Source organism: Mauremys mutica, unplaced genomic scaffold, assembly GCF_020497125.1.
Source record: "Mauremys mutica isolate MM-2020 ecotype Southern unplaced genomic scaffold, ASM2049712v1 Super-Scaffold_100340, whole genome shotgun sequence".
Lineage (NCBI taxonomy): Eukaryota > Metazoa > Chordata > Testudines > Geoemydidae > Mauremys > Mauremys mutica.
The window spans coordinates 176,506-247,277 of record NW_025423318.1 but is presented as its reverse complement, the minus strand read 5'-3'; the positions used below and the strand labels follow the sequence as shown (position 1 = coordinate 247,277).

Below are 70,772 nucleotides of genomic sequence, written 5' to 3'. Positions count from 1 at the left end.
TTATTCGGGGGTCGGACTAGCTGAGCTAATGGCCCCTTCTGCCCTTAAACGCCATGAAAACATTTCCCTGGTTTCTCCTTGCGCCTGACAGACACCACGGTGAGAGGCCCAATAGACCATCCTGCACACAGCGCTCTGGCTCTTACTTTACTTGGGGACGTCAGCGCTTTCCTAGCTCCTGGACGGGGGATGGGGGGCACCGAAACATCCGGGATCTTACCTGAGAGGACAGAGGAGCCTGCAGCTCGACATGAGACTGTCCCCGTCTGGCCAAGGCACAGAGCTCACAAGCAGAGTTTAAAGCTCGAGCTGCCAGGCCACAAAACAAGCTGGGCCCTGTGGCTGGTACCTGTGATCCCAGCGCCTGGGGAGACTGAGGCCGGTGGATCGCTTGAGCTCAGGAGCTCTGGACTTCAGGGGGCTGTGCCGATCGGGTGTCCGCACTAAGTGTGGCATCAATATGGTGATCCCGGGGAAGCTTGGGGTCCCCAGGTTGCCTCAGGAGGGGTGAACCGGCCCAGGTCGGAAACGGAGCAGGTCAAAACTCCCGTGCGGATCAGTAGTGGGGTCACGCCTGTGAATAGCCCCTGCAGCGTAGCCTGGGCAAGACAGTGAGACCCGGTCTCTTTTTATACACCCCCTCCCCCACAGAGCCTGGCTGGGGGGATGGGAGCTCCCATTGTGGGGATCCTGAACTGGTGGGAGGGAGGCACCATGTACCAGGGATCCCGAAACGCAGAACAGGGACACCCACACACCAGGTGTCTTGATTTACAAACTGCAAGTGATGGGGAATTTACCACCTCCCTTGCGGAGCTTGTGCCACTAGATAATTAGCCTCACGGCTAAAACATGGTCATTTCCAGTTGGGATTTTCTGACATCGACTGCGAGCCAAGGGGGTCTTGTTCAGTCTTTGTCTGGTGAATTAAAGAACCCTTTAAATCACATATTCCCCCCTCTGGGAATTTGTAAAACGTATTTAAACCAGTGATTAAATCGTCTCTTAACCTCCAGTCAATGAAATCAATTGAGCTTCTTCAGTCTCTCGCTGTAGACATTTTCCTTGTTTTTAAAGGCAAAAATTCTGATCTTTCCAATGGGAGCTGCTGCTTCAATGTTCAGTTTGGGGAGGGATTTGGCTGCACTCAGAGATCTGCCCAAGGGTTACAATCTGCGATCCGAAGGGCCGAACGCAAACAGCGTTTAGATGGGACCGTTAGTGCCGCCCCCGTGTGGCCAAAGATCAGAACTGACCAGCAGAGTTTACAGCTGGAGCCTGGGACGCTCCTGAACAAACTGGTCATGAAGCCTCTCGCGTGGGATCCTCCCTGTGCAGCAGGAGGCGGAGGGAAGCTGATTGTCAGGGCTCAGGGCAGCTCCCTGCCAGGCTGAGCCGGTGTCTGTGCTAAGCTCGGCATCAATCAGGTGATTCTGGGCAGTTCGGGGTCCCCGGGCTCCCAAAGGGGTGTGTGAAGTAGGTCACCCCTGGAGCAGGTTAAAGCTGCAGGTTGACAGTGGGGTTGCTGCCCCTGTGAACAGCGGCTGTAGCACCGCCTGGGCAGGACAGGGAGATCCAGTTATACCCCCCCCCAGCCTGTATCGGGGGATGGGAGCACTCACACCCTGGGGACCCCCCACCAGAGATCTACTGGGGGGAGAGTGGCACCCACACACCCAGGATCTTGTAGGGGGGGACAAGCACATCCACATCCGGGATCCTCTGCAGAGGGACGGACACCCACACATCCAGGATTCTGTATGGGGGGCAGAGGTACCCGGACACCTGGGCGGGGAAAGGGGCACCGAAACAGCCGGGATCTTACATGAGAGGACAGCGGCACCTGCAGCTCGACATGAGACGGGGGCGGGGGGAGCAGGAGCATTTCCCAGTTCCAGGCTGTCCCTGTCTGGCCAAGCCACAGAGCTCACAAGCAGAGTTTAAAGCTCGAGCTACCAAGCCACAAAACAAGCCGGGCTCCATGGCTGGTGCCTGTGATCCCAGCTCCTGGGGAGGCTGAGGCTGGCAGATCACTTGAGCTCAGGAGTTCTGGGCTGCAGGGGGCTGTGACGATCAGGTGTCCACACTAAGTTCAGCATCAATATGGTGATCCCGGGGAAGCTTGGGGTCTCCAGGTTGCCTAAGGAGGGGTGAACCGGCCCAGGTCAGAAACGGAGCAGGTCTAAACTCCTGTGCCGATCAGTAGTGGGGTCGCACCTGTGAATAGTCCCTGCAGTGTAGCCTGGGCAAGACAGTGAGACACAATCTCTTTTTATACAGACACCCCCCGCAGAGCCTGGAGGGGGGGATGGGAGCACCCACACGCTGGGGATTCTGACTTGGGGGGAGGGATGCACCCAAGCAACACGGATCTTGAAAAGGGGAACAGAGACACCCACAGATCCCGGATGGGGGCAGGCAGGGAAACCACACACGGGAGCTAGTTCATGGGGTGAGGGACAGAGACACCCACCAGAGATCCTGGATGGGAGCACCCACATGGTGGGGATCTTGAACTGGGAGGAGGGAAGCACCATGTACCAGAGGTTCTGAAGGGGGAACAGGGACACCCACACACCAGGTGTCTTGCAGCAAGAGCTGCGGTCTTCATAAATTTACACAGGGCAGTGATGGGGCATTAACCATGTCCCTTGCGGAGCGTGTTCCACTAGATGATTAGTCTCATTGTCAGGGCGGCTTTAGGAAGTGCGGGGCCCAATTCGAACATTTCCGATGGGGCCCCGGCAGGGACGACTAAAACAAAAAAACACTCCTTTCATTTCTTCCATGTATTATTTACTTTCCATGACTATATAAATAATAACAAAATTATCTATTATATACATTGCATCATATATTAATTAGCTGATTTGCACTTTCATGTTAGGAAAATAATTTGTTTTGATAGTTCTCCAACTGATTTTCTTCACTAATGTTTATTTTATTAAAATTTATAAAATATTTCCTTATTAATATAAAATTGCCCCCATCCTTCCCCCCCCCCCAGTGCCGCCCGGCCCCGTGGAAACAAACCCTCCTTCCCCAGCTCCGCCCCGTCGAAACAAGGTTTGGGGGTGGGGGGGCAGGAAGAAATGGCACATGGGGTGACCAGATCACAGCAGTAAAATAGGACCTGCCCCCTCCCTGCTGGGCCCCACCATCACACCCCTCTTCACCCCCTAGCCCCCCGCTGGCTTGCTGCGTCCCTCCTAGTCAGTCCCCACCCACCACTCGCCTCCTTTCACCTTCTCCCTCCCCTGCCAGAAACCCCCATGCCCGCCCCTAGAACCCCTGCTCGCCTCTGTGCCCACCCGCCCCCTCCCCCCCAAGTATAAAGCCTCATTCAAAGCCCCAGGGGTCACTATATTACTGCACACCGCAGTCAATCAATGCAGTTGTAGATAAATCTCTGCATTGTGCATTTTTGTATAACTTGTATATGACTTTGTATTAAACCTTGGTAATATGTTATAGCAGGCCCTAAAGGTAGTGTAATTAAGGTAAAAGAAAAATGTCTTTTTGCTTGGAATAGAATAAGATCTTCCCCCCACTTTGTAATCAGTTGCCCTGTTGAATGGATGAGGTGTGACTGAGGAAGGTGTGGAAGGCAGCACCTCCAGACAGCTGCAACCCTTGGAGAGGGGCTGGGAGCCAGACGGAGGAGAGCTTTGCCCAGGCTGTGTGGGACGGAGTTTGGGTGCTGGGTGCAGGCTCTGGGCTGGGGCACGGGGTGGGGTGCAGGAAGGGTGGAGGGGTGCAGGCTCTGGGAGGGAGTGCGGAGGGCCGGGTGCAGGCTCTGGGACAGAGTTTGGGGGCCGGAGATGGGGTGGTGGGTGCTTGGAGGGGGAGGGGAGGGGACTGCTATCACATGTGGCTTCCTTTCTCCTCTGCTGCCCCTCACCATCGCCTCGGTGGGGAATGGGGCTGCCCCTTGCCCAGTGTTTGCAGGAGTGGTGGCTGGGGGAAAACCCAGTCAAACTCTGGTTTTACTCTTTCGTTGATGGGTCACTTTAACCCATTACACACCCTTTCCCGCCTCTCTCACTCCCCTTTTCTACTGGGCTTGTTTGCTCTTTTCGGTGGAGCCAGATGAAAACCACAAACCCCAGCGAGAGCAACAGGCTGGAAGACTAGACTGAACCCACCACCCAGCCTAGTCCATCCCAGAGCCCAGGACTGAGGGCAAATGTCCCCCCACCCCCAGGCCACCTGCTTCCACTCCTGGCCTCTCCCAGCGCTGCCAGCGATTCTGTATGGCTGCATCAGGCGGGATTTCAACCGGACCCCCCCCTGCTAAATTCACCCCTGTTTTGCAACCACTCTGCACCAATAGCACCTCCCTTCCCTGCCCTAGAGCTGCTGGATGGCTAGAAAGCTGAGCTGGGCATTTGATTGATCTGGAATATTATCATGTCCCCCCCTCAAAAAACCCTTAATATCCACACAGCTTTGAGGGGGGAATAGCCCCTCCACCAAGCCGGTCTAATTTATTGTTGTAGGGCAAATAAAGGAGCCATAGTTTAATGGAAATATTCAGCCCCTACAGGGATCTTGCAGCAGGGAAAGCAGAGTTGCTGGGAAGGGAACTGGTCTGGATAGGAGCCCCAGTCCCCTTCCTTTGCAAAATAATTTGGAGAGGGGAATCAGATCACTCCGTGCCTCAGTTTCCCCTCTTGCCGGGGGGGGGGGGGCGGGGGAGAGAAGTCTCAGCCTGCCATGTTGCAGACCTTTCGCATTCTCCCCTCTTGATGTATTTGGTTTCCTCCTCCAAACCTCCCTCTCTCTCTCACCTGGAGTTCACAGCACTAAGTACCGGCTCGGGGCTTTTTTCCTGGGTTACATGATCCCGACTTTAGTTTTGAACCAGACACAGGCAGGCACCAACTCACCCTCAAACAGCAACACCATGAAAACCACAAAACCAGCCCAATGTTACAAACCTGTAGGGAATCACAGGGTCAAACACTCACGGCTGGAAGCCCCAGCAGCTGCTCAGGTGAGTGAGGTGCACGGCAGAGATTCCTGCCTCCCACCGGGCCAGAAGCTCCCTCGGCGTCTCCTCCAGGTGAGTGCTGGGGGTGGGGGAGGGGAAGGAGGGCTGCAAAGCACATGTGCCTCCTCCCCCCTCCCCCCTCCTGACCTGCAACACCCACGGGGCTGCCTCTGCCTCAGCCGGCCAGGGTCTCTCATTGCCTAGCAACAACAGCTGCTGCTTCCGGGAGACGCTGCCGGCGCGGGGCCCAATTCGGGGGAATCGGGCAAATTGGCCTAAAGCCGGCCCTGCTTGCAGCCCTCCTCTTCCGCCCTGACTGATAGGGGGGAGTATTGAGCCTCCCTCCCTTAGGCCCTTCAGCATCCCTGGGGAACACCAACGCCATCCAACTGACTTTGGGCCAGTAGGTCAACCAATAGGGCTGCCTCCTAGGCCAGGCTGCAGCCCAGCTTCAGGACTGAGAGGAAATGGAGCTCGTATCCCTCCCTACAGGACTCCAGGCACGGCCAGGCTTCTGGATCAAACGTCCCCTCTTGTTCTCAAGTCACAACAGCTAGCGGGTGAAAGACAGGCTTTCATGGCCTTTGAGAAAGCAAGATCGAGCCTTGGAAGACCCAGCAGGGTTTGTGGCACAGGAATTGCCCTCAGTTCCCATCGAGACTTTAGCTCAGATTGCAGGATTCAAAGTCCCGAGTGCTGGCCTTACACCATGGGACCAATAGGGAACACCCAGACCTCTGCTGAGCTCTGGTGTGGATGACCCTGTGGGGGCAGCCCTGCATTTGCTCACCAAGTTGTCATGCAGCAGTTTGCTGCAGCTCCCAGAGGCCTTTCTTAATCCAGACTGAGAGGCCAGTGGGCATGTGAGGAAGTTGCCCCTTCAGTCCCAGGCAGTACATGGCCCTTCCTAGTGAAAAGCCAAGTCCTGGGGGAAGAAAGGTCAAATAACACCCTAGAGAGATGCCTTCTTCCATTTTGAGAGGAAAGGTTCCTGCTTCATCTGACCAGGGACTTGAACCCTGGACCCTCAGATTAAAAGTCTGATGCTCTATTAACTGAGCTAGCCAGGCTCACATATAAAAAAAAGCAAATTTCATGCAGATGAGAAACTCGTCATGAAAATGAGGGCGGGAAACAATACAGAAAACCTGCTACTCGTGCTCTCTTAGCAGTCCTAGCCCCAGCCTGCTCCTCCATCCGGCGCCCTGAGGCCTTATTCTTTTTTTAGTTAAATATCAAATCCAGGAGAAAACACAGTTATACAAAGCAAAACGAAATCACAAACAGAAATGTCATTGGAAATACAGAAATAAAAAAGGAAAATGCAATTCCCATCACTTTATCATGTCTGGGCCATTCCTGTATCGAGAGCACCCGCGAAGGTCCCTGTCTGCTTATGAGAAACCTGGAGGAACTCATACCACAGCCTGAACATGAAACTCAACTGCTCCCAGGTGCCGCAGTAAAACCCTTTTCCTGCTGTGACGTTGCACTCCATAGGATTTTATGAAAATATGCTAATAAGTGTGAATATAAAGTGACTGGACTATGCTTCATGCAAAAGGTCTCTTGTAAGGTATCATTACACAGCTTATAATCTACTGTGTGTGTTCATCCTATTTGTATGAACCGATCATTCCTGTATCTGAAACTAGAAATATGAACTATAACTCTGAGGTCCTGTTGTAATGATGCAAAGTGTGGGCCATTAATAGTGGTTTGGACTCTTGATGGCTCCCATTAACCAGGACAATTGACTGGAGATGGCTCTGTCCTGCACCATCTGTGAGTCAGGCCAGGAAGAATGAAAGCTTGGGGGTCTCACGGGACATGTGACCATGTCACCTGGTACAGGAATCCATCTTAAACCTGGGGCTTTTCCCCAGGAGAGAGACAAAAGATTCCTGCCTTGTACCAAAGCTATATAAGGGGGTGGAACAGAAGAAAGGTGGCTGCAGACATGAGAAATCCGCTAGCTACCACCTGCGCTGGAACAAGGACTGTACCAGGCAAAAAGATTGGGTCCAGGCAAGAAATAAGTCTAGTCTGCGAAAGAAGCTTATTGGAAGATCTCTGAGGGTGAGATTTGATCTGTATTGAGTTTCATAATGTATTAGGCTTGGACTTGCATGTTTTTGTTTTATTTTTCTCTATGAAGAATACAAGCTCCACAGAGAAGGAAAAGTTAATGCCATAGAGAAGTCTTTCTGTGTGTGTTAGATGGGTGGGAGGGTGTCTAGAAAAACCACTCTCCTCTAGTTTCTTTTCTCTGATTTCCTGTAGAAAATCTGAAGCAGGAAGCAGAAGCCATTGCCTTCTCTGGCGCTTGAATTTAGGACCTTCAGATTATGAGACTGACACGCTGCCAACTGTGCTAAGAAGGTTTGGAAAAGCTTTAGGCTCAGTGAATCTAGGACCCTTCTACAGCAGTGACTGGGGCAGGGAAGGAGCCAGGGGTTTGCTGGAAGAAGCAGGGAGCTCTGGTGAGCAGAGACTTTTCCTGGCAGCTTTCACAGCAGCAAAGAAATCAATTCATGCTGCCAGTGAACAATCTACTGGAACTAATGGCAGCACAGGGGGGATGTTTCCAAGCTGTGCACCTACCTCTTCATGTTAGAACTTACTCTCCTTTTCCTAGTAGGGCATTTTCCATGCAAATTAAGTTGGGGAAACTACACAGGGAATAGAAACCAGTGCTCTAGATAAGGGTTGAACTCATAACTCCAGCAGTAGCCCCCTCTGCGCTAACTAGTTGCACCAGTGCAAGTGCTTCTTAGACAAAGCTGGGAAGCAGGCAGTTATCAGTCTCTGTTATTCACACTTTTGCCTGGTAATTGAAAGGCTGATGCATCAAACCTAACTCAAGATGCGGCTTTTCAGCCATGAGACTTCTGGACATTTTAACAGGAAGAAAATCTCCTCTATTCTGGTTTAGCCCCATTTGACTCCTTCTGCCCATCTTCTCCGCCCCCGCCCCCCTCCCCCTCACCAGTGTCTTTCCTTCCCCACTGGGGCCGTGCAGAAAGGAGCCCCAGTCAGTCTCTGTCAGAGTCTGTATCCCATAAAGGGAGAGAGGGGTGGCTCCAAAACACTGATAATGGGGCGGAGAGTGGTGTGTGTGGTTAGGGGGAGAAAGGAGGGAGAACTAACAGTGGGTCCCAGAGAGATTCCCCCAGATTGGGGAGATCCCCTGCTGCCCCCCATCAGCCCTCTGTGGGAAGAACAACTTGGGATTGCTTGGGGAAGCCACCTTTAAAAACACAAGTGTAACATGCTAGTTACATTTTAATAAGACCAAAGCCTCCTCAATCCCAGGGTCACAATCACTGGAATGATTTTGCCTTGATATTTTACCGGCCGCAGACACAAAGTGAGTCAAATTACAGTTTCCGTTTGGAGTCAGTGCTCACACAAGAATCCGGAGGCTTTTAATTCCTTAGGTTCTGCCGCCATTTCATTTCTGTCCTGTTCCAAGATTTATCATTGTGCAAAGCAACGTTACACCCTTGGGAGTGTCCCCCCCCCCCGCGGTCCTGCCCGCCGCCCCTGGGCAATTTAAAAGGGTCCGGGGACCTGCGCCACCACCACCAGCAGCACAACAGGGCTAAGGCAGTTTCCTGCCCGCCCTCACTCCATGTGGCACACCACTCCTGGAAGCGGCTGGCATGTCCCTGGTGTGGGGGAGGTCTCCATGCACTGCCCCCGCCCTGAGTGCCAACTCTGCCAACTGTAGCAAAAGGAGCTGCGGGGGGAGTCTGCGGGCAGCGGTGCACAGAGACACCTCTGGCCCTCCCGCTTAGGGGCTGCTGCCAGAGGGGGGTGCAGGTTGCTTTCGGGAGATGCCTGAGGTAAATGCTGAACCCCTCACCCTCTCCTACACCCCCAACCCGGACCCCACACCTGCACCCAAACTCCCTCCAAGAGGTTGCCCCCTGCACACCCTCCTGCAGCACAACCCCCTGACTGAGCCCAGACCCTGCACCCAAACTCTCCCAGAGCCCAGCCCCTCTCCCTCCTGCACCCAAACTCCCTCCCAGAGCCTTAGGCAGGTGTGTGTGGAGGGGTGGGGCAGGACTTGGTCCCATTCTGAGCACCACCAACCATTATACAAACCTGCCTCCTGTGTCCAGCCCAACCTTCTGCTGATGCACCTCAGCCCACACCCGTGCAGGGTTTGAAGCTTCCATTGCTTAAATTCCAGGACACTGGGGGATTTCAGCTCCCCTTTGCCCACAGGGAGCTTTCACCCCACTCCCAACCAGGTTCTTGTCCATGGGATCACTGTAGGGGGGCTGGGTCCCGCTGGGTCTTTTCTCTCTCTGTGACAGGCCAGGGTGCAATAACTGGGGCATCTGAGCACCCAGGACCTTCTGTGGGGCTGCCATTCCCCTCCCCTTCTGTGGTCTCGTCTGTCATTGACTCCAGCCTTTTTTCTATTCATCGTCAGCACCATCCCAAGCTGCACTCGCCTCAAAAAGACAAAGAGTCCTGTGGCACCTTACAGAGTAACAGACATATTGCTCCTGTACGTCTGTTAGTCTATGAGGTGTGAACACCAAGGGATGAGAACCTGCTTTTGTAGTTGTAGCCAGTCACAGAATTCCCACTCCATTTATCCGACGAAGTGGGGATTCACCCACGAAAGCTTATGCTCTTGTACGTCTGTTAGTCTATAAGGTGCCACAGGACTCTGTCTCTTTTTACAGATCCTGACTAACACAGCTACCCCTGTGATACTCAAAAAGACAGTGTCCCCTGTTGAATGTAAATCACTGACCTCTCTCCTCTCTGAGCACTGACTGCCCCTCTGTTTCCTTGCCTCTCAGTCTGTGCAGATGGGACCTTTCCCTCCAGTGCTGGAGGATTCGCCCTTCTCATCTACCCTTGTCCCAAGCAGCACAGCGGGTGGGAATCTTACATGTACTGAGGTGACTTAGGAGCAGAAACCCCCCACAAGGACCTTCCATGCAATTGGCACTTGCCCCTCACTGAGCAGGATTGAAACTCCTGCAGGGAGACTGCTGGGCCACTTCCCCTCAAGGCATGAGCAAAGAGCAGGGTGAAAAAAAAAACCGGGAGATGCTGGGGATTGAACCCAGGGCCTCATACATGCAAAGCATGTGCTCTACCACTGAGCTACATCCCCAGATGTGCTATAGCTTACACTCAGAGCTGTCCTGTTTCCAGCACATCCAGTGACCTATAAGCTTCACAAGAAGCCCATTCCCCTCTCTGAGGGCCAATCCTGCTCTCCTGGAGGTTACTTGTTCATAGGGGTCACTTTGCAGCAGGGCCAGATTCGATGTGTGAGGAAGAGAGAGTTTGTGCCCTGGACTCAGGGTGCAGAGATACACTCAGCCCTCTCCCCTGCATTGGGTGGGGGGTGCTGCCACCTTCTGCTGGAAAGTCATGATGGTGGTGGGGCTCTGTGAACAGCTCAACCCCTGACCCTGGTGGCAGAAATGATGAGATGGAGGCTCCAGCTGTTTCTAGGATTTACTATTTCCACCTGCCTGTGAAGTCCAGCTTTCCCCAGCACATTCACTGCGGTGCAATTGGGTCACTGTTTCCATGGCTGAACAGCAAAGAATCACTCTCAGTTTCCCTTCTATCTGCAGCAGGGTTAGCCTGTGTTGGTGATTAATGAGGTGGATCTAGTTGTAAATTGTTATTCATTCCCCACGTTGACAATTCACACAGTCCCTTTCCCATGCAGATTCCCAGCACCTCAGTGATCCTGGTAGCAGGGGTTGGGGCCTGAGATTTTCAGGGTTCTTTCCCCTTCCACCTGGAGTGAACTCAATTTTTTCTCCATCCCAGAAATTCCATGAAACAACAACAGGGGCATAAAGAAAGAGGGGAGAGAACATTGATCCAGACTCTGGGGGTTCAGGCTGATTTAATTCTTGGTAAAAACATGAACTTGATTCCAAGAAGGGAGAGAGGAGAAGCCTGAAGCTGACTTTAGTCCCAGGCTGGGGTCTCCTGAATGATGGGAAACATCCTTGGCTGCTACCCAGGGACAGCAGCTACTGGCGACATACCAGGGATGGGATGAGAGGGGAATGTTACATGGACTTTATCATACAGGGCCCATCCTGCTTCTCAGAGCCCACAGGCAAGAATCTAGAGAAGGGTGAGTCATTTCTCAGCGGCATTCTCAGGAGAAGCCAGAAGCTGTCCTTGACCAGAGACCCAGGAGAGCAACCACGGCAGTTCTGCAGAGAGCTCTGGCTGCCAGGGGATCCAGCTAGGAGAGGGAGTGCTGGGGGATCTGCAGTTTTTGCAGTGGGGCTGTCTCAGGAGTCACAGGTGGCGTTGTTGGTGGGATGGAGAAGTAGGGACTACAGGATGTGAGGCTGGCTGAAATGAACCTGCACAAAAAACCCTCCCCCTTTGTTCCAGCTACAAGCCCTACTTTGGCCTCTCCCGCTTTCATAAATATCTCCATATCTGCCCCGGCTCTCAGAAACCCCCTCTCTCCCATGGGTATTTTCACAGTTTCTTCCTTTTTTTCCATGGAGAGAGAGAGAGAAAAAACAAACCTATTAACTTGAGCTACCGACACAGTTCACAGCATGAAATACACAATTTTGTGTTCAATGAGTTGTGTTCGTTTACATAACATGACAAATATGTTTTGGGCAATGCATGAAAACCTCACTGCATTGAACAACCCACTTGATATAGTTATGTACTACAGAATATTTAAAGACGTTAAGAAAGATGTGCTTATAAATTAACATGGTGTGCCATTTACACACGCAAAAGACACAAAAGAAACTGAATTATTTGAGCTACTAAAATTTCCACTTTCTCACAGTATTTTAGTTCTCAAGGTTGTTTTAATTTGCTTATTTTTTTTTGGAACTAGAAATGGGGAAAGAGCACATTGAAGTCAGTGGAATTACCGCAGTGAGGGATTAGTCTCATTATTTATCACTAACAACAGCCTTTATTAACACAGAGTTAACTTTGACTGTGAATCTCTCTTACCTTCCAGAACATTGAGTTCAGTAAAACTCAAACTCTGGAAAAACAGGGAATACAGAGTGAGGGTACAGGCCCAGATAACCTTAACTCTGCCCTCTAGAAGAGAATCCCTGATAGCATATGAGAACAAGGAAAGGTTTGGGGACAAATTACAGCTACTTCCCAAGAGTTTGTTTCTCCTTTAATTAATTGATCCTGGCCTGGTGTCTGGCTGTGGAATTTACTATTTACTATCTTTGTCCCAGTATATTTAAAGGCAAAACTGCTTTACAAAAGCTCCTTTATTCTAGGTTATACAAACAGATCACTTCCCCAGCTATTTCAAGGAGATGGAATTTTCCTGACCCGCAGGGAACTTAAACTAACATGCTCAAGATCACACATTCCTTAGGAGAAAACGAAGGGAGAAAAAACAAACAAAACCCACCAAACCGTTGCTGTTTCTACCCAAATGATCAATGAGACCAGAAAGTGAGACTGTGCAATTAACTGTCTGGTACTACACTGACTCTGCAGTTACTTGGATGCAGACACACCCAGCTCTACCGTTGGTAAATGTACAGAGACTCTGCTGCTGCTCATGAACTAGCAGCACATGACCTCTAAACAGCTGCCATTTGAATGTATCTGAAAGTCACAAGGAACAACGATCTGTGTTAAAGGAAGGCTGCCATTTATTAGAGCCCCAGTTGATGCCGTGTGCACAAACAGAGGATTGAATGTGTAACAGGGAGTTTGGTAAATCTTGGTTATTTTAGTTTTGTAACAGGCTCCTGTCCACCTCCAGTAAAGTTTTCAGTCCCAATGGCAACTTACTTACCAAATGTAATACAGACTAGTCCATTCCTCCCAAGTGGACGTGGTTCTTGTTCTTCTGCACATTGTAGCCCATGGAGGCCAAGGACCTGCAAATGTGGATTACAATAAATCCCTAGCCAGTGGAGCTCCTGAACATAATGGAAATAGATATGCAATTATTTTTGTGAAAGGCCAGGCATTTAAGGGGGTATTTAGATTTGAACTAAGGAGCATTTGAGCTGCAGTCAAACACTCTACCACTGAGCTATGTCCCCTGACAATTATATTGGCAAGTCAGTGCTCTTAAGGATCTTGAAACCTGAGAGTGGCGTTCGTTTCTTCCACACCAGTGTTGCTGTTTGTGCATTCCGGAGCTATGGGGTGAGCGGGGAAGGCCCACAACTAGCTTGTCAGTATCAGCAAAGGAGCAGCCGACATCAGGACCAACGAGACGTGTTGGTGGCCCATCAGGAAGAACCCACTCTCCCAGAGACTTCTCGGCGAGGGCACGGTACACAATGGGGGCTACCTACCCGCCACGTCCCAGCAAGGGTCTTTCTAGTCCCACTTTAGTGTTACCAAATTTCTAATCAGTCTTTGGCCCAGATTCCCTCCCTGAGCAGCACCAGCACATACCTGGGCCCCCTGCCAGTGTTAAATCTGCCTTGAGCTGGGACCCAGCTTGGCAAAGAGCCTGCAGCCCCCTCTGTGTTGGAGGAGTGAGAGCAGCCCTGGCACTGGGCAGGGCAGCCCTGAGGGAATGAACCCAATGTGCCCGTGAGGCCCTGATCCAGAACCTCTGCCAGGCAGCTCGTGCTGCTCGGGCGTCTCTAGTCTCCAGGGAGGATTCAAAGCTTCTCTGCTCCAGGGGAACCCCTGGGGGAGGGAGGCAGGGCTCCTGCAGGATAAATCTTCCTGCCGGCAGAGCTCCGGTCCCCTCCTCATGGGCACAGGGCGTTGCACACGGCACCCACCACATGCACCCACCCCTTTGTGAGGAGAATCAGCTCTGGGATATTGGGGTCAAACCCTTCCCACCTCCTCCCTGCAAACCTTCTCCTGGCTTCAGTGAGGGAATGGGGGCATGAGGGGCTAGTGCGGTAACAGCAGCAGCGCGGCCGTGGGGCTCGGCCGGTGGCTGGGGCCAGTCGCCTGAGCATGAACCCAGCCGACCCCAGGAGATGGACCCGGGTCACCAGCCCAACCCACCACGCGGCTGCTGCCACTGCCCCATTAGTGCGCGAGCTCCCACAGACCACGCTGGGGAGAGCCCCCAGCTGCAGGGGAGACGCCCCTGAGTGCCTGGCAGGGCCCAGCTCCTGGCTGACCTGCTCTGCTAGGGGTCAGGGGGCTGGGTGACAGGGGGGGCGTTGGCTCTGGGGTGGGACTGTCACTTCCCCCCCTGCCAAGCCAACAGGATCACAGCAAACGAAACCAGCTCGGCCGGAAGGGGAAGAGTTCAGTCCAGGGCCTGGTGCATTCTGGGAGCAGGGGCGGTGCAGAGAAAGGGCAGATACGGGGCAGCTCTGAACACTCCGCACAGATCTGCCTGTCCTGTCCTGCAGCCCCTGTTACAGGGGGCTTTTAGCCATAGTTTTAATCAGGCCAATAAATTGAAACAAACCCCTTTTAAATCATTGCTCAGACCGAGTCCTTCACCCACATTCCTTAGGGCATTGGGTGTTTCATTTCCTGCCTCAATTTCACACAGAGACACAATTTCCTTTGCACATATCCGTGAACAGCAAAACCTCCCTGTGTCTCTGGTCTGAGCCAGGGCGTTCGATTCCAGTGACCCCTTCTCTCCTGCAATGGCGATGGTCAGACAGAGGGGACGTGGCACCTGCATCCCTGCCAGGGAGATATTGGCTCGGCTCTTTCTTTCTGCTGCTGTTGTTAGTCCATGAAACATCAAGGGTGGAATGCAAGGCTGAGTTCATGCACCAGCCCCCTGCAAAAATTTCAGTGCCCCAGAGAAATCCAGCCACCTGCTATTGGAACGATGTGCTGGAGAGTTGAATAGGAAAGGGACTGTCTGAATTGTCAGAGTGGGGAATGAACAACAATCTACAGCAATGCCATTCACACAAACACACTCTCATCCTGCTCCAGCTGGAAGGGAAATGGGCAGGAATTGTCGCTGTTCAGCCAAGGACACACTTACACTAATGCAGCCATGAGTGTGCTGGGGAAGCTGGTCTGGGCAATTTGAAGTGACAATTCAGTGAGAACAGAATCATTGTGTAGTGCAGCAGCTCTATACCAAGTAGTTGTGACTGAGTGGTTAAGGCAATGGATTAGACATCTGTTGGGGGTCTCCCTGTACAGGTTCAAATCCTGCCAACTATGCCTGCACTGTAGTTATTATTACTGTAGTCTTAGTGCCTGAGCATCCAGAATGCAAACTGGAGCCAGATCTACTTGCACTCTGTTGACACTTAAAATGCTGCTGTGGCACTGCTATAGCACTTTGGAGTAGACAGTGACTGGAGAGGTTTTCCCATCCATCTAATAGCTACATGGACAGAACAATTCTTCCTTTTCTTTAGCACTATCTAACCCGGGCTTAGGTCACCTTAACTCTATGGGTTGGGGGGTGACATCGCTCTGCCAATGAAGTGCCCAGCTTACACCAGCCCTTAGATCCCTCTTGGTATTTCAATGCAGGCACTGAACTGTGAGAGGAAAACATCAGCTCACAAACACAGAGATTGAATTCCTCACATTTAATCTCGCTGCACTTTCCAGAAAGTCACAAAATTCAATTAATTCTTGCTAGGACAGAGAAAAAAGAAGTGACACTAAGTTTTTGGCTTGGGTAAATAAAATTAAGTGTTTAATCAATATAGTAAAAATCTGTCCTGATTCCTCTAACTAACACCACAACGTGAAATAGGAACAGAGACAAATCTTGTCAGTGACAACTAATTTCGCAAATGATCTTCCCATTATTAATTTCCATGCTGCCCCCATTGGAGGTCTGGGCATCTCCAGTGTCACTGCTCTGCATTCACCTTCCCCTTAGAATTGTTCTCGGACATTTGCCTTCCTCTGCAGCATGGGGCTCGAGTCACTTGCTGGAGGATTCCCTGCACCTTGAGGTCTTTAAGCCATGATTTGAGGACTTCAGTAACTCAGACATAGGTTAGAGGTTTGTTACAGGAGTGGGTGGGTGAGATTCTGTGGCCTGCATTGTGCAGGAGGTCAGACTAGATGATCATAATGGTCCCTTCTGACCTTAAGTCTATGAATCTATGAATCTAGTCCCAAATTTGGAAAATTGTGCAGTTCAGAATGAGAATAGTGACCCCGTCTCCTTCCTGCACCTGCTCTACATTGCTCCACAGCAGCTTCTCCACCTGCAGAGTCACCCCAGCACGGCAGTGCAGCCGCCCAGGGTTCAGCAGAGGCCCCTGGCAAGTACAGTGGGTGCAGCCAACAGCCTGGTGTGCCTGGCCGTGAGGCAGCTGTAAAAAAGCAAACCCCCCCCCAGAAGTATAGAGACTGAATTCCCCAACTTTAACATCATGACCCCTTGTAGAAAGCCACACGTGTCAGTTGTATTGTCACAGGGAGATGCAAGTGACACCAATTTTTAAGTTGAGGAGATAGTTATTAACCTCACAAAAATATACTAAAGATCCCTCAACATAACACCTGAAAGTGAAATATGAACAGAGACAAACCTTGTCAGCAAAGGCTCATTTTCCAAACAATCCTCAAAATGTTACTAATTCCCACCCCTCCTCCACAGGAGCTCTGTGCAGTGTAACTGTTCTGCAGGCAGCTTCCCATTAAATGCTGTTGTGGGACATTCCCAGACCTGGAAATGTACCAAGGACAGAATTTGAAGAGCAAACCTGGCTCCCCGCACCAGGCGGGATTTGAGTGTTTTGTCCCTGTCACTGAGTCTTTGTCAATAGTACAGACGCCATGGGCAGGACTCCAGGCTTTGCTTGAGGGATCCTGGCACAGGGGCTGGGGGGGAGAAAGGATTGTAGATTCTCACCTGCGCTCTGGAGAGGAGGTAATAATTGAAGGGGACATTTTTGACTCCTCCCCTCCTCAGTGTCCCAGAGATGGAATTCTACATTCCACAGGGCCAAATGATGGGGTCATGCCACTTGGTTAATCATCATCAAGGGTCTACAACCTATCCTGAAGGACGATCCCTCACTCTCACAGATCTTGGGAGACAGGCCTGTCCTTGCTTACAGACAGCCCCACAACCTGAAGCAAATACTTATCAGCGACCGCACAACAAAAACACTAACCCAGGAACCTATCCATGTAACAAAGCCCGTTGCCAACTCTGTCCACATATCTATTCAGGGGACACCATCATAGGACCTAATCACATCAGCCACACTATCAGAGGCTCATTCACCTGCACATCTACCAATGTGATATATGTGATTACCAGCAATGTCCCTCTGCCATGTACATTGGCCAAACCAGAGAGTCTCTACGTAAAATAATAAACGGACACAAATCACATGTCAAGAATTATAACAGTAAAAAACCAGTTGGAGAACACATCAATCTCCCTGGTCACTCAATGATAGACCTAAAAGTCGCAATATTACAACAAATAACCTTCAAAACCAGACTCCAATGAGAGACTACTGAATTGGAATTAATTTGCAAACTGGAGACCATTAAATTAGGCTTGAATAAAGACTGGGAGTGGATGGGTCATTACACAAAGTCAAACTATTTCCCCAATTTGTCCCCCTACTGTTACTGACACCTTCTTGTCAACTGTTGGAAATGGGCCATCCTGATTATCACTACAAAAGGTTTTTCCTCCTGCTGATAATAGCTCACCTTAACTGCTCACTCTTGTTATAGTGTGTATGGCAACACCCATTTTTTCATGTACTCTGTGTATATCTATATCTTCCTGCTGTATTTTCCACTGCATGCATCTGATGAAGTGGGTTTTAGCCCACGAAAGCTTATGCTCAAATAAATTTGTTAGTCTCTAAGGTGCCACAAGAACTCGTCTTTCTTTTTGCAGATAAATTAATGGAGGTTAAGTCCATGAATGGCTATTAGCCAGGATGGGTAAGGAATGGTGTCCCTAGCCTCTGATTGTCAGAGGGTGGAGATGGATGGCAGGAGAGAGATGACTTGATCATTACCTGATAGGTTCAGTCCCTCTGGGGCACCTGGCATTGGCCACTGTTGGCAGACAGGATGCAGGGTTGGATGGACCTTTGGTCTGACCCAGTATGGCCATTCTTATGTTCTTATGAAGGGAGGGGCAAAGGCTTGTGACACAGTTGCTGTAGTGTAGTGGTTATCACGTTTGCCTAACATGCAAAAGGTCCCTGGTTCAAAAACAGGCAGAAACATGAGGGCTTAATTTTCCCAGCTCCTCCTGGCCTGTCCCTGCTGTCAGGGCCAGCTTTAGCAAGTGCAGGGCCCAATTCGAACTGTTTCAATGGGGCCCTGGCAGGGATGACTATATATATAAAAAAAAATGTAAAAAACACATGGGGCTTGTACTCACCAGTCAGTGCTCTGAGTCTTCACTCGCTCCAGGTCTTCGGTGGCACTGAAGGACCGGCTGCCAAAGTGCAGCTGAAGACCCAGAGCAAGCGAAGGACCCACTGCAGAAGTGTCGCCAAAGACCCGGAGCGCTGCCAGGTGAGTAAAAATTTAAAAGGTGCCTCTAGCCAAGGAAGAGATTCTCACTGGGTGCGGGGCCCTCTTAGGCGCAGGGCCCGATTTGGGGGAATTGGTGGAATTCGCCTAAAGCCAGCCCTGCCTGCTGTTGTAGGAGCTGCAGTGATTTCAACGCTCAAAAGGTCTGTTATACTTCCCCTGCTCCCACTTTTGTCTCCTGTCCCTGTCTGAATGCCTGTGAAGTGGCTTTCCCCCTCCTGCTCCCTCCTGGAATGCTGGTGGGATGAATGTTCTGGTTGAAGAGCAGAAGAGCTCCCAGGTAGACAAGGTGTCTGGGACGCTAATTAGGCAGCACTCACACACCCAGAGCATGGACACTGCCCAAGGTGGAGTGTGACCAACCAGATGCAGCCAAGTCATCTCTAGTCACAGGCCATGAGGTGCAGGCCCTTAAAAGGGGAAGGGGCCCTGTGCTCAGGAGAGCACTCACAAGCTTGTACCTCCAGTGAATGCCCTTTGCCTGGACCACCTGGCCAGTGGTTCTCTGCGTTGTATTTCATTGTGCCTCAGGGAGACTTACCTTCATCGCACCGTCCATAGCTGCCCTGTGGGACACTTACCTTGCAGAATCCTGACATCTCCAGTGCCGTGCCTGTCCTGGGAGCATGAGTATGCGAGTGTGAGTGTGACACCGCCCCCCCCCCCGCCCCGCCGCTTATTTTGAGCTTAGCTATCAGTATAACAAACGTGCTGCTTTTTGCCAAACTCTGGTGGGTCATTAGTGCTTCCTACGCTGACTAGCTGGACCAATTTTGGGTAACACCTGCGATAACCGCAACCCCTGCAGGGCAGAGGGTGGTGAAATGAGCTGAGGAAAAAGCCTTGGCATCAGCAGGGGAAAGCTAGAGGATCTTGGCCAGTCACCTTTTGAAGCCTTGTGGCTTGGTCTCCTCTGCCCTTGGAGGTTGGCCTATGGCGGCCGGCTCTTCCTGCTGCCTCCTCTGTGTGACTTGCCAATGGAGGGAGTGAGGCGGGAATGGGGAAAAAGAGGAAAGTCGAGCTGAGAAAGGCAGGGCAGAAGCTAAGCGCCTCAGTGCAGCTAAGTGGGGTTAGTAGAGTGTCACCAGTCGTTCTGCAAAGCCTGGGGAGGTGCAGTTGGCTGCTGGGAGGTAGAATCCTGTGCCTGCCTCTTGGCTTCCCAGGGATGGCTACTTGCAGCCCAGGAGAAGAAGGATGGTTCTGGGTGAAAAAATTTGGGTGCGGGGTGCGGGCTCTGTGCTGGGGGAGGGGGTTGGGCTGCAGGAGGGGTGGCGCTTACCCTGGGCACTGCAGCTCCCAAAGTGACCGGTACACACAACCCTCTAGCAGCAGCTCCTAGGTGGGCCGTGCCAGGGGGTCTCCGTGCGCCGCTGACTGCAGGCGCCGCCCCCAGAGCTCCCATTGGCTGCAGTTCCTGGCCAATGGGCACTGCGGAGTTGGTACTTGGGGCACGGGCAATGATTGGAGACACTCCCCCCGCCCCAGGGGATGCTGGGACATGCCGGCCACTTCTGGGAGTGGCACGGAGGGATGGAGGCAGAGTGGGCAGGGAGCCACCTTAGTGCTGCTGGCACATCTCTGCACACCCATGGGAGGAGGGGAGCAGAGGGCCTCCATGTGCTGCCTGGGGTAGGGGCAGTGCACAGAGCTGCCTCCCCTCCCGGGTCTATTACAGGAGTGGGTGGGTGGGGTCTTTTGGCCTGCAAGGTGCAGCAGGTCAGACTAGATGATCACACTGGTCCCTTCTGACCTTAAAAGCTCTGAGTCTAAAAGGGAGAGGGAAGTAAACGAAGTTTTTTAAAAAAATAACCAAACATTGTAATACCAGGATAACTCCACCAGCTCATTGTATAGTCCCACCCCATTCTTCCTCTATTGTGTGTTGAATGAGCTGCAGGACATTGATTCTCTCATTTCATTGCTAAACTGATACAATGTGACTGAAATAAAAGCATTTCCCAGCAGAGAAAACATAAAAACCTTGCATTGGCTGGGAATTGAACCCAGGTCAACTGCTTGGAAGGCAGCTATGCGCACCACTATACCACCAATGCAGCTGACAAAAGTGCTATTTATGCTTGCCCAATGAGGCTAGAGCAGCATTGAGGAGATTTTCTGCCTGTTAAAATGTACTGGATTCTTATCACTAAAAAAAACCACCTCCATCTTCACTTGGGTTTGAACCATCAGCCTTTCAATTAGCCACCAAAGTTGTTAACCACAGGGTATGTCTACACTACGGGGTTATTCCAATTTTACAGAAACCGGTTTTTGGAAACAGATTGTATAAAGTCGAGTGCATGCGGCCCCACTAAGCACATTAATTCGGCGGTGTGCGTCCATGTACCGAGGCTAGCGTCGATTTCTGGAGCGTTGCACTGTGGGTAGCTATCTCATAAATATCCCATAGTTCCCGCAGTCTCTCCCGCCCATTGGAATTCTGGGTTGAGATCCCAATGCATGATGGGGCAAAAACAGTGTCGTGGGTGATACTGGGTAAATGTCGTCAGTCAATCCTCCCTCCGTGAAAGCAATGGCAGACAATCGTTTCGCACCCTTTTCCCTGGATTGCTCGGGCAGACGCCATAGCACGGCAACCATGGAGCCCGTTCAACCTTTTTTCGCTGTCACTGTATCTCTACTGGATGGTGCTGACAGATGCGGTACTGCAGCGCTACACAGCAGCATCCCCTTGCCTTTTGCAAGTTAGTAGAGATGGTTACCAGCCATACTGTACCGTCTGCTGCTTTGCAAGTTGACAATGACAGTTGCCAGTTATACTGTACCATCTGCTGCTGTCATGGGTGCTCCTGGCCGGCCTCGGTGAGGTCAGTCGGGTGCGCATGGACAAAAATGGGAATGCCTCCCCACGTCATTCCCTTCCTTAAGTTTTGTCTAAAGGGAGAGTCAGTCCTGTCTGGATTATCAGGCAAGCCTACTAAAGAACCAGAGAGGCAAACGGCCGCTCCGGGTCAGAGCCCCAGACATCCCGCAGAAATGATGGGCTGTATGCCATTCTAGGGGGTGCCTCTGCAACAACCCCACCCATTGCTTCCCTCCTCCCCCACCCCTCCTGCGCTACTGTGGCACTTATCCCCACATTTGTGTGATGAAGTAATAAAGAATGCATGAATTTGAAACAACACTGACTTTATTGCCTCTGCAAGTAGAGCTCAAAGGCGGGAGGGGAGGGCAGCCTCCAGCTGCTATGATATTGCAGGCAGGACTGAATCTCCATTAGACAAAGCTTAAAGAAGAGAATGACCTGGGAGTCATTCCCATTTTTGCCCAGGCACCCCTGGGCGACCTCACCGAGGTCAGCCAGGAGCACTCACGGGACGACGATGACAGATACCAGTCCTACTGTACCATCTGCTGTCGGGAAGGGAAGGGAAGGGGATGCTGCTGTGTAGCGCTGCAGCACAACATGTGCCAGCAGCATCCAGTAGACATACGGTGACATTGAAAAAAGGTGAAAATGATTTTTTCCCTTTGCTTTCACGGAAGGGGGAAGGGGGGAACGACATATACCCTGAACCACCCACAACAATGTTTTTGACCCTTCAGGCTTTGGGAACTCAGCCAAGAATTCAAATGGTTTTCGGAGAGTGCGGGAACTGTGGGATAGCTACAGTCGTCAGTCGCCCCTCCCTCTGTGAGCGTCCATTTCATTCTTTGGCTTTCTGGTACGCTTGTCTCAGCTCCTTAAGTTTCAGCGCTGTATTGAGTCCCTGCTGTGGCCTCTGTCCATCATAGCCTTGGAGATTTTTTCAAGTGTTTTGGCATTTTGTCTTTTAGAACGGAGTTCTGATAGAACAGAGTCATCTTCCCATACAGAGATCAGCTTCAGTATCTCCCCTACGGTCCATGCTGGAGCTCTTTTTGGATTCTGGGACTGCATGGTCACCTGTGCTGATCAGAGCTCCACGCTGGGCAAACAGGAAATTAAATTCAAAAGTTCATGGGGCTTTTCCTGTCAACCTGGCCAGTGCATCCGAGTTCAGATTGCTGTCCAGAGCGGTCACAATGGTGCACTGTGGGATAGCGCCCGGAGGCCAATACCGTCGAATTGCGGCCACACTAACCCTAATCCGGCATGGCAATACCGATTTCAGCGCTACTCCCCTCATCGGGGAGGAGTACAGATACCGGTATTAAGAGCCCTTTATATGGATATAAAGGGCTTCGTTGTGTGGACGGGTGCAGGGTTAATGCGATTTAACGCTGCTCAATTCGATGTAAACTCGTAGTGTTGAGCACAGGGCCGGCTTTAGGCCGATTTGCACGATTCCCCCGAATTGGGCCCCACGCCTGAGAGGGCCCCGCGCCGGCAGCGTCTCTCCCGGAAGCAGCAGCTGTTGTTGCTAGGCAACGAGAGACCCTGGCCGGCTGAGGCAGAGGCAGCCGCGGGTGGGTGTTGCAGGTCAGGAGGGGGAAGGGGGAGGGGGAAGGCACATGTGCTTTGCAGTCTTCCTTCCCCTCCCCCACCCCGAGCGCTCACCTGGAGGAGACGCCGAGGGAGCTTCCGGTCCGGTGGGAGACAGGAATCTCTGCAGTGCACCTCACTCACCTGAGCAGCTGCTGGGGCTTCCAGCGGTGAGTGTTTGACCCTGTGATTCCCCGGAGGGTTGTAATATTGGGCTGGTGTGGTGGTTTTCGTGGTGTTGCTGTTTGAGGGTGAGTTTGTGGCTGCCTGTGTCTGGTTCAAAACTAAAGTCGGGATCATGTAACACAGGAAAAAAGCCCCGAGCCGGTACTTAGTGCTGTGAACTCCAGGTGAGAGAGAGAGGGAGGTTTGAGGAGGAAACCAAATGCATCAAGAGGGGAGAATGCAAAAGGTCTGCAACACGGCAGGCTGAGACTTACCCCCCCCCTTCCTGGCAAGAGGGGAAACTGAGGCACGGGGTGATCTGATTCCCCTCTCCAAATTATTTTGCAAAGGAAGGGGACTGGGGCTCCTATCCAGACCAGTTCCCTTCCCATCAACTTTGCTTTCCCTGCTGCAAGATCACTGTAGGGGCTGAATATTTCCATTAAACTATGGCGCCTTCATTTGCCCTACAACAATAAATTAGACCGGCTTGGTGGAGGGGCTATTCCCCCCTCAAAGCTGTGTGGATATTAAGGGTTTTTTGAGCGGGGGCATGATAATATTCCAGATCAATCAAATGCCCAGCTCAGCTTTAGCAGCTCTAGGGCAGGGAAGGGAGGTGCTATTAGTGCAGAGTGGTTGCAAAACAGGGGTGAATTTAGCGGGGGGGGGGCGGTCCGGTTGAAATCCCGCCTCATGCAGCCATACAGAATCGCTGGCAGTGCTGGGAGAGGCCAGGAGTGGAAGCAGGTGGCCTGGGGGTGGGGGGACATTTGCCCTCAGTCCTGGGCTCTGGGATGGACTAGGCTGGGTGGTGGGTTCAGTCTAGTCTTCCAGCCTGTTGCTCTCGCTGGGGTTTGTGGTTTTCATCTGGCTCCACCGAAAAGAGCAAACAAGCCCAGTAGAAAAGCGGGGTGAGAGAGGCGGGAAAGGGTGTGTAATGGGTTAAAGTGACCCATCACTAAAGAGTAAAACCAGAGTTTGACTGGGTTTTCCCCCAGCCATCACTCCTGCAAACATGGGCAAGGGGCAGCCCCATTCCCCACCGAGGCTATGGTGAAGGGCAGCAGAGGAGGAAGGAAGCCACATGTGATGGCAGTCCCCTCCCCTCTCCCCCCCCAAGCACCCAGCACCCCATCTCCGGCCCCCAAACTCTGTCCCAGAGCCTGCACCCAGCCCTCCGCACTCCCTCCCAGAGCCTGCACCCCTCCACCCTTCCTGCACCCCACCTGTGCCCCAGCCCAGAGCCTGCACCCAGCACCCAAACTCCATCCCACTCAGCCTGGGCAAAGCTCTCCTCCATCTGGCTCCCAGCCCCTCTCCAAGGGTTGCAGGTGTCTGGAGGTGCTGCCTTCCACACCTTCCTCGGTCCCACCTCATCCATTCAACAGGGCAACTGATTACAACGTGGGGGGAAGATCTTATTCTACTTCTAGCAAAAAGACATTTTTCTTTTACCTTAATTACACTACCTTAGGGGCCCGCTATAACATATTACCAAGGTTCACTACAAAGTCATATAAAAGTTACACAAAAATGCATAATGCAGAGATTTATCTATAACTGCATTGATTGACTGCAGTGTGCAGTAATATAGTGACCTCTGGGGCTTTGAATGAGGCATTATACTTGGGGGGAGGGTGAGGGGGTAAGTGGCGGGTGGGCACAGAGGCGAGCAGTGAGCCAGCAGGGGCTCTAGGGGCGGGCATGGGGGTTTCTGGCAGGGGAGGGAGAAGGTGAAAGGAGGCGAGTGGTGGGTGGGGGACTGACTAGGAGGGATGCAGCAAGCCAGCGGGGGGCTAGGGGGTGAAGAGGGGTGTGATGGTGGGGCTGAGCAGGGAGGGGGCAGGTCCTATTTTACTGCTGTGATCTGGTCACCCCATGTGTGCCGTTTCTTCCTCCCCCCACCCCGAACCTTGTTTTGATGGGGCAGAGCTGAGGAAGGAGGCTTTTTTTCCACGGGGCCGGGCAGCGCTGGGGGGGGGCAGGAGGGGGCAATTTTATATTAATAAAGAAATATTTTATAAATTTTAATAAAATAAACATTAGTGAAGTAAATCAGTTGTACAACTATCAAAACAAATTATTTTCCTCATATGAAAGTGCAAATCAGCTAATTAATATATGATGCAATGTATGTAATAGATAATTTTGTTATTTATATAGTCATGGAAAGTAAATAATACATGGAAGAAATGAAAGGTTTTTATTAAGGGTTTTTTTGTTTTAGTCATCCCTGCCCCGGCCCCATCGAAACTGTTTGATTTGGGCCCCGCACTTCCTGAAGCCGGGCCTGGCAATGAGGCTAATCATCTAGTGGAACAAGCTCTGCAAGGGACGTGGTTAATTCCCCATCACTGCCCTGTGTAAATGAAGACCGCAGCTCTTGCTGCAAGACACCTGGTGTGTGGGTGTCCCTGTTCCCCCTTCAGAACCTTTGCTACATGGTGCTTCCCTCCTCCCAGTTCAAGATCCCCATCATGTGGGTGCTCCCATCCAGGATCTCTGGGGGGTGTCTCTGTCCCCCACCCCATGAACTAGCTCCAGTGTGTGGTTTCCCCCGCCTGCCCCTATCCGGGATCTGTGGGTGTCTCTGTTCCCGTTTTCAAGATCCGTGTTGCAGGGGGGCGTCCCTCCCCCCAAGTCAGACTCCCCATCGTGTGGGTGCTCCCATCCCCCCCTGCAGGCTCTGCGGGGGGTGTCTGTATAAAAAGAGACCATGTCTCACTGTCTTGCCCAGGCTACACTGCAGGGGCTATTCACAGGCATGATCCCACTACTGATCAGCACGGGAGTTTTGACCTGCTCCGTTTCCGACCTGGGCCGGTTCACCCTCCTTAGACAACCTGGGGACCCTGTTAGCCAAAAGGGCTCGTTTCCCCCTGGAGCTTACCTAATTACACCAAGGAGGCATGGAGACAGGAAGACAAGTACCACACCCTTTATTGATCGGTCAGCTGAGCGGGTGTTCCTCTCGGCTAGTGCCAGAGAAAGAGACACACCTTACATGGCCAGATGGGCTTACCTTTATACCCCGAAACAAACAACTTAGCCTACGTTTGTCTACGTCATTTGGTTGACCTATAGACCCTGTACATGTATCTATTAGGGGATAATTGGGTACGCAGGATACATATATCATTTTGTGGGGGCTACAAGATACATCTGTTGAGGATACATTTGTCATTCTGAAGGGGACACAAGATACATCCGTTGACCCTTTGTACTAGATACTTTGGATGCATACATGTGAACGCAGCTGCATACACTTGGGGAGCCAACATATACTTGGGGAGCCAAACAAAACTGATAAGCGAAATAGCTGACTTAGGTAGATACACGGCCTTCAGTCTAATGAGTTCTGTAAGCTTTTCCAACACAGTTTGGACAAGCATAACATAACTTTGGTTTACTCAGGCCTAATACGGAAAGGCTTCATTAGCACTATGATTTTCCAACAACCCCAAGCTCCGCCGGGATCACCATATTGATGCCAAACTTAGTGCGGACACCCGATCGGCACAGCCCCCTGCAGCGCAGAACTCCTGAGCTCAAGCGATCTGCCGGCCTCAGCCTCCCCAGGCGCTGGGATCACAGGCACCAGCCACAGAGCCCAGCTTGTTTTGCAGCCTGGGAGCTGGAGCTTTAAACTCTGCTTGTGAGCTCTGTGCCTTGGCCAGACGGGGACAGCCTGGAACTGGGAAATGCTCCTGCTCCCCCCGCCCCCGTCCCATGTCGGGGTGCAGGCGCCGCTGTCCTCCCAGGTAAGATCCCGGATGTTTCAGTGCCCCCTTCCCCCGCCAAGGTGTCCGGGTACCTCTGCCCCGCATACAGAATCCTGGATGTGTGGGTGTCCCTCCCTCTGCAGAGGATCCCGGAGTGTGGATGCCCTTGTCCCCCCCTACAACATCCTGGGTGTGTGGGTGCCACTCTCCCCCCAGTAAATCTCTAGTGGGTGGGTCCCCAGGATGTGAGTGCTCCCATCCCCCGATACAGGCTGGGGGGGGGTATAACTGGCTCTCCCTGTCCTGCCCAGGCGGTGCTACAGCAGCTGTTCACAGGGGCAGCAACCCCACTGTCAACCTGCAGCTTTAACCTGCTCCAGGGGTGACCTACTTCACCCTCCTTTGGGAGCCTGGGGACGCCGAACTCCCCAGAATCACCTGATTGATGCCGAGCTTAGCGCAGACACCGGCTCAGCATGGCAGGGAGCTGCCCTGAGCCCTGACAATCAGCTTCCCTCCGCCTCCTGCTGCACAGCGAGGATCCCAAGAGGCTTTGGGCCCAGTTTGCTCAGGAGCGTCCCAGGCTCCAGCTGTAAACTCTGCTGGTCAGTTCTCATCTTTGGCCACACGGGGGCGGCACTAACGGTCCCATCTAAACGCTGTTTGCGTTCGGCCCTTCGGATCGCAGATTGTAACCCGCGGGCAGATCTCTGAGTGCAGCCAAATCCCTCCCCAAACTGAACATTGAAGCAGCAGCTCCCATTGGAAAGAGCAGGATTTTTGCCTTTAAAAACAAGGAAAATGTCTCCAGCGAGAGACTGAAGAAGCTCAATTGATTTCATTGACTCCATGAATGTTCCTCTGTGTCCCCCTAGGAGTCATGCCCCATTTTTTGGGGACCACTGAACCCTACTCGCTAAGCAGGGGCTAGTGATGCCAAAGCCCAGGGAAAGGGAGAACAAGTGCGGGGCCCCCAGCACTGGAGCCATGTGAAGGGGCTGCAGGAGAGGGGCAATGGCTGGTGGCCCAGGGAGTTAAGGGCAAAGCGGGCACAGGAAGGGGCAGGAGTTAGGGGTGAAGGAGGTGCAAGGTTTGGGAGTGCAGGAGCTAGCGGTAAAGGGGGAGTGGGGATCGTCCAGGGGCAATGGGGAAGTGCCAAAGTACAAGCTTTGCCCAGGGCACCATTTCCCCTAATGCTGGTCTGAGCGAACAATTGGAAATGACCCTTCAGTGAGACCAGAACCATCGTGTAGAAAAGCCCCTTTGTTAAGTGGTGGTGGCTGAGGGCTTAGGGAGATGGGTTAGAAAGCAACAGGCATCTTTCTGTGGAGGTTTGATTTTTGCCTGCTAGGCAAGGCTGGTGCGTGGTGTCTCCATGGCTGTACTTTCAGTGTCTGATCTGCCACAGGGAGCCAAGTCTAGACATATTCAGAGGCTCTATGCCAGGGTTTCTCAAACTTCCTTTCACTACAACCCCCTTCTGCCAAAAAAAAAAAAAAACCAACAAACTTACTACATGACCCTAGAAAGACACACCAAGCCCCCCCCCACACTGCGCAGAGGCAGGGGAGACAAAGCCTGAGCCCTGCCCCAGTTAGGGGAGGACAAAACCAGAGCTTGAGGGATTCAGCCCTGGGTGGTGGGGCTCAGACTTTTGGTTTCAGCCCCAGGCCCCAACAAGTCTAATGCCAGCCTTGGTGACCCCATTAAAACAGGATTATGACCCACTTTGTGGTCCTGACTCACAGTTTGAGAACCACTGCTCTATGCTGAGGGGAGAGAGTTTCCTGTGGGTGTAGTTAATTCACTTCCCAAGAGGTGGCAGCTATGTCAGTGGGAGAAGCTATATCAGTGGGTGCGCAAGCTGTGGTGTTTGCCACATTTAAGACGTTTAATCAAACCCCATTTTTAAAACCACCTGTGGTCTGGGAATGGCAAAGGACCTCGATGAAGCAGGGTCTGTCCTTCAAAGTGCTGGACATCACAATTCCATACTCCTGTTGTCATGGGGATATTGCTCAGTGTTAGAGTGCTTGACTGCAGTTCAAACAGTCCTCAGTTCAAACCCCCCTGTTCTCTTATAACCCTCTTTCTTTTTTTTAAAAAAAGGAAAACATTTCCATTTCCATTCTCCATTATGTTCAGGGGTTCCTATATACAGGAGTGCTTGATATCAATGTAAACACTCAACATTTCGCTGTCCAAATGCATAAAAACCTAGCGAAGCTGTCCATCAGCTGAAATCAGTTCCAATCCTCTAAGTGTCTAGTTTATGTTTTCATCAGTTAAACAAAGGTATCATATGAATGTACATTTGCAGATCCCTCTTCTCCAGGAGCTATGTTGTGCAGAAGAACAAGAACCACATCCAGCTGCAGTTCAGGAGTCTGATGACAAATGTTCTGAGGGCTGGAAAAAAATGCCTTCTAGTGAGCTATTGAACAAGCTCAACCCGTTTAGCTTATCAAAAGAAGATTGAAAGGTGACTTCATTGAAGTGTTGAAGGGCCTTAATGGAGAGAAAAGGTTGTGTATTAAAGGACTCTTTAATCTAGCAGAGAAAGGAATAACAAGACCCAGTGGCTGGAAGGTGAAAAGAGACAAATTCATATTACAAATAAGACACAAATATTCAACAGCGAGGATGATTCACCGCTGGAACAAGCTACCAAGGAAAGTGGTGGATTGTCCATCTCCTGATGTCATTTAATGAAGACTAGATGCCTTTCTAGAATGTGTTTGCTCCAAAAGTAGCTATTGTGTCATACAGGAGGCCTGTGATATGCAGGGGGTCAGATTAGATGCTCTAATGGTCTCTTCTGGCCATAAAGTCAACTAATTTCTGAAAAACTGAGTGTAGCATTGGGAGCAGCGTCTGATGTTTTACTGTCTAGCCGGCTTACTTCCTAGAACAAACGCTCCTTGAGTGGGGTGATCCACAGGGAGTAGCTCAAACCTCCCAAGTGCCTGGCCAGGGGCAGGACATTAGCACAGCAAGGGAGGGGTGTGGCAGTGACATCACAAAGATTTTTTGCAGGACCTCAGACTATTGGTCAAAGGTGGTGGGGAGGTGGTGACCTCACAGAGAGATGCTGACATCAGGCAGGCAGGACAGAGGCGAGGGGCCAGGGAAACCTCAGAGACCCCTGTGGCTTTGCTTCCGCAACTCTCCTTCTCCAGGTCTCTCTTTGAGGACTGAAAGAGTATTTGGTTTCACGGACATGAGCGCCAGGAGGAACCTCTTTTGAGTTTTCTCCTTCCCTTTTCCTGATTTTACTAGAGACCAGCCGTCCCTGTTTAGAAAGTAAGAGCCTCCTCAAGGTTTGAAAACGGTTCAGTCTGATCCATCTGGTGACAAAGTCTAAGCATGGAAAACACGAGCTCAAGGAGGCAGAATTTTATTCCGCATCTGGGATTTTGTCCCCTAGAATCACTAGGGACATTAGGGTTTGTCCTTTGTGTTTCACCTTTTCCTCCGTCCCTTCCTCCTTTCTCTTCTCTTGCTTCTTTTGTTCTTTCACCTCTTTCCCTCCCAACACCAAGAGCGGGGTGTTTGTATGTGTTGCGGGGGAGTGTTTGGCAGCTCCCACTGTGGGAGGTCCACCCAAAAATGTGGGGCTGAAATAGTGCTCGGTCAGTGATCCCCACCAGTGATCTGGCCGTCCTTTGGGCTCCCTGGTGAGAACCCTCAGCTTCCCGTCCTCAGTCTCTACCCTGATTGGCTGAGCAGGGGGTTATTGACAGGGAGGAGACTCAGGTCCTTGTTGTTCTCTTTTAAGACCAAGTAAATAAGTCAGAACCAGTTCTATGTTTGATGAATTTTGCTGCTTCTCTGCATTAATGGTCTCTGAGCAGTTCATGATTCTCTCTAACATTGCAGTTCTCCTCAAATACTTGCTGAATAATTACTGTGCAGTGTTGTTGGTTTGGAGCTCATCTGAGAACACTTTATTCGGGTCATTCAATGGATGAAATTCAAGATCCGATGGTTAGTTTGAAAATCAGGGCTCTTAGGTCCTATTCCCAACTCTGCCACTGACTGGCTGTGTGACTTAAGATAAGTCAATTCTCCTTTCTCAGCTTCTCCCTCTTTCAAGTAGGGATTATAATGATCCTCTCCTACCTACCTCACGGTGGGTGGGGATCCATTGGAGAGTGTCACTAGGAGTAGTGCATAATATGAGGTGTCCTATCACATTTACTGAGAGCAGATTATAACATAATAGAATAGCTGAAAGTCTATTTCATTTGTATTTTTTTTATTTTGCAGTTGTTAAGAGCAGCAACTACTTAGCTCAGACTGAAGCATCTTATCTAATGTTTGTGATCTAAGTGTCTCCCCTCTGTGTGTGACGAGACAATTTAACACACTGTGACAAACAGGAGATGCTTTTGTTTTGCAACAAAATATTTTTGCAAAGAACTTTCATCCCACTTGTTTTGATTTCGAGAAACAAACTGGTTTAGTCTGAAGGGGATTTTCTGACATTGAGCAGGCGCAGTGTGTCCCGTGACACCCGCCCGCTATACGGCGGCCCCTGCTGAGGGCGCCCTTGCTGCAGCTGGTTCTGCTGGCGCCCTGTGGTTGCCCTCGTTCGGCCAGGAACAAGCCTCAGGTGAGCTGAAAAGAATCCTGTCCAACCGAGTCTGGCAGCCGCCATCATGTAGCCCAAAGTCCCCACACCTGTCAGGGAAAAAAAACAGCCACCAGAAAGTGGTCCATTGTCTCACGCGGGGCCAGAGCCTGACACAGCGCCCATGGGCAACCGTTGCTCTGAACACGCTGGCCATGCACACGCTGGCCAGTTCCCATGAAAGATGTCACTGCACATCTCGGTACTTAAAAGGTACCTGTGCCACTGGCAGTGAGTTCTGGGGACAGTTGCTCACTTTCAGTGAATATAACTGTACGTAACTGTATGTGCAGCTCTGTGCAGTCACATTTGATAGAAGTTTGGTAATTAAATTATACAAGAGGGTCAGATAAAGTGGCTACAACCACCACTATGTTTTGTCCCGTGAAGCTTTTACAGCCATTCTGAGGGGAAATGGGCCCTTTGCCCACAGAAATGGTCTATAGGGGACGGCTGCAGGCAGCAGGTCGAGAGATAATCTCATCAAAATTATTTGACTACTGGGTAATGTAATCAAAATCACTAAAGGAATGTCCGGGGTTTCTATTGGAACTTAACTTGCCTGCCCCTGGCTGGCTCTGGTTGTACAAGATGGACGTGTAATCGGGGTTCAGTTGTGTAAAAAGAGAGTAATCGCAGTGCAAGGGATGTTAGGCAAAGGAGAACTGTGTGTGATGATGTAAGGTTTTAAGGATCTAAACTGACACTCATGGTTTGTAAAACTCTTGTTTTGTAGGTTTAAGATGAATTGGTTTGGTTCTGCTTTGTTGGGATTTTTTTATAATGCCACTGAAAATCCATTTGAATCATTCAAAGTTGCAAAACTGCCAGACACCTTTTGCCAGACACAGGTAACTAGTGTTGTTTGGGTTTGGGATTTAGCATTTAACCCTTAAGGTACCTCACTACTCTATAAAGTTCAAGACCAAAGTTATGGTTGTAGTAAGGGGCAGCCAGAACCAGAAGGATGGAGAAAGAAACATTGGTTGGACAGACGGACGGATGGGCAAACCGAATAATTAAGCCTCTGTTTTAAAAAAAAAGGCTTAAAAACATTAAAAGGAAAAAAGGGGCAAAATGTTTCCCCGTTTACCAAAATACCTCAGCCTAGCTCTGCCCTTGGGGTTTGGGGGTGGGGGGCGCCGATTGCAGGATTCGCCTGGGGCGCCAGGTGCTGGCAGCTAGTCTAGAGCTGCCCCTGCCCAGAGGCCTTTATTCCTCCAGCCTGCGAGGATGGGAGGTGGGGGGGGGTGTCAGGAAGTTGCCCCTTCAATCCCACACACAAAAGGACCTTCTTAGGAAAGGCAAAATCTTGAAAAGAAAAAGTAACATCAAGAAGGACTTCAAAGACAGAGCTTTTTAAGATCTCAAGGAATAGTTGAGTGTCTGAGCAGGGACTTGAACCCTGGACCCTCAGATTAAAAGTCTGACGCTTGGCCCACTGAGCTAGCCAGATTCCCGAAAAGAGTCAGCAACTTTATGTAGAGGAGAAACTACAGAAGAAAAAGAGAGTAGGAAACAATAGAGGAAACCTGCTGGTCTCTCTCCCCACAGCCCTAGCCCTGGCCTGCTCCTCCCGCCAGCGCCCTGAGGCATTTTGCCAGCACCATGCCCCAGTCAGCTCCACCCTCCCCAAACGCTGGAAGGCCCAGCTCAGGAACCTGGCCGCTCTTACAGCCACCTCTTCTGCCCTGACCAATAGGGAGGAGGATTGAGGGACAGGCCAGTAGGAGGTGGGAAAATTACATGTTTCTGCCTGGCTTTGAACCAGGGACCTTTTGCGTGTTAGGCAAACGTGATAACCACTACACTACAGAAACTCTGCCCTAAGACACTCCTCCTCCCTTCATAAAAACAGAAGAATGGCCATACTGGGTCAGACTAAAGGTCCGTCCAACCCTGTATCCTATCTGGGCCACATAGTTAAGGAAAGTATTTCTCAATGAATTCTCAGTAAAAGATCAGTAGCAGCCAGTGTCCGCATCAGTCTACGAGCATTGGTATTTTCTTGAAATTTCTCAGACCAACCTATCTAACACCTAACACACATTTGAAGTTCTTCTTTTCACACTGTTGCTCATTCTCAGGTTCTGCTTTGTCTCCAGACAGATCCATTCTCTTTCAGGACGGCCTTGTTCTTTCTGTCTGTTTCACTCACTGAGGTGTCGGAGTAAACACTCCCCTTCCTTCTATTCTCAGACAAACACTAGTATTAACTGTTTGCTACTGATGGGTCTAGAAAGGATTTGTGAAGTGGAAGATGCTGTTTCTGGGGGATTGCTCCCAAGTGTGGACATAGCCCCAGCCCACTCAGCTTTGGAACCCCTGTCCCCTGCCTAGCAAGTGCTATTGAATTGAGGGTGAGTGGGCCTTCCCCACTCACCCCATAGCTCCGGGATGCACAGACAGCAACACTGGTGTGGAAGAAATGAACTCCACTCTCAGGTTTCAAGATCCTTAAGATCACTGACTTGCCAATGTAACTATCAGGGGGTATAGCTCAGTGGTAGAGTGTTTGACTGCAGATCAAGTGGTCCTTGGTTCAAATCCAAGTGCCCCCTTAAAAGCCTGCTTCTTGAACAAAAATAACTGCCTATCCATTTCCATTATGTTCAGGAGCTCCACTGACTAGGGATAAATGGAAACACTCAACATTTTCCTGTGCAAATGCATAAAAACCTAGCAAACATGTCCCCCAGCTGAAATCAGTTCCAATCCTCTAAGTGTCTAGTTTATGTTTTCATCAATGAAACAAAGGCACATGAAGAGACATTTGCAGGTCCTTGGCCTCCATGGGCTACAATGTGCAGAAGAACAAGAACCACATCCACCTGGGAGGCATGGACTAGTCTGTATTACATTTGGTAAGTAAGTTGCCATTGGGACTGAAAACTCTACTGGAGGTGGACAGGAGCCTGTTGAAAAAATAAAATAACCAAGATTTACCAAACTCCCTGTTACACATTCAGTCCTCTCTTTTTTCTATTCTATTAAACTGGGAGCAAGTTACCAGTGACCCAGGGCTGGGGCGGAAGGAGGGTGCAAATGGGGGGAGGAGCCCAGGGCTGGAGCAGCAGGGCGGGTGTGGGTGGGGGAGCACAGGTAGGGGGGAAGCGGAGAGTCGAGTGCTGGGGCAGCACAGGATGTGTGTGGGGGAGAGCCCAGGGCTGGCTTGGCAGGGAGGTGAGGGTGGGGGTAGAGCCCAGGGCTGGGGCAGCAGGGGGGTGCGAGTGGTGGGAGGCCCAGAGCTGGGGAGGCAGGGGGTGCAGGTGTGGGGAGGGGAGAGCCCAGGGCTCAGGCAGCAAGGGGATGGGGGGGGCAGACAAAAAATTTTTTGCTTGGGGAGGCAAAAAACCTAGAGCCGGCCCTGCCTCCACCTATCGTGAGGTAGGTAGGAGCCAGGGGTGGCTCTAGGAATTTCACTGCCCCAAGCATGGCAGCACTCCGTGGGGGGTGCTCTGGCGGTCGCCGGTCCCACGGCTCTGGTGGACATCCTGCAGACGTGCCTGCGGAGGGTCCGCTGGTCCCGCGGCTCCGGTGGAGCATCCGCAGGCACGCCTGCGGGAGGTCCACCGGAGCCGCCTGCCGCCCTCCCACCAACCAGTGGAGCGCCCCCTGCAGCATGCCGCCCCAAGCATGTGCTTGGCATGTTGGAGCCTGGAGCCGGCCCTGGTAGGAGTGGATCATTAGTATCCCTACTTGATAGAGGGAGAAGCTAAGGCTGAGAAAGGAGAATTGACTTGTCTTAGGTCACACAGCCAGTCAGTGGATGAGTTGGGAGTAGGACACAAGAGCCCTGGTTTTCAAACTAACCGTCAGATCTTGAATTTCAGACATTGAATGACCTGAATAAAGTGCTCTCATATGAGCTCCAGACCAACAACAGTGCACAGTAATTATTCAGCAAGTATTTGAGGAGAACTGCAATGTTAGAGAGAATCATGAACTGCTCAGAGACCATTAATGCAGCAAAGCAACAAAATTAATCAAACGTAGAACTGGTTCTGACTTATTTCCTTGGTCTTAAAAGAGAACAACAAGGACCTGAGTCTCCTCCCTGTCAATAACCCCCTGCTCAGCCAATCAGGGTAGAGACTGAATATGGGAGGCTGAGGGTTCTCACCAGAGAGCCCAAAGGATGGCCCAGGTCACCGATGGGGATCACTGCCCGAGCACTATTTCAGCCCCACATTTTTGGGTGGATCTCCCAGAGTGGGAGCTGCAGAGCACTCCCCCGCAACACACACACACACACACACACACACACACACACACACACACACACACACACACACACACACACACACACACACACACACACACACACACACACACACACACACACACACACACCGCTCCTGGTGTTGGGAGGGGAACAGGAGAAAGGACAAAAGAAGCAAGAGATGAAGAGAAAGGAGGGAGGGATGGATGGAGGAAAAGGTAAAACAAAAAGGACAAACCCTAATGTCCCCACTGATTCTATGGGACAAAATCCCAGGTGTGAAATAAAATTCTGTCTCCTTAAGCTCGTGTTTTCCATGCGTAGAATTCTGATGGATCAGACCGAACAGGTTCCAAAACTCGAGGAGGCTCTTACCTTCTAAACAGGGATGGCTGTAAAATCACTAAAAGGGAAGGAGAAAACTCGAAAGGTTCCTCCTGGCACTCACGTATGTGAACCCGAATACTCTCTCAGTCCTCAAAGAGAAACCTGGAGAAGGAGAGTTGCGGAAGCAAAGCCACAGGGGTCTCTGGGGTTTCCCTGGCCCCTCGCCCCCGTCCTGCCTGGCTGATGTCAGCATCTCTCTGTGAGGTAACCACCTCCCCACCACCTTTGACCAATAGTCTTAGGTCCTGCAAAAGCCTTTGTGATGTCACTGCCACACCCCTCCCTTGCTGTGCTAATGTCCCGCCCCTGGCCAGGCACTTTGGAGGTTTGAGCTACTCCCTGTGGATCACCCCACTCAAGGAGCGTTTGTTCCAGGAAGCAAGCCAGCTCGACAGGAAAACATCAGACGCTGCTCCCAATGCTACACTCAGTTTTTCAGAAATTAGTCAACTTTATGGCCAGAAGAGACGATTAGAGCATCTAATCTGACCACTTGAGGATCACTGAAGCTGCAGTCAAGCACTCTACCACTGAGCTATACCCCCACAATGACCTGAGTAGGGAATCATGATTTCCAGGACTTTGAAGGACAAACCCTGCTTCATTGAGGTCCTTTGCCATTCCCAGACCACAGGTGGTTTTAAAAATGGGGTTTGATTAAACTTCTTAAATGTGGTAAACACCACAGCTTGCACACCCACCGATATAGCTTCTCCCACTGACATAGCTGTCACCTCTTGCAAAGTGGCTTAACTACACCCACAGGAAAACTCTCTCCTATCAACATAGAGCAGTGGTTCTCAAGCTGTGTGTCAGGACCCCAACGTGGGATGTGACCCAGGCAAAAGAATCAAACCTCCACAGAAAGTTGCCCGTTGCTTCCTAACCCATCTCCCTAAGCCCTCAGCCACCACCACTTAACAAAAGGGCTTTTCTACACGATGGTTCTGGTCTCACTGAAGGGTCATTTCCAGTTGTTTGCTCAGATCAGCATTAGGGAAAATGGTGCCCTGGGCAAAGCTTGTACTTTGGCACTTCCCCATTGCCCCTGGACGATCCCCCTCCCCCTTTACCGCTAGCTCCTGCACTCCCAACCCTTGCACCTCCTTCACCCCTAACTCCTGCCCCCTCCTGTGCCCCCTTTGCCCTTAACTCCCTGTGCCACCAGCCATTGCCCCTCTCCTGCAGCCCCTTCACATGGCTCCAGTGCTGGGGGCCCCGCACTTGTTCTCCCTTTCCCTGGGCTTTGGAATCACTAGCCCCTGCTTAGCCAGTAGGGTTCAGTGGTTCCCAAAATGTGGGGCATGACTCCTAGGAGGACACAGAGGAACATTCATGGGGGCACCTCAGGGCCTGAGCCAGCCCCCATGGAGGGAGCAGCACTCAGCCCCACTCTGCCCCAGCTCTTCCCCAACCCCACCCTCAGCCTGGGCCCCTGGCTTCCAGCTCGGCCTCGACCCCCTTACCCCTGTCTGCACCCCTCTCCCCAGCAAGCAACAGCCCCACTCCCAGCCCCGGTTCTTGACTGCGGCTTCCGAGGGGCCACAGCCATGGCTAAGAGGACACAGTGTGAAATGTTTGGGGACCACTGGGTTTAGGGTGCTGTTCTCAATCACTTCTACAAAGTCCAATAAAAGCAATTCCTCACTCACCCACCCACCCCTCCATCAATACGGACTAGGTATGTTCTGCTGCCCTTCACTCATGCAGGAAGGATAACGACATTTCGTTCCACTCAATCCTAAAATGATTTGTAACCCGCCACCAGCCAAAACTGGTCATTTTGGGAAAGCGGCCCCATCATGCTGCATAGCTAGGCAGAGTAGGTGTGTCTGTGCAAACACGGTCTGTTCCTGAAGTCTTTCCCCCAGCTCCTCACTAGATGTGAGGGGGGAGCTCATTCAGCCCCTGCTTCCGCTTAGTATTTCAAAACTCCTTATTGTCCCTAGTGCTGCTGGCCTTAGATTTCTCCTCCTGTCCCTTTTCTAGCAGCTTAGATGTGGTGGCTGAGTGGTTAAGGTGGTAGACTGCTAATCCATTATTCTCTGCATGCATGGGTTCAAATCCCATTCTCATCAGATGCATTTAGTTTTTACCCCTCCTTTGTTGACAACCATCTCCCCCTTTGGTACAATGACAGATCAAACAATGTTGCTTCTTGCAAACAAAAACCTTCTCAGAAACTCAGAACTCCCTTCCTTTAAATAAAATGTCTAAATCCCAGATTTCTTAAAAAAAGAAATTCTCTAGTGCTGTATTTCTTAGTTTTTATCTCAAAAGGGAACATCCTCATCATTTCCCCCAAACACCCTGGGACCTGCCCAAATTATTAAAATACCCTCAACCCGAGCAAGGCCAGAGCAGTGAACTAGAGCTAGTGTCTAGGCCAAGCTGTTCTGAAGGAGGCAACTCCAACATTTTCTCCCTGCTTCCCTTGGCAAGGTCTGACTGAGAAAACAAAATTCCCCAAACTGAAAATTTTCTGCTGAAAAACCAATACTAGTCTGTTTGGGGACTTTGGTTTGAAAGTATTATTGTTATTATTCTCGTCTGATTTCTGAGTCAGTTCAGTTCAGTCTTTGTCCTCCAGGTGTGTTTCCAGCTGCTGAGTTGTGGGGGAGAGAGGCCAAGTCATGATGTCTCTTCCCCTCTTTCATAGTTTCTTCCAACTTGCTAGGAAGCTCCTTTGCTACCATGTGAGTCAAGCAGTGTCCATTGTCTCTGTGCTATCTCGGAGAAGCCTGCGTTGTACACGGTTCCTGGGATAGTCCTTGGGAGTGTGGATCCCTTCAATGGGCCAGCAGCGAGTCTGGCTCCTCCATTGTCGCACCTGAAAGGCTGGTGGGGGGCATTTCCCAACCTCATAACATATCTCAGTAACACACACAGAGCAAAACTTCATAACTTCCCAACCAATGCGAGCACACACAATCCAACACGATATTAATGTTCAACAGATCAAGACTTTTGAAATGGTACCTCACCAGGCAGACTTTGTACAAACCATGTCATCATTATATGAGAGTGGTGAATATGGGGCTTGCAGGTGCTGCTTTGAGCGCAGCGTGCCACACCTGGGCTTACACTGCAATGGAGATGTACCCTTAGAGTCCATCTCTCCTGGGATAAAGATGGCAGCAGGGCTGGCCTGGGTCATCTGACTTTGGCTCCTGGACGTAAAGCTGAGTGGCTAAAAACTGTGGTGCAGATATTTGTGTTCACACTGAAGCCTGGGTTCAGAAACCCTCACCCCTCATGGGGCCTCAGAGGTTGGGCTCAAGCCCGTTTGTCTGCACTGTAATTTTATAGGGGGCTCGGGCTGCAAGACTAAGCCTGAGTCAGCTGATCCGGGCTTTGGGACAGGTGCCCTGGGGATGTTAATCAAAGTGTAGACATAATGTTAGGCTACGTCTCCAGTGCAATGAAACACCCTCGGCTGGCCCGTGTCGGATTAATCAGGGCCATGCAGCTTGGTCTGGAGTAAAGTTGCAGTGTCCGTGTCTGGGCTCAGGCTCAGTCCCCTGCTCTAGGAGCCCAGAAGGGTGGGAGGGAGTTTAGCGAGTGGAAATGGTGAAACCACATTGAGGGGACTGGACCACTGACCTACCAGCTCTTAACACCCAAACTTTCAGTAACTCTATTGTCAGTGCCTGCGAGTGTAATTTAAACCATAAGAAAAAACACTCTGGGCCAGACCAAAGATCCATCTAGTTCTGAATCTTGTTTTCTGACAGTAGCCAACACCAGGTACCCCAAAAGCCACTCCCCAAGGCACCACTCGGAGTTGAACCCAGAATCTCCTGTTTACAAAACAGGTACTGTAACCAGCTAAGCCATAGTACCTGCTGTTACTTAAAGTATCATGTCTGCCCACACCTGACTCTCTGCCAATCCCCACTGAGCCCTGACAAGCTTTGCTCATGTTTGGATTCTGTAAAGCAGAGGAGCAGGGGAAGGTTTACTCCCAAGGTGTGTGAGTGATTATTTGCACAGGTCTACACTACAAAATTAGGTCGGTGTAACTACATTACTTAGAGGTGTAAAAAATGTAACCCCTCCCCCCCCCCAAGCAATGCAGTTATATCAACCTAATCCTGGTGTAGCTAGCGGCTCAGCTGTCAGAACTTTCTGGAGCTATGAAAGGGGAGGGGCCCAGCCTCTGTAGCAGGAATGCAGGGCAGGCGAGTTCACAGCAGGCATGGTGGGATACTGCTGGAGGCCAGTTATGGTGATATAATGACCAGCAGCATTTACACTGACAATTTGTCGCTTGAAATTTGCTGCAAAAAGCTCTAGGCCTCTCGTCGAGGTTGGAATTGAGGGGCACTGGGAATAGGAGGGGCTGTGGGTTGGGACAGAGAAGAGTGCCGACCGAGGGAGCGTTGTGTGTTTTTCACACAACTGAGCAATATAATTCTGCTGAAATAACTTTGTAGTGCAGACCTGGCCAAAGATTCACTCACACACATAGACACACACACACACACAGCTTGCAAGGAAAACCTCACCTGTTTCTCTGCTTTGCAGAATCCAAACACATGGAAAGCTTGTCAGGCCCCGCTGGGGATGGCAGGGAGTCATGTGTGGGCAGAGAGTGGCCCTTAGCTACAGGCAGGCACCATGGCTTAGCTGGCTAAAGCACCTGCTTTATAAACAGGAGATCCTGGGTTCAACTCCCAGTGGTGCCTTGTTGACTAACTCTTAGAGCACCTGGTATTGGCTACTGTCAGAGGACAAAACAGAGAGCTAGATGGACCTTTGGTCCGGTTCAGTCCAGTATGGTTTAAATTACAGGCACTGATAATAGAGTTGATGAAAGTTTGGGAGTTAAGAGCTGGTAGGTCACTGGTCCAGCCTGTCACAGATGACCCCCTCCCTCTGGGACAGGGGCAGGTCTGGGCTCTCACACCAAATGGCTCATTCTGGCTGCCAGAATCCATGGGCAGCTCATTTAGTTTACACCAAGGAGTGAACCTGCTTTGTGCACCGTGTGAGAATGAAAATCCTAAACCACCCTTTGAAATAACAAATGCTGCAGGACGTGTTATTGTCCCTGCCCCAAAGCAGACAGACCAATGGAGAACTGCTATTGAGTCCAGGGTAATATTTCTCTGCTGTTTCACCATTTCCACTTGCTAATCTCCCTCCCAGCCTTCTGGGCTCCTAGAGCAGGGGACTGAGCCTGAGCTGAGACACATACACTGCAACTTTACAGCCCAAGCTGCATGACCCTGATTAATGTGACATAGGCCAGCAGTGGGTGTTTCATTGCACTGTAGATGTAGCCTAACATTATGTCTACACTGTGATTAAAACACCCAGGGCACCTGTCTCAAAGCCCAAGTCAGCTGACCCAGGCTTATGGGGCTTGGGCTGCAAGACTAAAATTGCAGTGCAGACATATAAGCACTAGATTTGCCTTTTTTCAGTCATCCGAGACCTCCCCCAATCACCACGAGTTTTCAAAGGTAATGATCAATGGCTCTGCAATCACATCTGCCAACTCCCTCCGGACCCTCACATGCATTAAATCCAGAACCAAGGACTTGGTCATGTCCAGCTTTTCTAAATAGTCCTTAATTTGTTCTTTCACCACTGAGGGCTGCTCACCTCCTCCCCATACTATGCTGCCCGTGTCTGTGAAGACCGAGGCAAAAAAAGCATTGAGCACTTCAGCTTTATCCACATCATCTGTCACTAGGTTGCCTGCCCCATTCAATAAGGGTCCCACACTTTCACTGACCACCTTCTTTTTGCTAACACACCTACGTAGAAATTGGCTTTGAAGCTAATCAAAATAAGTTCCATTTGAAATACAAATCATTCAAAACGATACTGGGTCAGTTTTCTCCTCTACTCTATTTCTCACACACATTCCCCCACCCCAACCTTTGGAGTGAGGTTTTACATCCGGACATTTTACGCCAAGGGGGGTAAGTTACGTCAAAGAAGCTTTTCAGGATTAGCCCCCATTTCCTACATTACTAACAAAAAGAAAAACAAGACAAGTTTTATTTCTCCAGTATAATTCAGTTGATCACACAGTTAAGTCTCTTCTCCGTTAAAGAGTAACTTCGTGTTTAATTTCGTTTTCATTGGTAATAATAAATCCTACACAATTAAAGAATTTTCTCATATATGGCAGTTTTCCTTTAATCCCCCTTTCCACCAGTGAACCCTTGAGTACAGTTGTGGTTAGGGATTAGATCGGGGTGGGCACATTTTTTGGCCCGAGGGCCACATCTGGGTATGAAAATTGTATGGGGCCATGAATGCTCACAAAATTGGGGGTTGGGGTATGGGAGGGAGTGAGGGCTTTACCTGGGGTAGTGGGCTCTGGGGTGGAGCCAGAAATGAGTTCAGGGTGTGGGAGAGGGCTCCGGGCTTGGACAGGGGATTGGGGTGGGGCGAGGGATGAGAGGTTGGCGGGGGAGGAGGGTGCTCCAGGCTGGGACTGAGGGGTTAGGAGAGTGGGAGGCTGGTGCAAGGGAGGGGATCAGTCTCCGGTTGTCGCTTACCTCAAACAGCTCCTGGAAGCAGCAGTATGTCCCCGCTCTGGCTCCTACACGGAGGCATGGCCAGGCAGCTCCCATTGGATGCAGTTCCTGGACAATGGGAACTGTGGAGGTGGTGCTTGGGGTGGGGGCAGTGTGTGGAGCCCCCTGGCTGCCCTTATGTGTAGGAGCTGGAGGGGGGACATGCCAGTGCTCCCAGGAGCCGCACCGAGCCATAGCACATGCGGAGCGGGGCAAGCCCCCGACCCACTCCCCGGCTGGAGTGTCGGAATGTGGCAAGCCCTAGAGCCTGCTCCCAAGTGGCTGGATTAAAATGTCTGAAGGGCCGGATGCGGCCCCCTGGCCGTAGTTTGCCCACCCCTGGATCAGATACAGTCCTGGATCAGAATCTCTGTAAAATAACAGAGATGAGGTTCCTATTAAAAATGCAGCCATCTCACATACAACACTGATTTTGTCCTACACACAGTTCCATCACCCACAAATGGTGAGTTCAACAAAAACACCACTTCTGTTTCCTCCACATCTACATCATTATGGACAGGGTCGTGGGGTTGATACATCCTGTCACAGGGTGTGTGGCCATGTACGGAAGAAGGCAGGGATTGGGGGGGGGGGGAGAAATCTGTCCCCTGGGTCAAGACAGCTTGTCTTCAGGTGGTGACTCCATCCAGTGGTGGGTGCAGTATGGGGAAGAGGGACCTGGGACCACCCTATTCCACCAGGTCCTGACCCAGGGCCTTGAGGAACCAATAATCCTGAGTCCAGGGTTGATCTCTCACTGCAACAGTCCCGTTCCCTGAGTCACTTGCCACTCTCACGTCCAGAGTCGGTAAAGTCCCGGCATCCAGCGTCGCATCCTTGGCGGTCAACTGGGTGTCTGCAGGGGCCTCAGGGTGGCTGGATGGTGCAGCCTGGGGGTCCAGCAGCTTCCTGGCAGGAGCCCACAACATAGGTTTGTTCTCTTCCTCAGTCCACCCAGGCTGAGCTGAGCTGCTCCCTTTTATGCTCCGTCTCCAGTCAGCGCATGCCCAGAGAGGGGGAGGGGGTGTGGCTTCTTCAGCCCACATGGCGCAGTTAACCCTAGCAGTGCCAGTTCAAGGTTGATACACCTCATCACAGACAGCATTTCCCAAATGTTGGGATTAGCTAGGAGATCTCTTCAGGAGTAACCTCCTGTAGGGACTGGGTCACAAATACCTTGGGAAACAAATACCTGGGCATTTTGCCTTGTTCCAAATCACTTGCTGTGGAATTCTATCCCTGGATCATCTGAGACAATATTGACTTAAACAATCGAACTACCCTGTGACCATGTGCACTTACTTCCGTCGGTTACATGGTTTGGGGTCTGCTGCTGTTCACCTTTTCAGAGTGGAGGTTTAAATACACGACTGTTTCTCTGATAATATGTCCAGCAGCTTGGAGTATTCTCTCCTGCTGACTGAACTGCATTTGAATTTTCTCCATGTCACCATCCAGGGATAGGGGAAAAACAAACCTAAAGTAAAGAACGATGGTCATTTGTCTGAAATTTCCCAATAAATCTGAGCTACAATCTGTCAAACACCACTAACATGCAGTTATATGACCAAGGACTCTTCATGAAAAATGGAAAACTCATATCACAGAGAGGTAGAAGACACTTTCATTTTAATTTAAAGTGAAATTCCAGACTAGGTTACATCTGATGTCTCAGAATCAGGATGAGAAATTCTCCAATGATCCACTGAAACCTGCTTCACCCAGCGCTGTCTCATTAGTGTTATTTACAGAAGTTTTAGCACCTTCATAACGGGTGGAAAAAACAGCCGACCTTCCCAGAAGTGGCTTTGCCAATAGAGGGAAAAGGGGATTTGAACAGTGCTTGGGATCCATTTGAAATTCCCTTCCGAGTCTGTGACACTTTCACCTCCTGCCAGACTGACTGATTTAGGATTAAAGACGTACAAGCACCATTCCCAAGTGACAGCCAAGAACATGACCTCACCGGACACTTTGGGAAGTGAAGGAATATGAAGGGGTGAACTCTGCATGGCTCAGGCACAAGGTAACAGTTCTGGGGTGATGGGGTGACTCAGAGATTCCATCCTTCCCCATCTCCTTCCAGTGTCACAGAGCCTCACTTATTTCCCTGACACTGCTCCAGCTCTTCATCATATTTAAATGTATTTTAAATGAGAAAAAAAGTCAAAATAACTGCTGTACTGCACAATCCAGGGTAATGTGACAACAACTGGGAATGAGAAAATCTGTCCTCAAAGAGGAATGTGGCAACTCGAACAATAACTTTGCACTGGGAGGAGGAGTACAAATGTGAATCTCCAGGTTTGTTTAGACAAGGAAATGTGACGGTGGTTAGGTCAGATCAGGAGGAAATGTGCAAGATAACTCCATCTACTTTCCATGGCCCATGTCTTTAGTGCAAGAATAGTTCTCTTTTTACATCGGAAAGTAAACTCAAGCTAGCTAACTCCATGGCAACCATAGTGATGAGGCCCAGGTAGATTTTATCTCAATGTAACTGGTTGAAGACACCCCCTATCTCCCTCACCTGGGGTGACGGACATTCCTGGTAGAAAGGACACTCCCACTCCCATGACTCGCAGGACAATGGAGTTGATGGAAAGGACCACAGGATCCACCCCAAAGACGGGCAAGCTTCAAAAGGGGCAACTCATGTGTGGTAGCTGAGGGACCATGATATGCAAAAGATGCAAATACCTTAATAGTCACTATCTGGGAACTGTCAAAAGAATTCAAGAAAAAAATCTTCTGACAGCTCTAGAGAAGGTTTTTATGAAGTTTATCTCCTTTACGGATTCTCTGATGTTTAGAAAGGCCTGAGCTATGAGTGAAGCTTTTCCCACACTTGCAGCATTCATAGGGTCTCTGCCCTGTGTGGATTCTGTAATGTGTAATAAGGGTTGAGTTCCGAGAGAAGCTTTTCCCGCACTCACTGCATTCATAGGGTCTCTCTCCCATGTGGACTCTCTGATGAGAGATAAGGGAGGAGAGGTGAGTGAAACGTTTCCCGCACTCACTGCATTCATAGGGTCCCTCTCCTGTGTGGATCCACTAATGTATAGTAAGGTTTGAGCTCCAAGAGAAGCTTTTCCCACACTCACCACATTCGTAGGGTCGCTCTCCTGTGTGCGCTGTCTGATGAGAGATAAGGGCTGATCTCTGAGTGAAGCTTATCCCGCACTTGCAGCATTTGTAGGGTCGCTCTCCCGTGTGGATTCTCTGATGAGAGATAAGGGTATATCTCTGAGTGAAACTTTTCCTGCACTCACAGCATTCATAGGGTTTGTCTCCTCTGTGTATTCGCTGATGCCTACTAAGGGCTGAGGTACGATTGAAGCTTTTCCCACATTCACAGCATTCGTAGGGTCTCTCTTTCGTGTGGATTATCTCATGTCGAATAAGGGCTGAGCGGTAATTGAAGTTTTTCCCACACTCACTGCATGTCGTCTCTCTCTTTTCCCTGAGGAGTTTCTCCTGGGATGTAGTTTCCGTGAGGTCCCTGTGAGTTCCCTGACAATTAACGGGTTCATCCACTCTCTCCTCTGAGTGGTTTCCCTGCTCTCTCTCTGGTCTGTGGTAACTTTCACCAGCTTTTCCCTGCTCACGGGGGCGGGACACGGTCCCTTTGGCTCTTTGCAGTAATTCCCCATGCGCTTCGGCGAGCTCAGCATCTTCCTGGTGAGGATTCTGCTCCTCGCTCTCCCTCACCAGCCCATCACCTGCTAGAAGGGAGGAGAAATCTCAGAATTGGGGGTGGAAAGGCAGAGAACAAACCCAAGTAAGTGCTGAGGACACAGAAAATAAAAATCGGAGACTGAATTCCCCCAAACTCATCCCCATAGAGGGCAGTGGAGGGGATCAATTCTGCTCCCCACCCAGGACCGGCCTTTAGGGGGGGCCGTATGGATGCCCCACCCAAGGGGGTGCCAGGCGCAGGGTTTGGATTCCCGCCTGACCTGCTGCCGAGAGGCTCGCTGGGCTGATGAACGCGGCACGGGAGGCAGAGAAACAGCAGCGTGGGGGAGTGGGAGAGAGCCGAGCTGCAGGGGGCAGTTGGACGACCAGCCGTCAGAGCCAGGTGACTGCTCCGGAGCGGAGGGGCCCCTCTCCGCCCTGCTCCACGTGTGCAGCTGCTGCTGTTCCTGTCCCCCCACCCCCCGTTCACCCCCGGAGTCGCCCCCGTCCACCCCCGACGGGGAGCATCCTCCTGACTGCTCTGCGGGGGGGAGGTGCTGATTGGTGGGGGGTGTCCCCCTCCCGGGTACCCGATTTCCACTGAGCTGGGGTGACGGGACGGGGGGAATCTGCGTGTGCTGCTGCCTCTCTGGGGCCGGAGCTGCCGGCAGCTGCTTGTGTCTGAACAAGCCTAGTTCAGGCTCCTGACCCTGAGAGCTTTCTTAAAGAGACAGCGCACTCACTCACTCAGGCGCACACACACACATACAGTCCTTCACACACTCCCCTCAAGACACACACACATACAGTCCTTCACTCACTCCCTTCAACAACACACACACACACACACACACACACACAGTCCTTCACTCACTCCCTTCAACATACACACACTCCTTCATATCCTCCCCTCAACACACACACTCACACACACACACACACACAGGCTCCCTGCATCCAGGTCACTTCCCCCCCCCCCCCCCGGGCTGAGCTGAGACATCAGGAGCAGCTGCTCTCCTGCCCTCCCCTTACGCAGCCTGCAGGGAAAGTGACCTGGGTGCAGGAAGCCCTGACGTGGCTCCTTGCTCCCCTCTCCCAGCCCCCCAGGGCTGTGTGGGGCGGGGGAGCAGCAGTCCAGTGGAGGGGGGGGGGGGCGAGCAGCAATGCCAGCTGCTTTGTGCATCTAGGTCAGGTTCCCCACTTGGGTGCAGGAGGATGCAGGGGTTAGGGGCAAAGGGGGCACAGTGCAGGGGCTGGGGGCTCAGGAAGGGGCAGGGGTTGGGGTGCGGGGGGCAGAAGTTAGGATTGAAGGAGGTGTAGGGATTAGGGGTGCAGGAGGGGGAGAAGGCATTTGGGGCAAAGGGGGCACAGTGCAGGGGCTGGGGGCTCACGAGGGGGCAGGTGTTGGAGTGCAGGGGGCAGGGTTATGCACCATGCAGGGGTTCAGGGTGCAGGAGGGAGGTGGCAGGGGGTATGAGTGAAGGGCGCACAGTCCTGGGCTTAGGGGCACATGAGGGAGGGGAAGGGGTTGGGGTGAAAGGGCACAGTGCAGGGCTTAGGGGCACAGGAGGGGGCAGGGGTTGGGAGGGGCTGGAGGAGGCAGAAGTTAGGAGCGAAGGGGGAGCAGGTATTTGGAGCCAAGGGGGCACAGTGCAGGGGCTGGGGGGAGGGGAGGGTGAGGAGCCTGGGGAGCCCATGGGGGACAGAGGGAAGGGGGGGGTGCCATGCCCATGGGAGCCAGGGGCACCAAAATGCAAGTTTGTCCAGGGTGCCATGTCCCCAAGGCCGGCCCTGCCCACATCCCATCCAAACACTCAGCAGGAAGGGAGGGAGCTCCAGCCAAGCTGCCAGTCATCATCTGTAGGAAGCCAGGAGTGAGATCTGCTGGGGACTGTCCTGAGCTCACAGAGTCTGTGTGGGGAATCCCAGCTGGTTCTCTCAGGCACTGACAGTTTCTGGGTTGGTTTGATGTTTCCTCACCTGTCCAGGGACTTCTCAGGATCTCGCTTTCCTCTGAACCCTGGAGATCCAGGACCCACGGCTCTTCCCCTCCTTCCAGCTGGGAGATCACGTAGGGTTTGGAAACTGGAAACCCTGCTCAAGGGAAAGAAAACAAGGGAGGCAGGAGGGTACTTTGCCCACCTCTGGTATAGATGGTGACTAAACGTAAACCTCTGCGAACCAGGAAATGAGAAGTTAATATAAACGCCCCCCTCCAATGCAACCTTAACTTTGCCCCCAACCCTTAACCCTGCAGCTGGCAAGAACCACTGAGGATGGTTCTGTGTGGGCCGTGCAAAGGTTAACAAACTGCCACAGGGACTCAGGTATTCAGCTCAGTGCAGCAGTAACGGGATGAATTCTATGGTCTGTGGTATAAAGGACGTCAGAGTAGATGACCTAATAGTCATATCTGGCCTTCAAAGCTATGAACCTATAATCGATCTGAGGAAAGACTAAGAGAACGTGCCACTGTCTGTGCTGTGTTCACAGGTGGGAATCCCAGCATCTATCCGCATGCCTCCAGCTGTGTGCACGGGGCCAGCTGGAGCTGTGACTGGCTGACGGAGGGATGGGTTGCAGCAGCTGAGCAGAGCTGTGCCTGAGCTATGCAGAGAGGTGCATGTGAAACTTGGGGGGCCAATTCTGCCTCAGCTCTGTGCTGAGTGTTGTAGGCTTTGTCAGCAAAGGTGGCCAAGGGCGTGTGCTTGCCATGGGGGTTGTCAGCACCCTGGTGGCGTATGTTCCAGTGATCTGTGGGGCTTAGTGAGGGGTAAGTGAAGCAGTGACTCAAAAGGAAAACTCAGGCTGAGGGCAAAGAGGTGGTAACACCGCAAGTCTCAGATGGTCTGTGTGCAGGAGGTTCAGCACTGGAGAGCAGGCCAGGGGGAGGGAGCTTCTGTTTGCTATGACGGAGACGACCCCGAATATTATCTTAGCAAAGAGAAGTCATGAGACTTTCTGCTGCACTGCTCTGTTCCCAGAGCGCTCTGTAACCGGGGAGGGGAGAGGGCTAGTGTCTCTCTCTGGCATGTTGGGGTGGTGCTGAAACAGGGCAGAGCAGAGGTGGCATGTGGGAGTGCCATGAACCTTAACTCTTCATTTCCTCTTCTAAGGACGGAGGGGATGGGAATCCTTACCCAGCGAGGTCACAGTCTCATAGTTCTCCTGCACGACATCTCTGCAGAGGGCTCTCTGAGCAGAGTCCAGCAGAGCCCCCTCTTCCCTGGTGAAATACACAGCCACCTCCTCGAAGGTCACCGGCCTCTGAAAGAGCAAGAGTTCAACACCTGCTGCCCCACTATTCATGGAGGAAAGGAACCAATCAAAGGGAAGCTCTGAGACAGAGACAGTCAGCAGAGTCCTATCCCCACACTGCTGAGAGCAGCCGGGGGGCACCACGGTGAGAGAACAAAGAGAGACCCCCTTGTCTCTGCCAGCAGATCCATCACACGGCTACGAGCCAGAGGCTGACACAGCCCCATGGTAGGAACCCAACACCCTCCCCACTGCCAGCAGCTGGATGTGAGGGGCCAGGACATCTTCCCTACACCTCCCGGGTGGGTGCCCCCTTTCCATGTCACACCAGCCCCTGGCTCGCAGGCTGAGGGGTTCAGCACTGGAAGTCTAGTCAGTTTTCCCAGCCCCGCCCAGGGGGTTTGTTTCTCTATTTCCTGTTTCAAAATTAGGGAATTTTCTCCCCCAACACCCAAGCCTTTGTTCTGAGGATCTAGGCCCACGTTAAACAAGTCCCAGGAGCTTTGTCACACACTGTCCCCCTCCCTTTCTTCACCCAGCGGATTCCCTGCCCCCTCCAGACCTAACTCCCCAGAAGTTGCCACCTCTTCAATATTTACTGCCCCCTCCCTCCAGTAGGAACCCACCAGCAGCCCCCCAATAACCCCTACCTGAGCTGGCTCCACTGCAGCCATTTCTCTCCCCTGTCCCGTGGGAGGATGGGATGAGCTGGAGCGAGACGTGAGCATCATTCAGCAGCCTGGCCAGGCGAGAAGGGCAGTTGTGGAGGTTTCAGAACAGGCTTTAGTTCATTTCACATCACGATTCCCCCAGGCCCTTTCCCTGCAGACAGACATCCTAGACTCTGCCATGCTGGGAAATGCTCGATCTCTTTATTACAGTGTAGACCTGACACCTCCTGCCAGGGGTAAATCCACAGACATTTTTCAGCCTCTGCAGTAATAAAGTCTCTGAACAAAATGCGAGAAAAGAGCAGAACCAAAGGGGCTGGGCAGGCTCCATCTGGGACACTGGTTCCTCCTTCCCCACCGGTGCCCCAGCCATGCCCTGTGGCTGGCAGAGAATGGCCACCCCATCTCCACCCCAGAGGGAGCTGTGTCTCAGGGCTCCCCCAAACAGCACCCAGGAACCCCGATCCCTTTTGGGGAATGACTCAGGGCAACAATTTCCCACCCAAACAAGGACGAATTGCTGCAGATGAAATGGGTGGTGGTGGAAGCCCCCCAAATATGAGGAGAATTTAAACTGACATTTGAAAATTATAGAAAAAAATCGGGAAAAATAAGAGACTAGAGAGTCAATAATTTTAGGAAAAACAAGGGAATCTCCTTGGGTTTGACAGTCCTGTGTGGTGAGGGGAGAGAAAAGGGGAAGAACCAGAGAGACTTGTTACCAGCACTGGGGAGGGAAGTGGCTCAGACAGGAGAAGGAGGCAGGTATCTCCCCCCCCCCCGACTCACACACACTCTCCCCCTGGACTTTCCCGGCTGCACAGAGACCGTTCAACCCCCGCCTGCCCCACTGCCCTTCCCCCGCCTGCAGCTCCGGCTTCTCCCTCCCCTCCTGGCCCCGCCAGCCACACAACGGGGAACCCCTGGGTCCCAGGCTCTGTCCCCACCTGGATCCCCGCGGGGCCGGGGGCAGATCCCGGCTGCAGCAGAGAACAGCGGCTCTGCTCCGGTTCGGGCGGCTCCAGCGCTGCTGGCAGCACGTGGACACCAGGGAGCAGCTGCTGAGCCCGGGCTCCCGTGTCACAATGTGCCAGAGCCCCGCCCCCAGGAGCTGCCCCGCCCCCGGGCTGTGCCAGAGCCCCGCCCCCAGGAGCTGCCCCGCCCCCGGGCTGTGCCAGAGCCCCACCTCCCGTAGCTGCCCCGCCCCCGGGCTGTGCCAGAGCCCCGCCCCCAGGATCTGCCCCGCCCCCGGGCTGTGCCAGAGCCCCGCCCCCAGGAGCTGCCCCGCCGCGTGGATGTGCCAGAGCCCCGCCCCCAGGAGCTGCCCCGCCCCTGGGCTGTGCCAGAGCCCCGCCCCCAGGAACTGCCCCACCCCCCGGCTGTGCCAGAGCCCTGCCCCCAGGAGCTGCCCCCCATCTGTGCCAGGGCCCCGCCCCCAGGAGCTGCCTCACCCCTGGGCTGTGCCAGAGCCCCGCCCCCAGGAGCTGCCCAATGTCCCATCTCTGGGCTTTGTTCTCCTGCCTCCTTCTTCCCAGCACCCACCGCTCCCAGCTGCTCCCTTCCTCTGTCTGCAAACACGCCCCCCCCCCGGCGGGCTGCAGCGCTGGCTGGGGCTGTCTCCAGTGGCTGAAGTTGCCTCCATCTCTGCTTTACCTGGGGGGGGAGGAGGAAGAGAGGAGATGGTCCCAGGGTGTGAAAGCAGAATTAGGGGGCAGGGAAAGAAGGACTGTTTGGAAAGGTGGGTTTTTTGCGAGGGGGGAGGGTGATCCAGAGGGAGTCAGAAGAAGTTGGGCAGCAGAGGCTCAGAGAAAATGAGGGGAATCCCCTGGGTGTCCCAGTGTTGGCCAGGGTTTGTACAGCACCTAGCGCAATATGGGACCCTGATCTCAGTCATGGTCTGTGCAGCACCTGGGAGCCCTGATGTCTGTTTCCTGATCACAGGCACTGGGAATGGAGAGAGGGAAAACCTCAGCACCTGAAGAGTTAATGCAGCCCTGTGTGCAACCCCCACTGGGTGGGGCTGCTGCTCTTATGAGGGGTTCTCTTAGCAGACAAACATCCCAATCCCAGTCCCATAGGGTCTAGTGGTCAGGATTCCTGGTTTTCACCCAGGCAGCCTGGGTTTAATTCCCAGTGTGGGAATAATGCAGAGTTTTTGCTCAGAGGGGAGGAAGGGAATGGGCAGGGATCCTGTAAACAGGGCATTAGACAGTGCTGGGATGGGATCCCAGAAGTGGGAGTGGGGGGCAGAGCTCTGAGGGGAGATCAGGGAAGGATCCCAGCAGTGTGGGAAGTGGGCAGCATGGAGAGTCCAGGCCTGGCATGGGGAGTGGGAAGAGGGAATGTGTCCCTCTAAACTCACCCAGGGCAGACTCAGCAGGACTGGAAGAATTACGTGTTTGTTGGTAAATGTCAATTTCTGTGGAAACACACGACCCAATGGCAAAATATTTCCATCGATAATAATCAAAATTGACAGATGGGCAAAGTAAGAAACATGCTGCTTGAGAACGTGTCCTGTTGTAATCCTATAGGGGTCCCTTCTGCCTCAGGCACTACCATGTGGACGTTTCATTTCCGACCTCAGTTTCACACAGAGACACAATTTCCTTTGCATGGATCCATGAACAGCAAAACCTCCCTGTGTCTCTTGTCTGAGCCAGGGCATTCGATTCCATTGAAACCTTCTCTCCTGCAATGGCAATGGTCAGACAGAGGGGACGTGTCCACCTTCATCCCCCGCCCCCCGGCAGTGAGATATTTTCTCTCCTCTTCATGCTGCTGTTTTTATTCCATGAGTCATCAAGGATGGAATAAAACGCTGAGTTTACTCCAGGGTGAGGAAAGAAAGGAGCCACCAACTCCCTGAAAAACCTCAGTGCCCAGAAAAAACCTGCCCTGCTATTGGACTCATAGAGGTGCTGGCAATACGACGGGAAAAGGGACTGTCTGAATTGTCAAGGCAGCGAATGACACACTCTGGCCATGCTCCAGCCAGTAGGGAAATGGGCAGGAATTCTTGCTGTTCAGTCATGGCCACACATACAGAGCTGCACAGCAGTGAATGTGCTGGGGAAGCTGGTCTGAGCAAACCATTGGAAATGACCCTTTAGTGAGAACAGAACCAGAGTGTAGAAAGGCCCCTGTGTTAAGTGGGTGTGATGAGGGCTTAGGGAGCTGGGCTATGACACTTTAGAGGTTTTTCTGTGGAGGTTTGATTCTTGCCAGCTAGGCAAGGCTGATGTGTGGTGTCTCCATGGCTGTACTTTCAGTGATGCAGGTTTCTCTATCCCATTGTTCCATAATTATAATCAGCCAATCAGAACCTCTCCATAGACCCCTTACACGACAACCTTTCTACCATATTGGCTGCAAATATAGAACAGTGGTCACAACGGTGATCTATACAGTTACAGATTATGTCAATAACGTCACAGGAGGTGACACGGCATCAGTGAGACTGATGCTGGAATACTGCCTCCAGTTTTGGTGTCCTCATTTGAAAAAGATGTTGTGAAATTGGAGCTGGGGCAGCAAAGAGCCACCAAATGTGGTGAGGGCTGGAGAAAAATGCCTTCTAGTGAGCTATTGAAAGAGCTCAACCTGTTTCGTTTACCAAAAGAAGATTGAAAGGTGACTTAATTGAAGTGTTGAAGGGCCTTAATGCAGAGAAAAGATTGGGTATTAAAGGGCTCTTTAATCGAGCAGAGAAAGGCATAACAAGACCCAGTGGCTGGAAGGTGAAAAGAGACAAATTCATATTACAAAAAGGCACAAAAATTCAACAGTGAGGATGATTCACCACAGGAACAAGCTACCAAGGAAAGTGGTGGATTCTCTATCTCCTGATGTCATTTAATGAAGACTAGATGCCTTTCTGGAATGCGTTTGCTCCAAAAGTAGCTATTGTGTCATATAGGAGGCCTGTGATATGCAGGGGGTCAGATTAGATGCTCTAATTGTCTCTTCTGGCCATAAGGTCGACTAATTTCTGAAAAACTGAATGTAGCATTGGGAACAGCTTCTGATGTTTTCCTGTCTATCTGGCTTGCTTCCTAGAACGAACGCTCCTTGAGTGGGGTGATCCACAGGGAGTAGCTCAAACCTCCAAAGTGCCTGGCCAGGGGCAGGACATTAGCACAGCAAGTGAGGGGTGTGGCAGTGACATCACAAAGGCCTTTTGCAGGACCTCAGACTGTTGGTCAAAGGTGGTGGGGAGGTGGTGACCTCACAGAGAGATGCTGACATCAGGCAGGCAGGACAGGGGTGAGGGGCCAGGGAAACCTCAGAGACCCCTGTGGCTTTGTTTCAGCAAGTCTCCTTCTCCAGGTCTCTCTTTGAGGACTGAGAGAGTATTCGGGTTCACGTACGTGAGCGCCAGGAGGAACCTCTTTCGAGTTTTCTCCTTCCCTTTTCGTGATTTTACTAGAAAACAGCCGTCCCTGTTTAGAAGGTAAGAGCCTCCTCGAGGTTTGAAACCTGTTCAGTCTGATCCATCTGGTGACAGTTGAATTCTAGGCATGGAAAACATGAGCTTAAGGAGGCAGAATTTTATTCCGCACCTGGGATTTTGTCCCATAGAATCACTGGAGACATTAGGGTTTGTCCTTTTTGTTTCACCTCTCCCTCCCTCCCTCCCTCCCTCCTTTCTCTTCATCTCTTGCTTCTTTTGTCCTTTCTCCTGTTCTCCTCCCAACACCAGGAGGGGTGTGTGTGTGTGTGTCATGGAGGAGTGCTCTGCAGCTTCCACTGTGGGAGGTCCACCCAAAAATGTGGGGCTGAAATAGTGCTCGGGCAGTCAGGGCCGGGTTAGCCTTTTGTGCGCCCCGGCACCAAACATATTTGTGGGCCCCTATGTAGTCACTGTGGGCTCCAAGTGTGGGCCTGGTGGGGCAGTGCCATTGGTGCCATAGTATACCCGGTACTGAACCTCAGAGACATTTTTCATTTTGATCACACACCTCTCCATGACTATATGCATTGCCATACACAGCTCCCTCAGCCCCCAGTTTTTCTCATTGAGCTGTACACCCATGTGGGTTTTCCAGTGTCCACAGTGAGTAGAACTTTCACAGTGACCAAGGAAACTCCCCAGATTTATCTCCTTCCTCATTCAGACCCTCTCTAGCCATGTCTCCAGTACCCCCCTATGTCACCAGTCACGGCATGTGGTCCTAGTCTCAGCTCAGAGTTCTAAAGCCAGCAGATACCTGATCAGTTGTGACAGATCCCTCCCTCAGCCCCCATCCTGCCATGTGAGCCAGCCACCTGCAAACACCATTTCCCCAAAGTGAGGACTTAGCCCTTGGGAATCTGAAAACACCAGCCTTTCTCCCTCTGCTCACATCTGCATGCTAGTCTGCTACCTGGTCACCACCACCTCTCCCCAGGCTTGGTGCCGCTGGTCTGGAGGTATATATTGTCACCAAATTTGAAATGATTGTGCATGAGGATAAAGTCACAGAGCTCAGCAAACAGTTGTGCTGTGGCATCATCAGGGATACTGTTCCTGACAGCTTGTATTCCATCTGTGGGTGGGATGTTTGTGTATAGAGCCTCCACATCCATGGTGGCTAGGATGGTGTTTTCTGGAAGATCACCAATGCATTGTAGTTTTCTCAGGAAATCAGTGGTGTCATGAAGATAGCTGGGAGTGCTGGTGGCGTAGGGTCTGAGTAGAGAGTCCAAATATCCAGAAAGTCCTTCAGTGAGAGTGCCAATTCCAGAGATGATGGGGCATCCAGGATTTCCAGGTTTGTGGATTTTGGGTAGTAGATAACCCCGGTCGGGGATCTAAGGGTGTGTTGATTTGTTCCGGTGTTAGTGTAGGGAGTGTCCAGAGTAGATGGTGCAGTTTCTTAGTATATTCCTCAGTGGGATCTGAGGAAAGTAGCCTGTAGAATTTGGTATTGGAGAGTTGTCTGGCAGCCTTCTTTTGGTAGTCAGACCTGTTCATGATGACAACAGCACCTCCTTTATCAGTCTTTTTTATTATAATGTCAGGGCTGTTTCTGAGGCTGTGGATGGCATTGCGTTCTGCATGACTTAGGTTATGAGGCAAGTGATGTTGTTTTACCAGAATTTCTGCCTGTGCACGTCGGCGGACGCATTCTATGTATAGGTCCAGACCGTCATTTCGAGAACCAACCTCGTTATCTCTAGACTGATTCTTGCCTGCATATTTATACCTGCCCCTGGAAATTTCCACTACATGCACCTGATGAAGTGGGTATAAACCCACAAAAGCTTATGCTCCAATATAAGGTGCCACAGGACTCTGTCGCTTTTGATCCAGACTAACATGGCTACGCCTCTGATACTTATCCTATTAAGTTAAGTAATAAAGTCTTAAACATTATAAACTGTTTATACAACACATTTGATATTTCTCCAATGCCAGTGAAAACACACTTCAGTTCAAGGTATTAAAGGTGTAAAGATTCAAAACAAGAAAACGAATTTAAAAATTGAATTTGCATTTACAAACGACTGATCTAAAAGTCTGTTGTAGCCTCTGGAAACTGTTCAGTTCTATAATATAATATAGGAATCCTGAGTATGTATCTACAGTGACCCAACTGGATGATTCTTTATCGTGCCTTAATGAAAATACAATATGACACTCTACATCTTCAATGTTATTAAGCAATTTGCCCTCTAAAAGCCGTCATTTTCAAGGGCACACTCAAATATTAAGGAAGTTAGTAAAGAGACCTGTTCTAAGGCTGGAACAAGCTGGTTAGACGCTTCTTACTCACCACGGCTAAGGGCGGCGGGTTCCTCCAGTGGGAGTGTGGAGCAGCCGTTCGTTTTCCTGTTCGCACTCCTCTGTGGTGTGACAATCAGGGAGGGGAGGCAGAAGCCCCACTTCCCTCCCGAAATGACGCCCAGTGGGGGAAGCCAGGACCACGGGGGGGGCAAGTGGTGGCCAGACTCTCACCGCCAGGGTCTAGTCTAGCTCAGGGTCCAGCTCAACCTCCTCCCGGCAGCACTGGCCCCGAGTCCCCTTCCACCACCAGGTGAACCCGGGCACTAGGGCAGGAACAGGGTGAGGCAGCAAGTCAAGCTGAGCAAGGCAAGCAAAAGCGAGTCTTGTCTTCATGGGCCGCTCCCAATGACGTCCTTTTTGTGTGCAACTGCTGCAAAAACATCCCAGACAGAGAAGCATCAAAGCACAGCAGTCTTACACAGTTGCCAAAGTAGCTCAGTTGGGAGCGCGTTAGACTGAAGATCTAAAGGTCCCTGGTTCGATCCCGGGCTTTAGCAGGTCCTTTCATCCCTCTTTGTGCAGGGGCAGCTTGTTTTCTGGGAGGGTGGCAGCAGCACCTTCACCTGAGGCAAGTACCTGAGTTTGATCTCCCCAGCAGGACAACAGAGTGTGGGCTTCTGCCCCTAGTTGGCTCACCTGACCTATACCAATGAGGGACAGGAGCTGTCTCTCCTACTTCACTTATTGGTAGACCCAATATGGCGGGAAGAGAGTGAGGCAGGGGGATCCTCAGAGATGATGCCAGAGGGGGCAGGGACTGGGGAGGAAAAGCTGCTCTGCAAAGCAGAGGAAGGGCAGTACTGGGGAAGGGGCATCTGTTAAAGTGGCCTCATGGAAGGTAGCAGGGATTCAGGGGCCAGGAGGAGGTGTTTGATGTTCAGTGCCTTGGAGCAGCTTGACTTGGACATGGTGGGTGTTCAGGAAATGCACATTAACAACTCTAGGGTAACTCGATGGGCAGAGGGTGATTGGAGGAAGGAGCCTGTCTTTCTGGTCCTCTGGGCCAGGGAAGAACGATGGCGTTGGAGTCTTGTTCTTCACATTCGCGGTGCAAGTACAGAAGGTTGTGGAGCTCCAACCAGGGAGCTAATTACTGTTGGACTTTGTGCTCTATGGCACTGGTTACAGCGATATTAGTGTTAATAATAGCCAAACACCCACTGAGAACCACCCACAGACCAGCATGTGGGGTGGCTGCTGATGCTCTGTGGCCAACATCAGAAGACGGTAGGAAAGCAGGGCCAGCCCCCATGGTGGCGCCTCTGACCGTTCCCACTCACGGTGCTGACTTTGGCAGTGGGGCAGGAGATTTTACCCCAAGAGGCTTTTCCCCAGCTGGTGAGAAGCAGAGAAACACCCAGGCTCCCAAGGTGCTATGTAGCAACCCCCCTCCAGCACAGGGACAGGCGCACACTTGGAAGAGGGAAACTGCTCCACACGCTAGCCCGGGCGGCTGCCAATTTTCTTTGGCAAGTCAGGAAGGGCAAAGGCGAGACTGGAAGCACCTGGGGCTCATGCCCCAGCCTTTGTGACACCCAACCCCCAACTCCTTCCCGGGGCTCTAGCTGAAGCCAGAGCATTGGCCGGAGCAGCCAAGAAGAGGTTCCAGCCCTGAAGGGAGCAGGACTTTCAGCACAAAGGTAAAATTGCACAACCACAAAGGACTCGAACCCTCAATCGCCTGATCCGAAGTCAGACGCCTTATCCATTAGGCCACGTAATCAAAACCCTTTCAAGCACTTATTTGGAAAAGGCAGACACAGTGTTTCTCACGTCCTCTACTGAATGGGGCCGAGACTCTCTGGGTACAAGAAGTCAAGTTCCCAGCGAGATGTGAGACAATTCTCTGGAGCCAGGTACAGGACTTTGACAGAGAGGCTCAGGGAAGAGGGATTGGGGTGCAGCGGACAGACCAGCTATCTAGGTGGCATCTTTAGAGGAGGGATAGCTCTGTGGTTTGAGCATTGGCCTGCTAAACCTAGGATTATGAGTTCAATCCTTGAAAAGGACACTTAGGAATCTGGGGCAAAAATTGGTCTTGCCTAGTGAAGGCAGGGGGCTGGCCTCAATGACCTTTCAAGGTCTATTCCAGGAGATTGGTATATCTCCAATTTTTACCTTAAATTAAGGTGTGTGAAAGGAAAGATCTATAGTAGGAACTGGCTCCCTTCCTTTGGGCCACACAGTGTTTGGTGTGTGTGTGGCAGGGGTGGATTTTAATTGTGTCAGCCGGCCTGAGGACTGCTAGTCCCATTTTCCCAACTGTCAGAGGAAACGTTTTTACAACAACCATTACCTGGTGCAGGTCTATAGCCAGGTCGGTTTAAAGAACATGTTTCTGCACAGTGGAACCAGTGGAGGGCAGGCAGTAACCTCCTATTCCTCTGACCCGAGCTCACACCGGCCGCAGAGGGGATACACCTTTCTGCGGGGACAGGCCAGGAGTCGCATTGACCGGATTTCCATGAAGGAGAGCACGTCGACAGCCCAGTGCAGGGTGGAGCCAATGGATAGTTCGGATCACACAGCTCTCACCGTGTGCTCGATGTGGGCAATTCCCTGACCCACGGCAGAGGATATTGGAAGCTGAACATCCAGAGCTTGCAAGATAAAGGAGCAGGGGGGCGAGGCCTGTCAGTGTTGGCAGAACGGGAAAGCATCAGAGGGTTCTATGGCAACCAGGGGGATTGATGGGAGTCGGTGAGGGAGGAGTTGGGGGCTTTGTTCTGGCAGCTGGGGTAACACCACAACATTAAAGAACCCAGCGATGCCAAGTCCTGCAGCATCACCTGTGGGATTTCCACAAGAGCATCCAGGCAGGGGAGCCAGTCAGCGTGTGATTGTACGATCGGATCAAGCGACAGCTGGCCAAGTTCCAGGAGATGAGGCTGCAGCTGGCCGATATGAGTGGAAGCACCAAGTGAAGGGAGGAGCAGACTCCCCTGACATTTTTGCAGCCTGCAGGGAATGGAGACAAAGCAGGGGGATGCAGGGACTCTGGGCAGGACCCGTGGATCTGATAGTGCAGGACCACAGTCACTGGAGGAGGAGAGAGAGTCCTGCGAGAGGAAGCCGCTGGTGGGAAGCAATAAGTGCACCGTGCAAACGAGCCAAGAGTCATAGGGGTCTAGCAAATGAAACAGCAGTAGGTCCCATGGTGTAATGGGCAGCACTCAGGACTTTGAATCCTGGAATCTGAGTTCAAATCTCAGTGGGACCTCATGGAGATGTGTTAGTTTGCTGCAAAGCCCTGGAGCCCAATGTGCTTGGCTACCTTTATGCTGGGTGACTGATGCCCACTGGAGATAGGTCTTTAGTCTGTCCGGTTCAATGTGCTGGTGGCTATAGGTTGGGGTCTTAGAACTTAACACTTTGGCTAGAAATTCCTGTGGGTTGACCATATGGTGGTTTCTCACTGCTCCGCCTTTGGTCCCTGCAGCTGCCACACTCTTCCTCTTGCCCACATGGCATTTAAAGGAAGGAGGGCCAGGGCCAGGCTTCACAGTCAGGGCAAGGCAGGAGGGAGGAAGAGTCCCAGGCTGGAGCCCCACACACCTCTCCTCCTCTGGGCACCTAGAGCAGAGGCGGCTGGTGCTGACAGCTCCAAGGGAAGCTTAAAAGCCACAGAGCAACCAAGGGCAGGGCAAGAGGAGAGGAGAACCATGCCTATGTGTGGCCAGCAGACAGCCACAGAGACACTCAGCCAGCCTGCTCCCTGCCATGCCAAACCCCCACTGAAGGCCACCCACAGACCAGCATTCGTTCTACGGCCGGCCAGCATCACAAGGTGGTTGGAAAGCAGGTGGGGCCTCTGACCGTTCCCACTCAAGGGGCTCCTTTTGGCGGTGGGGCAGGAGATATTTCCCACAAGAGGCTTTTTCCCAGTTGCTGAGAAGCACCGAAGTACCCGGTCTTTGCTCTTGTGGTGAAAGGGGTTAATACGTTTAGGCGGCCTGGCTAGCTCAGCTGGCAGCACCTCTGGCTCTTACTCTGAAGGTTGAAGTTACAATTCGCTGTTTGGGTGCTTGGGGCTCCTCTTCAACAATACAACACACAGTCTGCCTAAGCCCCCACCCAGTAACCTGGGGAAACTAACTCTGGCCACTGGGTGCCTCTAAGAGGTGATACTTTCCCCACTCACACGCACTGAGTGTAGAAAAGAAACTTTAATAAAAAGGAGGAAAAACACCTTGTATTAACTTGGGAAAACACCACAATCAGGATTCATAACACAACACTATGAGCAAAACACCCCCCCACAGCGCGCTGGACAGTGGCCTTTTGCCTCGGGCTCCTAAATCCAGACACCAGAAGCTCTGTGGATGTGCCCCTCCCTTCACTGCACCTCACCCACAGCTGCTGCCCTGGGTCAGTGAAAACCCAGAGTTCACCTCTCACATCCCGGGGGAAAAGCCCCTTTCTCCCTCTGCTGTCTGGCCACATTGCCGGCCACTTGCCGTTCCACCCTGTCACTGCTCTGCTGGCCACTCTCTCTCCTCTGGGACGTCTTGTGGTCCCACCAGGAGCGGAACAGGCTCCCTAAAAGTAGTGGCCACCAGAGCCTGAACAGTAGCCCCACCCCTTCCACTCAATGCCACGCCCCTGCCCCACCCCTTCTCCCCGAGGACCCACTCCTACGCTGCCTCTTCCCCCAAGACCCCACTTCCCGCTCACTGCTCTCTGTCCACTCGCCCTTACGGTCATTACAAAGTGGCAAGGCAGAGCCCTCCCATTTTTTAAAGTCCTCGGGTGTTGTTCCCCCCTGTTCAGGCACCTCTGGGGCCCTGCACGTCACACAGCTCTCCCTGATTTCAGCTGTTAGTGAGGGAGCCTCACTGCTAGCGCAGACTGGGCAGTTTGTTGCATGAGAGACACTGTCCCAAAGCAGGACTAATGCTTAGAGCTGGTTATCAGTGACTTCAGATCTGTTGGTCTGCAGCAAGACTCTCCATTGAGTCTTAACCAGCTCTGTTATTACACAGGGAAGAACAAAAGGGTCAAATGGGGCCTGGAAGCCTTAAAAAGGATCCACCCCACCAAGTACCAACACTTGTCGCTACCGACTCTCAGCTCCACTGAGAATGTTTTGGGGTCACTCCTTGCCTGTATCAACTTAGGGAACTGGGAAAAAAGCAGCTAACAGGTGCTCCAGTGGCGCAATTGGTTAGCGCTGTTCTCTTGGGGGCCCCTGCGGAGCCCGGGGCCCGGGGCAAATTGTCCCCTTTGCCCACCCCTCTGGGCGGCCCTGCCAGCAGGTGACCTGTGCCCCACGCTGCAGAGGAAGGCGAATGTCTGAGAACAATTCTAAGGGGAAGGTGAATGCAGAGCAATGACACTGGAGATGCCCAGACCTCCAGTGGGGGCAGCGTGGAAATTAATAATGGAAAGATCATTTGCGAAATTATTCGTCACCGACAAGATCTGTCTCTGTTCCTATTTCATGCTGTGGTGTTAGTTAGAGGAATCAGTACAGATTTTACTATATTAATTAAACACTTAATTTTATTTAAGCAAGCTAAAAAGTTAGTGTCACTTATTTTTTCTCTGTCCTAGCAAGAATGAATTGAATTTTGTGACTTTCTGGAAAGTGCAGCGAGATTAAATGTGGGGAATTCAGTCTCTGTGTTTGTGAGCTGATGTTTTCCTCTCACAGGTCAGTGCCTGCACTGAAATACCAAGAGGGATCTAAGGGCTGGTGTACGCTGGGCACTGAACTGGCAGAGCGATGTCTCTCAGGGTATGAACCCCCCCTCCACCCATATAGTTACAGTGACCTAAGCCCTGGTTAGATAGTGCTTAAGAAAAGGAAGAATTGTTCTGTCCATGCAGCTATTACAGGGATGGGAAAACGCCTCCAGTCACTGTTTACTCCAAAGTGCTATAGCAGTGCCACAGCAGCATTTTAAGTGTAGACAGACTGAAACTAGCTCTGGCTCCAGTTCGCACTGTGGATGCTCAGGTACTAAGACTACAATAATAACAATAGCAACAACAGCACAGTGCTTGCATAGTTGGCAGAATTCAAACCTGCACAGAGAGACCCCAATGGATTTTTAGTGCATCACCTTAACCACTCAGCCACAACTACTTGACATACACCCCCTTTCACTACATGATGATTCTGTTCTCACTGAATTGTCACTTCAAATTGTTTGCTCAGACCAGCTTCCCCAGCACACTCATGGCTGCGTTAGTGTAAGTGTGTCCTGGGCTGAACAGCGAGAATTCCTGCCCATTTCCCTTCCGGTTGGAGCAGGATTAGAGTGTGTTTGTGTGAACGACATTGCTGTAGATTGTTGTTCATTCCCCACTCTGACAATTCAGACAGTCCCTTTCCTAGTCAAATCTCCAGCACATCGTTCCAATAGCAGGGGGCAGGATTTCTATGGGGCACTGAGGGCTGGTGCATGAACTCAGCCTTGCATTCCACCCTTGATGTTTCATGGACTAACAACAGCAGCAGCAAGAAAGAGCCGAGCCAATACCTCCCTGGCAGGGATGCAGCTGCCACCTCTGTCTGACCATTGCCATTGCAGGAGAGAAGGGTTCACTGGAATCAAACGCCCTTGCTCAGACAAGAGACCCAGGAAGATTTTGCAATTCATGGATCTGTGCAAAGGAAATTATGTCTCTGTGTGAAATTGAGGCAGGAAATGAAACTCCACATGGTGGCCTAATGACCTAAGGAATGTGAGTGAAGGACTCGGGCTGAGAAATGATCTAACAGGGGTTTGTTTCAATTCATTGCCCTGGTTAAAATCTATGGCTAAAAGGCAGCCACTGTTGTTAGTACTTGTACCTGTGTTGGGACACCCCAGTGGGTGTCAAGTCCATTGCCTTCACCAGGGGCAGTCGATTATTTTATCAAGGTACAAATTTCTTGGTCAAGGCCTGGACTAAAGAGAAAACAATACACTGCTGATAAGAAGAAGTACATCAAAAGATTTTGCAACCACCATGGGCATAACTATGATGCGTCGTGTTTCACTCTTTATACCTGGCGCCACCTCCTTTCCCTTTAGCCTTGTAGTTGACCAAGAGCAAAGCTGAACATCTCCTCAGATACCAGGGAGTGTTTATGTCCATTCCTGCGAGCTACACAGGGGTTGGATGTTGCTGCTTTCAGTCCTCTGGCTCTGCCAGGATAAGGAACAATTCAAGCTGACACTGAACTGAAGGAGGAAGATCAGTTTTTGACAGGGAGAGGGACGCCTCCTCTTAAAGGTGTTTGTCTGGCTGGCAGTCCTGGTTCCCAGGTCTCGCCCGTGGGGCTCCAGCAGTTTTGGGACCAGGTCACTCCCTTGGCCCCACTTGCTGCCCCCAGGCGCTCCCACCCAGGGGCTCCGTCAGTGCAGCGGAGCTGAGCAGCATCTGCCTGCTCGCTCCAGTGGCTGCCGGCCCCTCCGCATGGCAGGGCAGGGTGGGGCTGTGCTTCTGCGCGCTGCCCCCACCCCGAGCCCCTGCAGCCAATGGGATGCTGTGGGGGTGATGCCTGGGGACAGCAGCACATGGAGGCCCCCCAGCCTGCCCCACCTTGGAGCCCCAGGGAAGCGCCACACTCCTGACCCCCTCCCAGAGCCTGCACCCCCCTCCACACACGCCTGCCCCCAACTCCCTCCCACAGCCTGTGCCCTCTCCCTCCACACACCCCCTCCCGCCTGCCCCAATCTCCCTCCCAGAGCCTGCACCCCCACCCCTCCTCCTGTTCCCCCTACCCCCTGCCCCAGCCCAGAGCCTGCACCCAGCACCCAAACTCCCAGAGCCATAACAGGGAATTTTTGTGCCCGAGGCAAGGGCCGGCTCCAGGCTCTTTGGCGGGGGGTCCCCGAGTCCCTGTTGGAGGGAAGGACCTGCCACTGAATTGCCACCGCCGCTTCATTCATCCTTCGGTGGCAATTTGGCAGTGGGTCCCTGAGTCCCTCTCGGAGAGAAGGACCCACTGCCAAATTGCTGCTGAAGAAGCAGCAGTGGTAGAGCTGCCACCGAAGCGCCGCTGATCGTGGTAGAGCTGCGCCCCTCCACTTTGCGCGCATTCCTTCCATAGTTTAACCTTCATAACATTATATTACAAAGCATAAGTCTCACTTTAGGTTTTTAAAACCTTACACAATTACACACACCATTTTGTTGTGTCTAACATCCCTTGCACTGCAATAATTTTTTTTTACATAACTGTACCCCGATTACACGTCCATCTTGTACAACCAGAGGCAGCCAGGGGCAGGCAAGTTAAGTGCCAATAGAAACTCCGGACATTACTTTAGTGATTTTGCTTACATTACCCAGGAGTCAAATCATTTTGATGAGATTATCTCTCCGCCTGCTGCCTGCAGCCGTCCCTTATAGACCATTTCTGTGGGCAAAGGGCCCATTTCCCCTCAGAATGGCTGTAAAGGTTTCTCGGGACAAAACATAGTGGTGGTAGCAGCCACTTTACCTGACCCTCTTGTATAATTTAATTACTAAGCTTCCATCCAATGTGAGTGCACAGAGCTGCACATACAGTTACATTTATATAACTGGGTTTTATTATTAAACCAAAAACTGCCCTTCTTGTAACACCACAACTGTTGCCTTTTACTATTTCCACAACTCCCAAATGTTTACTTTCCTCCAAATTCTGTATTATTAATTTTTGCAAAACCCTGGGCGGCTGCACTGCAGTGCGGGGGTGACTCTGCAGGGGGAGAAGCTGCTGTGGAGCAATGTAGAGCAGGTGCAGGAAGGAGCCGGGGTCACTATTCACGTTCTGAACTGCACAATTTTCCAAATTTGGGAATGTCCGAGAACAATTCTAAGGGGAAGCTGAATGCAGAGCAATGACACTGGAGGTGCCCAGACCTCCAACGGAGGCAGTGTGTAAATTAATAATGGGAAGATCAGTCATGAAATTAGGCGTCACTGACAAGATTTGTCTCTTCTTATTTCACGTTGTGGTGTTATTTAGCGGAATCAGGACATATTTTTACTATGTTAATTAAACACAATTATATTTAACTAAGCCAAAAACTTAGTGTCACTTATTTTTTTCTCTGTCCTAGCAAGAATGAATTGAATTTTGTGACTTTCTGGAAAGTGCAGTGAGATTAAATGTGGGGAATTCAGTCTCTGTGTTTGTGAGCTCATGTTTTCGTCTCACAGGTCAGTGCCTGCATTGAAATACCACGAGGGATCTAAGGGCTGGTGTACGCTGGGCACAGGGGTGTTTGCAGAAGGGGCGGGGCCTCAGGTGGAAGGGGCGGGGCAGGGCGTTAGTCTCCCCCAGCTGGCGGTTCACGCCCTGCCCATGGTGTTGCAATGACAGAGGCTGCCCAGGCTGCACTTGTAGCAAGGTTCCCCCACTAGGTGGCGGTGCAGAGGCTGCAGGAGACAGGCAGGGGGCAGCAGGGGAAGTGGCGACACAGGAGCTCTCAGCAGCAGGGTGAAGGACAATGCCGTGGAGCAGCAGCAACACAGAGAGAACAGAGCAATGGAGAGTCAGTTGAAGGAGTGTCGGCAGCAGAAGCTGAGGTTTCTCTTGATGCCTTCCCCTCCCTCCCCCACCTCTGGGGCTTTGCTGCCCAAGGGGAGTGGGGGTTGGGGGAAGGAGAGCAGAGGGGTCTGTTAAAGGAACATTGGATTGGCCTGTCACACCGCAAGGTGAGAAACTGAGGCACAGCACTGCCCAGCATACTCTGGGGTGGCGGGGGTTGGCTGATGAGCGTAGATTTGAATGTGGTTGTGGGGTTTTCCCAAACTCAGGCTTGATTCTCTTTCTCTTTTAATAGAAGTTCTCATTGGCTCTCCGCCCACGCAGAGCTGGGGAGTGGAGGTGTGTTGCCTTTTCCCCAGGCAGAAGGGTGACACCTGCCTGGCGAGTTGGTTTGGGTGACCCCCACTCAGGGCAGGCTAAGGGCAGGCTCTGCCCTTTACTCAGCCCAGGAGGAGTTTTTTGCACTAACATCCCACGTGTGCAAGTCCGTCCCCGCAGAGCTGCCCCATAGGGTGACCTTAAAGAAACTGGAAAATGGGACAGGGCATGGGGGGTAATAGGCTCCTATATAAGAAAAAGTCCTCCCAGACTGGCCTGTCCCTTTAAACATGGGACATCTGGTCACCCTGGAGCAGCCCCGCACTCCTGCTCCCCGGTTGGTGCGTTTGTAAACCGGGGGCTGAAGCCGATGCGAGAAAGGGAAGTGAGCGAGCTCGGAGCTCTCCGGCGCCACCTGCTGGGAGCAGAGGGCAATGACTGAGCGATGTCCTGGCTAATTTAAATATCACCTGGTTCTCTGCCGGGTGGCTCCACTGGAGAGCTGGGGCGTGGCCTGAGTGTGGCAGCACCTTATTTGCATATATTAAAAGCGACAATTTGGGGCCATTGGGGTAAAATATGAGTAAGTTTTGGGGTTGGGCCCCACATGTTTAGTGCAGGCTGTGGGGAGCCGGGCTGAGCAGAGCCCGCCCCGACGGGGTGTGTGGTCACCCTGAGCTGGGAGCGTGTTGCCAGATATGGGGAAGGAGCTGGGTTGGGGGTGAGGTTGGTGTCTGGGTGGAGTTCTCACTATGTAACTAGAGAGCAGCAGTGGGGAGACAAGGGTATTTCAGACTTGTGCTTTGGGGCTTGCTGGGGGGCCTGACCTGAGACACCTGGGGCTGGCTGCTGCTGGGTGGGGTAGGATGGGGGGGGGACTGTCTGGGTGCTTGAGATGAAGGGTGATTCCTGGTTGGCTGGTGCTGGCCTGTCTAGTGTTTTCTGACAGCTAATCTCCCATTGGCCCTCACGTGGGGCAGGTCTCTGAAACCTGGTCTCCCATTGGGCTCTCCCCAATTGACGTTTCTGACAGGCTCAGCTCCCATTCGTGACGTTGTCTGACAGCGATGCGGGGCGGAGCCGCCAGGGCCTTGTGCGCTCAGAGCTCAGCGCCTGCCCGCGACAAGCAGCGCAAGGCCACGCGGGGCCGGGTCCCGCTGCTGGGCGGAGGAACAGAGACCGCAGCAGTGGCGCCGGCGAGAGAGCCATCAGCCGGTCCCTAGTTTCTGCTTGGTAAAGGCAAGTCAGTGGGGTCCATCCGTCAGAAAAAGAGTCCCAGGACTTCTTGCTGGGCGCCAGGGTCCAAAAGCAGCGCATTCCCTCCTGGAAAGGGCTGTGTTTGGAATGTCCGTCCAGTGCGCGTTGAAGGGAAGGATCCGCGTGCCTGGGAAGCTGCGTCCCTCCAGAGGCGCTTGAGAAGCCAAAGGGGCCGTGGGTGAGTTTGTGATGAGGTGAGTCTGAAGTGTGGAAGGGGGAGGGTGGCAAGAGGAGGTTTTGAGAGGAAAAAAGGTGCTGCTGAGCTGGTAGGGGAGGGCAAGGTCCCAGGCGGGTGTTGTGTGAGGAGCTGTGTAGGCCCGGAAAGGCGTCCTGCTGGGCAAGGGCAGGTGAGGAGGGCCAGGGCTTTTCCCAGGGCTGTTGCTGCGGCCAAAGCCTTTGGGAAGCAGAAGAGGGCCAGGGGTGTTGTTGCCTGCTGGGGCCCATGCAACGGTGTAGGTGTACGCTGACCATAGCTGGTCTGTGGGAGCTGGGGCCACTCAGCGTGCCCCTTTCCTCGTTAGTATAGTGGTGAGTATCCCCGTCTGTCACGCGGGAGGCCGGGGTTTGATTCCGCGACGGGGAGGGTGACCCCTTTTCAAGGGGGGAACAAAGAAATCCCTGGCCTGAGCACCACATGCCTTGCCTTCTCCTTCGACGGCCACTTCCGTTCGCACCCCAAACTGATGACTTTCACCTCCAAAGAGACAATTACCTCGCAAGGACACGCTGGCCCTAGCCAAAGCCTCTCCCTGGCCTTCCGCCCCCGGGCCCAGCTTCGGGGCCTGCACGTGGGGGCACGTTTCAGAGCGGCAAAGGGAAATAGGCTGGCCAGGGGCATGAGGACAATGGCCCAGACAAACGGGGAGGGACTTGGTCCAGGGGTGGAGGAAGACAGGAAAAGGGACAGGCATGGGATTGGCTTCCTCTATTTTTTCCTTTGCTCAGCATTTTACCTGTGACTGTAATGGGGAGACTTGAGAAATACCTGTGGCCTCCGGCGAGGTAGGTGGCCGCCCCAAGAGCGCAGAACTGAGTATTTTCCGCTGGGCTGCTGCCTGCACCCCTAGCGCCTGGCCAGGGGCATTAGCAGTGATTTCCCAACCCCTCCCCCCCACCTGCCAGTTTTGTGATCTAGTTTCATGCCAAACCTGGTGGCTGAACTTCGCGACTTTGTCCTCACCCACAACTATTTCACATTTGAGGACAATATATATCTTCAAGTCAGCGGCACTGCTATGGGTACCCACACGGCCCCACAGTATGCCAACTTTTTTATGGCTGACTTAAAATAACGCTTCCTTAGCTCTCGTCTCCTAATGCCCCTACTGTACTTGCGCTACACTGAAGACATCTTCATCATCTGGACTCATGGAAAAGAAGCCCTTGAGGAATTCCACCATGATTTTAACAATTTCCATCCCACCATCAACCTCAGCCTAGATCAATTCACTCAAGTGGTCCATTTCCTTGACAGTACTGTGCTGATAAGCGATGGTCACATAAACACAACCCTATACCTGAACCCACTGACCGCTATACTTACCTACATGCCTCCAGCTTCCATCCAGGACACACCACATGATGCATTGTCTATAGCCAAGCTCTAAGATTGTCAGAGTCTACCCTCACTTGAAACTGGGCGGTTTCAAAGTGAGGACCCGCATGTCTTCCCCCCACCCCAAAATCCTAGGGTAGGTCTCTCCTTCGGCTGCCACCACCCGGTCAATTCCGTGGGCCGGGACACCCCTGTTTCCCCCCTTGGGAACACAGATCAATTCACAGAGGAGGAACCTCCCCCATCTTCCCTCTCTCCAGCCTGCTCTGGAGACAGAGATGCCTGGATTCAAACGCCTTGAATCTCTACACACAGGGAAGCAGCCCACTTCCCCCTCCCCTTCCCCTGAATTTCCCCAAGGGAAGGAATTAACTAAGTCCAAAGAAAAGAAAAGAATTTATTAAGAGAACAAAAGAAAATACAGAATCTCTATGAATCCAAGCTGGGCACTCATAGGGTATAACCTTGCTAAGTTCTGGAGAGAATTCTCTCTCTTTCTCAGTACAACCAGTACAAGCAGAATTAAGAATAATCAATAACAAACACACAGAATTGCAAACATAGGATTATTAGATAAGGACACAAAGTATCTTTCTAATACTCACTATCTTGACTAGAAGAAATTAGTTCAGAAAGGTGGAACTTGTAGGGACTTGATTAACTCGTCTGGTCTCTTGAACTCCAAACGGCCAAAGACCAAGACCCCCCCAAACAGAGAGAAAAAGTTCCCTCCTAGGAGTTTCAAAATCTCTTCCCTGATTGGTCCTCCGGTCAGGTGCCCACCAGTACTATGCTTTAACCCTTTACTAACTATTCATGACAAAGATACAACCGTATTTGCTCCAATCCCTCAGAGATACACACCTACAAGATCTCTATCAAGCATTCTTAAAACTACAATACTCACCTGCTGAAGTGAAAAAACAGGTTGACAGAGCCAGAAGAGTACCCAGAAGTCACCTACTACAAGATAGGCCCAACATAGAAAATAACAGAACACCACTGGCTTTTACGTACATTCCCCAATTAAAACCTCTCTAGCGAATCATCAAAGATCTACAACCTATCCTGAAAGATGATCCCTCACTCTCCCAGAGGTTGGGAGACAGGCCAGTCCTTGCTTACAGACAACCCCCAAACCTGAAGCAAATCCTCACCAGCAACCACAGAACAACAACACTAACCCAGGAATCTATCCTTGCAACAAAGCCCGATGCCAACTCTGTCCACATATCTATTCAAG

At 51.8% G+C, this 70,772-nt stretch overlaps 6 non-coding genes across 6 annotated transcripts; 3 read left to right on the top strand and 3 right to left on the bottom strand.

The window, feature by feature from the left end:
• Window positions 1-10,067: 10,067 nt before the first annotated feature.
• TRNAA-UGC lies at window positions 10,068-10,139 on the bottom strand. The gene has a single exon. It is a non-coding gene; the product is annotated as a tRNA-Ala (tRNA).
• Window positions 10,140-20,436: 10,297 nt separating this feature from the next.
• TRNAG-UCC lies at window positions 20,437-20,508 on the bottom strand. The gene has a single exon. It is a non-coding gene; the product is annotated as a tRNA-Gly (tRNA).
• Window positions 20,509-33,150: 12,642 nt separating this feature from the next.
• TRNAV-AAC lies at window positions 33,151-33,223 on the bottom strand. Its single transcript has one exon. It is a non-coding gene; the product is annotated as a tRNA-Val (tRNA).
• A 669-nt stretch (window positions 33,224-33,892) lies between these two features.
• Window positions 33,893-33,964, top strand: TRNAC-GCA. Its single transcript has one exon. It is a non-coding gene; the product is annotated as a tRNA-Cys (tRNA).
• Window positions 33,965-40,626: 6,662 nt separating this feature from the next.
• TRNAI-UAU lies at window positions 40,627-40,700 on the top strand. The gene has a single exon. It is a non-coding gene; the product is annotated as a tRNA-Ile (tRNA).
• A 19,375-nt stretch (window positions 40,701-60,075) lies between these two features.
• On the top strand, window positions 60,076-60,147 carry TRNAQ-UUG. Its single transcript has one exon. It is a non-coding gene; the product is annotated as a tRNA-Gln (tRNA).
• Window positions 60,148-70,772: the final 10,625 nt, after the last annotated feature.